Below are 70,698 nucleotides of genomic sequence, written 5' to 3' on the forward strand. Positions count from 1 at the left end.
TTCTCGCGTCGCCAGACGGTTGCTCGTAATAGCAACAAGCTTTGAGAGAAAGCAAAGGCAACGGGACGGTGTCAGTGCGACTGGTCGACGGGAAGGTCGTCGCTGCCCCCAACGTCCAAATGGATCTTGCCGTCAAGTTCGAAGACTTTGACAGCCCAGAACAGTGTACTGTTCTTTGACATGGATCCCTACGATTTGATCCTGGGCATGTCCTGGCTCGAGAAGCACGAGTCCTGGATCGACTGGCGAGACAAGTCAATCGGTGCCAGCCGCCCTGCGAAGTCCGACAGAGCATTGGTGAGTCATGTGCCCACCTCTGTCAGGACCCGGGGTGCAAAGGGCTGCCAGGGTACCGAAGCGTCCAGCAGATTCTTGGGAGTCGTCGACGTATATGACGACTTTGAGGACGAGTCGATTGTGGCGGCGCTAGGAGGTGCTGGCCAAGTGGGTAACTTAGGTCCACAAGCGGGTTACATAGTTCCGCAGACAGCTGCAGCTGTCACGAACGCTGGAAATAACGTGCCCAAGGTGGGTAACAGAGTGCCACACGAGGTCGCCCAGATCTAACTGAAGAGAAAGACGCGGAATGTGCTTCCTGTGTGGGTAACATAGTACCACACGAGGCCTCGAGTGCCTCGGATGTCGACACCACGACATCCCCAGACGTAGGTAACAAAATTTTACGTCACGGTCGCCGTCGACGACGACGACGCCGCCGCCGAGAATCGGATTTGAACCTTGTTCAGATCGACGTCGCTTCAAGCGACTCGGCGTCCAGGGCCCGGGCGCCTCCGACGCGGCCGGTGGAAGAGTGCTATCACATCTTCGATGGCGAGACCGGTTTACCCGTCAAGGCATTTGGAACCGTTGCCAGAGGTTGCAGAGATACTGTACCTCAAAGAAATGAAGGCCGAGTCTTTCCTGGCCAACCTCAAGGCTAGGGAGATTGCCGAGATGGTGCTCGTAAGGCCAGAGGCTACTGGGGAGGAGTTGGACTCTTCCTCTTTCTTAGACGAGAACGTCCTGGGAGAGCTGAGCAAGCAGCGTCAGACGCGCTTGGGTTCTGAGATCCTTAAGAACCCCAAGGATCCGGTGTATCCTTTGGCGACGGGGTACGCGGACGTGGTGAACAAACACCCACCGACCCAGCTTCCACCAGATCGAGACGTACAGCATGAGATCGATCTCGTGCCTAGCATAAAGTACTGTATCACGAGACAATGGCCTCTTCCACGCGAGCAGTGCGAGGTCATCGATGCCTTCTTCGCTGCGAAAGCGAAGGCAGATTTGGTGCGGGAGTCAAAGTCCCCGCACTCGACGCCAACTTTCTGCGCTCAGAAGCCGAACGGGAAGTGGCGTCTAGTTCACGCTTAGAACAAGCTGAACAACGCGACGGTGCCGGCCCGAACACCAATCCCACGAAAGGATGTGCTGTTAAACAACATGGCCGGAAGCGTTCTGCTCAGTGCGCTGGATTTGGTAGACGAATACTACCAGATCCTGATGCGCGAGAGCGACATCTCGCTCACCGCGGTGAGCACTCCAAGCGGCATGCTTTGGGAGTGGCTCATCATGCCGCAGGGCTTTGTCTAATGCCCCGGTGATGCTCAACCGCTGGTGACGCAATGGTCCAGGCCATTGCGCGCCTTCGTACAGACGTTCTTCGACGACATCTTTGTCCATATCCGTGCCGAGGGAGGCAAGACGGCCATGGAGGTGGATCTCGGGCACCTCCGTCGAGTGTTGGACGTGATGCAAGCGAGCAAGCTCTACGCCAACATCGTCAAGTGCGTATTCGCGTCACCAGAGATTAAGGTTCTCGGCTGCTTCGTAAGCAACGTGGGCGTTCGGGCTGACCCAGACAAAGTCTAGGCCATAGCAGCATGGCCAACGCCCCGATCCTAGAAGGATCTTCAAAAGTGGTTGGGCTTGGCCAATTACCTCCACAAGTACAGCGCAGGGTACGCTGGCTTCGCTAAGCCCGTGTCGACCCTCTTTCAGAAGGACGCCGACTGGCGCTAGGAGCAAGAGCACCAGGATGCCTTTGACAGCATCAAGGCCAGTTTCCAAGAGGCCCCTGTCCTGGCCCTGCCGGACGAGACGAAGCCGTTTAGCGTCGTCTGCGATGCCTCCAACTATACCATCGGGTGTGCACTGCTGCAGGCCGACAAGGCTGGACATGAACGAGTCATCTCGCTCCAGTCCAGGCAGCTCAAAGCTACCGAACGGAACTACCCTGTCCACGACAAGAATTCCTGGCAAAGAAGTATGCCCTTGTGAAGTTTCGGGTTCATCTTCTGGGCTCACGGCCCTTTGTGATCTACACAGACCACGCCTCCTTGAGGACGGCGATGAATTCGCATCACCTCTCCCAACGGATGCTGAGGTGGCTGTCCTTCTTCGCGGAGTATAACTTACGCGTTGAGTACAAGCCGGGCAAGCTCAGCGTGCTTGCGGACGCCCTCTCTCGGCGTCCCGACTACGAGTTGGCCCACATCACACGGGTGACAACGAATTAATATGATCGGATACGCGTGGCGTATCGGGTCGATGAGGCTGTCGCGCATATCGTCAAGCTCCTAGCAGCAGGAAAAACGCGAAGTCTGACTGGCTTTCGTCGCGACAGCGTTCCCGGCTCCACCGATATGAGTTGAAGGATGGTCTCCTCCTCTATTACCGGGTGGAGACTAGTGAACCTCCACAGGTGGTCGTACCCAACGACGAGGATCTGAAAATCGACATATTCGCGGGGGCGCGCGATGCACCCTCCAGCGGCCACTTGGGTCGCGAGAAGACCTTCCTGTCGGTCATTCAGGCCTTCTGGTGGACCCACATATACAAGTGGGTCGACCGATACGTGAAGTTATGCGAAACATGTCAGTGGGCTAAACCCTCAGGGCACACTTCGGCTCCGCTACAGAGCCTGCCCGCTCCAGCTGACTGTTGGAAGTCGATGAGTCTTGACTTCATCTTTAGGTTTCCCGCCGACGGACACGGCAACACTGGTTTTTGGTGTTCGTGTGTCGGCTGAGCAAGATGTACCATCTTGCTCCGGTACCCACACTGTCACAGGCAAACAGACCGCAAGATTGTTCGTCGAATACGTGTTCCGCTATCACGAGCTCCCGGAGACGATTGTCTCGGACCGAGACCCGCGGCTCACATCTGCGTTCTGGAACACGATGTTTCCTTTACTCGAAGATCGTCTGCAGATGTCCATTGCGGACTACCCGAAGACAGACGGCCAGACAGAGCGCGTCAATCGAGTGCTCGAGGGCACTCTGCGCAGTGTGTGCGCTCAACAATGCGGTGCACGTGTCGACGGGGCTCACGCCGTTCTACTTGAATGGCTTCTGTCACCCCAGAGTGCCTCTCACTCTTCGAGGAGACGCTGCATCCTCCATTCTTAGTGGGGTAAGGATCGAAAACCTCTTTCCACCTAGGTCTCATATGTGAGACCTGTTTCGCTGCGGAAGCAAGTGGAATCCTTTGTGGATATCAAGCTGAGCGTGGTCAGCAGGGTCCGCGATGCCATGGCAGCGGCCCAGGATAGACAAAAGGAGTACAAACAAGAAAAAGGAAACCTAAGTGTGTTTTAGGTGGGTGAATTAGTGTTATTAGACACGAGGAGCCTACCACTAAACACTGTAAGCTCTGTCGGCAGCAACAAGCGGAAACACCGCTTCATTGAACCGTTCGCAGTCCTGGCCAGGCATTGTGCGTCGTACTCCATCGACCTGCCTAAGTCAATGACGATGCACCCGACGTTCTACGCTGGACGTCTTAAGCGGTACCATGATCCGCAGAGGGCTGCTGACTCGCAGACCCACCTTGGCCCAACTCTTTGAAGCGAGGACCAGCCACAGACGTCGACGAGGGTGTCGAAGCAGGCACCCAAGCCTCGGGCTGAACAGCAAGGCTGCGGTCGAGACTGTAAGCCGGAGCTGGCCCGTACGAACGGACCCCAGAGCCATACGCAGAGTACGTCGGGTACACACCATACACGTACGGCGGAGAGTGCACCGAATGCGGCTCCGGACGTGGCAGCAGAGCCTCAACACGTTGGATCATGCGGAAGGTCTCGTCAACATCGGACGAAGAGGCCCGGCGGTCTACCCTCAGATGCAGGCTTGAGACCTCCCGCTCCAACTGGTCCAGGCGGCCTGCAAGACGAGCGAGCACGCCCTGATTTCCCGACCTGGGCTGCAGCATCATCGCCAGTACCAAGGCCAAGTGCAATATCCAGCACGAGGACGCGTTGACAGAGACGGTTAACCTCAGGACCCTGCGTCAAATCCGCAGGAGAAGCACTCGGACGAGAGTAGCGCTCCGGAACTGCCGAGTACTCGTACTCGTACGAAGGCACATCCGCCCCTGCTTGACCGGAACGGAGAAGTCCACTACCACGTGGAGCCGATTCTCCAGAAGCAGCTGCGTCGCGGTAAGCGACAGCTCCTCGTGGAGTGAAGGGGTTTTGCCCTCTTCGAGAACTCATGGGATCCAATTAAGCGGCTCCTGATAGACTGCCCAAAGCCTGTCGCAATATGGGAACAGAGGTGGCGGCAGCTTCGTAAGTAGCCCGGGGCTTCTTGCCCGAACGGGGTACGGACGTTGATGACACTCCGTACCCGCGCTCATCGCGATCGCTAGAAGCCGCGCGCTTCAGAATGTCCCTTGGCAGCATGCGCTCGCCGACCAAGTGTGTAACGGGGTTACATGGTGTGGAGCACACAGGGGTACGAAGTACCCGGAGAGTTAACAAACTCTCAGTACATAAGTTGGAGAGTTAACAAGGTCTCTCAGTACGTTGGCTGAAAGCCACACGTTATGCATTTGATTAGGTTTAACTATGCTAGATAGTTAAAGAGATACATTTACCCCTAGGCGGCTTGGCCGCAATAATAGTAAATAAAACACTTCTGGTTTTGAAGCATAAAAGTTAAGGTGTTAACTTTGAGCCCTGGTCTTGGGCTGTAAGTGTCCTTTGGATAAGGAACTTAGTATTAGTGACTCTTTGAGTCGAACGTCTTCCTCTGACGCTAAAGCTACGGCAGCCCCGCTGCACTTGGTAGCACTTGTAGTCAATCCCGCTCCTGAGTCGGTTGACTATATCCTCTGCGAGGATGGAACACCCCGTGTTTGCGAATTTGCCCCCGGCGCAGCAGGACGCGCTTACTAAGCTTATGTCCTTGCTTGGCCCGGAGGGCGTGGCTCATCTTGCATCGCAAGGTCCAGAGGCGGTCACTGCCAGGCTGGAATCGTTCTCCCGCTACGAGAACGCGCTCTTGGAGCATGTCCAAGAGAAGATGAGCGCCGCAACGGCGGCGGCGTCGATGACGCGTGAAGAGTCTATGAGACTGAAACCGCTCATGGTGAGCGTAAAAACCTTCGAGGGGAAGGATGGAGAGAATCTCCTTCTCTGGACCCGTGAGGCCGAGATGGCCATGGGATCGGCCCTGCTCCAGTCTGAGCATCAGCGCGTGGCGCTGGCTATCTCCAGGCTTGGAGGTCGCGCTCGCGAATGGGCACTAACGTGCGGCACGTCTGTTGACGCTGCATTTCCCACTTGGGATCAGCTGAAGCAACAGCTTTCGCGCGTGTTCGCGCCGCCTAATCAGGCGTACCGTGTCCGGTCAAAGTTTCTTGCTACCCGCCAGGGTAAGAAGGATTTATTGGACTATGTCCAAGAGTTGAGAACTCTTATCGCCGGAATGGCGGCGGACCCTCTTCCGGAACTGGTCAGCGTGACCGTGTTCATGGAGGGACTTCGTGTGAGCGCAGCTCGAACGGAAGTGTTCCGTGTACACCCTAACTCTTTTGAAGAGGCGGTGGATGTGGCATTGAATGCCGAGCACAACTTCAGGTCGGCGCGACCTGGTTGAAGCGCTGGTAGCGCAAGCTCTTCGAGCGGTCCAGAGCCGATGGACCTCAGCTATGCTGAAGACGGAGAAGCGGAGCTTCTTGCTGCGGAGCAGCGCGCCGGCATCCGCCGATGCTTTGTGTGCAATAGCACTAAGCACTTGAGGGCCTATTGCCCTCTGCGCAAGAAGCGCGAGGCTCCGGCGAGCCAACCCTCCGGGTCATCGCCGGGAAACGGCAACTCCCAGTAGGCGCGGGGCGGCCTACTGGGGAAGAACTGAGTTCTGTTGTGCCTCGAAGAGGTAGAGGACAACGGGGCTCAGCCCCGAAGAGAGCTGATCTCTCTTACGAGAAGAGTGTGTGCAAGCCGGGCTTGCTGGTCGTTCAAGCGAACGTGAAGGGCTTTGCAAAGCCATGGAGAGTCTTGATTGACTCGGGAGCCTCGGGCAACTACGCCCGCCGCTCCACCCTGGAAGGGAGTCAGCTGTATGCTGAGGCACTGGAAGTGCCAACGAGAGATACGATCTCTGTCCGTCTCGCGACGGGGACACTGGTAACTGTGTCGAAGGTCTCTGTCGACCTTGGAGTGAAGTTTGAGAACTTCGATAGCGTGGAGCGCTGTTTGGTCTTAGACCTGGATGCGAGGTATGACCTCATCCTTGGCATGGCATGGCTGGAACGTCATGAGCCATGGATCGACTGGAAGTCGAAAACGCTGGGTGCGTCGCACCCTGCTCCTAGTGGAGCTTTGGTGAGTCATGAACCCACCTCTGCTAGGAAGCAGAAGCGCTTTTGGCGCGAGCACGAGGCCGAGGCGGCCGTAGTGCTGGACATTGGTATGTCCGAAATTGTTAGCAACGAGGTTGCTGTTTGCCCTGAGGGCGTACGTGGTGCGGCACGTTATCCGCGGAGCGGTGCAGGTCAGGTCAATGACCAACTGCTGGGTCCTGGTGAGGACGAGCGCGGAGTGGCGCGTAATCCACTGAGTGGTATGAATCTGGTCGATGACCTACCGCTGCGTGACCCGAGGGTCGCGGTCGACTGCGAGTCGAGGCATCATGGGCGTGGCCCAGGAGATGCAGGTGAAGTGACACCTAGTTCACTGTGTGAAGGTCAAGAACCTCTTGGCTTTCAGCCGAGTGTCTTGCGAGACACTGTATCCTCTTCGAGGAGTGATGGTGCTGCTGCACCCGGTGGTGGTGACGGAGATGTCGCCACACCGCCCTCATCCGGCCGGGCTCGGTCGCGGAGGGAGAGGAGAAGAAGACGCAGGGCGTCTGTGACGTCTTTGACGTCGGACGATGTGTCCAACGTGACGAGCGGTGATGCTCCACGTGATTGCTGTGAGCAGCTGTATACACTCGTGAACGGAGTGACGGGGGAGGTAGAAGGCGATATCAGCCTTGATACTCTGCCCGCTGCAGATGCTCTGCTAGAGCTGGACGAGATGTCCATTGCCGAGTTCGGCGAAGCCTTAAAGGCAGGCGAGCTAGCCGAGGTGGTCTTGCTGGGACCTGAGGAGGAGTTGAACTCCTCATCCGTCGTGGACGATGCGGTCCTAGAGGACACCAAGAAGGCGCTGAGCGCAAGAAGTGGATCGGCGATCCTCAAAGATCCTTCGGATCCCTTCTACCCGGTGGTGAAGGAGTATGGAGACGTTGTCTTAAAAGACCCACCGACGGGCCTGCCTCCGGATCGAGGCGTGTGTCATGAGATTGACCTGGTTCCTGGAACCAAATACTGCGTAACAAGGCAATGGCCTTTGCCGAGAGAGCAGTGTGACGTCATTGACGCATTCTTCCGTGCGAAGCACGAGGCAGGGATGGTGCGTGAGAGTAAGTCTCCGCACTCGACACCCACGTTCTGTGTCAGAAAGCCGAACGGCAAGTGGCGCATTGTTCATGCTTTTAACAAGCTAAATGCGGCCACTATCCCGGCGCAAACGCCGATTCCTCGCAAGGATGTTCTGCAGAACAACATGGTAGGCTGTACAGCGCGCTCGACTTGGTCGATGGCTACTACCAATTGCTCATGAGAGCGAGCGACATTCCGCTGACAGCGGTGAGTACTCCGAGCGGTATGCTCTGGGAGTGGCTGGTGATGCCCCAGGGGCTGTCGAACGCACCAGCAACGTTCAATCGTCTTGTCACGCAGCTGTTTAGGCCCCACCGGGCGTACGCTCAAACGTACTTTGACGATATATTCGTCCATAGTCGTGCCGAGCACGGAAAGTCAGACGTGGATAACCACATTGACCACTTGCGAGCGGTGCTCGAGTACATGCGCACTAATAAGTTGTATGCCAACTTGGACAAGTGCGTCTTTGGCGCGGAGGAGATACCTTTCCTCGGGTGCTTCATTGGGAAGCGTGGCTTACGGGCAGATTCTGCCAAAGTCAAGGCCATCGTGGACTGGCCGGTTCCCAAGAACCAAAAAGACTTACGCAAGTGGCTAGGCTTAGCCAATTACTTGCACAAGTACAGTGCGAACTACGCGGGGATGGCTCGGCCATTATCAGATCTCCTTAAGAAGGACGCACCATGGTGCTGGAACGTCGAGCACGACGGAGCCTTTGAGGCTGTGAAGAAGAGCCTTCTCCAGGCTCCGATCCTTGCGCTACCGGACCCGGATAGTCCGTTTAGCGTCGTCTGTGACGCCTCCGATTTTGCAATCGGTTGTGCTTTACTACAAGCAGACGCCGAAGGGCGTGAACGCGTGATCGCGTTTGAGTCTCGCCAGCTCAAAGCTGCAGAGAAGAACTATCCAGTTCATGACAAAGAGCTACTTGCAATGAAGTATGCTCTAGTCAAATTCAGGGTACACCTGCTAGGCTCTAAGCCTTTTGTGATTTTTACTGATCATGCGTCGTTACGCACTGCGACACAGTCGCCTCATCTCTCTCAGAGAATGGCAAGATGGCTTTCCTTCTTTGCCGAGTATAGCTTCGAGGTGAAGTACAAGCCGGGGCGGCTTAATGTAGTGGCCGATGCGCTCTCGCGCAGGCCGGACTACGAGTTAGCTCATGTCACGACAGTGATGTCGTCAGTGCCTGACTTGATACGCGGAGCGTATGCACAAGACGACATGTGCGTAGCGCTGCTACGGGCTCTTGGGAGCGAAGAGTTTAAAGACTCTGACAAGGAATTGTCTGGGCGCTTACGCGCGAGGCTGCATCGATACTCGCTCGATGGCGGCCTGCTGTACTACAGCACCGACTCTGAGGATAATCCTCGTGTAGTCGTTCCTCATGATGAGGATCTAAAGTATCGAATCCTCTATGAGGTTCATGATACGCCCGTGGGCGGGCACTTAGGTCGGGAGAAGACCTACGGCTCGGTGAGCTCGATGTACTGGTGGCCCAAGATGTATAAGTGGGTCGGCACCTATGTACGCACGTGTGAGACGTGTCAACGGACAAAGTCCGCGCCGAGCACGGCAGCGCCATTGGCGAGTTTGCCTGTCCCCAAGGGATGTTGGCAGTCCATGAGTATGGACTTTGTGTTTGGCCTTCCCAAGGACAAGGCAGGAAACACGGGTATTGTGGTCTTTGTAGACCGATTGAGCAAGATGGCTCATTTAGCGGCGGTTCCGGACACCATAGATGGTGAAGGTACAGCTTTGCTGTTTTTAGACCGAGTCTTTCGCCAACATGGCTTGCCTGAGGCAATTGTCTCGGATCGAGACCCGCGCTTCACCGCGAAGTTCTGGACGTCCCTCTTCAGAGTGCTTGGCACTCGGTTGGACATGTCCACAGCGGACCATCCGCAGACCGATGGTCAAACCGAACGCGTGAATCGCGTTGTGGAGGATATCCTCCGAAGCGTATGCGCTGAGGCGCCAAAACGCTGGAGCCAGATGCTCCCACTCGTTGAGTTCGCATTAAATAATGCAGTGCACGCCTCGACAGGCTACACTCCGTTCTATGTGAACGGCTTGGTTAACCCTCGCGTCCCACTGACGCCGCCACGCAGTGGCTCAGGGCTTGATGGGGGAGGGATAGCCGAGCGGCTAGCTGATGTCAGCCCTGTTGCGGTTCGCAAGCAAGTCAATGACTTTGTCTCTTTGAGACTAAGCGTAATGCGTCAAGTACGCGACGCTATGGCTGAAAGCCAAGATATGCAAAAAGAACATGCAGATGCCAAAGGCAGACGCAATGAAGAAAGGTTTGAGGTCGGGGACCAAGTTTTATTAAATGCAAAAAACCTACCTACTCATGCAGTGTCTGCAGTCTTTAAGACAAAATTGAGACCACGGTTCATAGGACCGTTCAAGGTCGTGGCCAAGAAGGGCCTAGCGTATACGCTTAACCTTCCGAAGAAGATGCGCACGCATCCAGTCTTCTACGTTGGCTTACTCAAGCCGTATCAGGACCCTGCTCAGGTGAGCGCGGAGGCGTTGGCGCCAACGGTGGCTGGGCCACGACAGGCTGCGCAACAGCGGGAGGCCGAACCACGGCAGGCTGAGCGACAGCAGGTGGCGGGGCCACAAGACGCAACAGCAAGTCGATCTGACCTTGCAGCTGAGCGACTTGACGCTCAAGGTCCACGACTCGGTTCTGAACCGACTGTGGTTGTTCAAACCAGTCCACGCGGTGGTTCGTCTCATCGAGACCATCTGCAAGGCGACTCAGAGAGTCAGTCGTATCATGGAGATACTGGTTCAGGGAACCCACACGTTGCTCCGCTTATCCTGCTCGTACCGAAGGGGTGGTGACCGTTCGCCTTCCTGGACCCGGGCGTTCGTATGGACGCAGACCGCCGTTCCCGCCAAGTGCTGACTCTCCCCCGCGAGGACCCCGGTGAGGCAAGGCCTTCTTCCTGCTCTGCTCGATGAGCATGGTGAGCTCCACTTTCACGTGGAACGCCTTGTGGCGTGGGCGTAGACGCCAGGGTCGTACCCCAGTACTTAGTGAAGTGGAGGGGTTACCCTCACTCACAGAACTCATGGGAGTTTGAGGTTATCCTCCGGCAAGATTGCCCTGACGTCGTTGACGCTTACGACCGGGCACATCATGTGCCGAAGCGCCACCATGGCGTGCGACAGCGTCGCCAGGCGCTGGGCGCCTCCCACTAGAGTGGGGAGCGATGAGGTCAGTAGTTGAGCTCAGGCTCTGACCAGTGGCTGCAGCAGCCAGCTCGTACGTATGAGCGGTGCTCGCAGCGGGAGCAGGAGGTGGAGAGACCTCGTAGTGTTAGGGACATGGTCCCGAAGGAAGCAGGTGCTTCGTGTTGTGCTGAACAAGGTTCAGGCACAAGCGTCTCGATAGACGCATAGTTGTTTTGAAACAACTTGCTCGATGAGCATGATTTAAATGTAAATGCGCTGTAACAGCGAAAGTGGTGTCCCGCACGGGGATCGAACCACTGGCCTTTGGCTTGACAGGCCGGAGCTCTACCATTGAGCTATAAGGGCGATGCCCGTACGTCAGTCCGAGAACGGACTACTCATGGTATGAGAGGGCTGCGCCCGGGTGGATTTGAACCACCGACCTGTGGCTTTCAAAGCCAGCGCTCGACCACTGAGCTGAAAGGGCGTTGCCCTTAAGCTTGTCCATTCAAGGACAACAGTTCATGGAACGAGAGGGCTGTGCTCTGGTGGGCTCGAACCACCGACCTGTGGCTCTCAAAGCCAACGCTCAACCATTGAGCTAAAAGGGTGTTGCCCTTAAGCTTGTCCAAGCGTGAACAATCGTTCATGGAACGAGAGGGCTGTGCCCTAGTGGGTTTGAACCACGGACCTATCGCTTGTGAAGCGAGTGTTCAACCGCTGAGCTGTTGTCGACGACTCGAATGAGTCAAGAGCATTGCTCTAAGCGGTTTGCAGCTCTTGGAGTAGGCGCGGAGCGCGAGCGTAGGTCTGAGACCGCTTGAGAGCAAGATGCGCGCTGCGCTTGGAGCATTGGGCCGTGGGCCGACGACGAGAAGTTGGGCATCAACGATGCGTAGGCGTTTGTGAGCTCACGGAGCTGTACAACGCTGGTGTGAGGTGTAGTAACCTCCGCCGTCTTAACAAGACGTGACCTCGCTGAGGAGAGTTTCGAGAACGGAATGTTCTCATCTTAGTGGGGGAGAGTGTAACGGGGTTACATGGTGTGGAGCACACAGGGGTACGAAGTACCCGGAGAGTTAACAAACTCTCAGTACATAAGTTGGAGAGTTAACAAGGTCTCTCAGTACGTTGGCTGAAAGCCACACGTTATGCATTTGATTAGGTTTAACTATGCTAGATAGTTAAAGAGATACATTTACCCCTAGGCGGCTTGGCCGCAATAATAGTAAATAAAACACTTCTGGTTTTGAAGCATAAAAGTTAAGGTGTTAACTTTGAGCCCTGGTCTTGGGCTGTAAGTGTCCTTTGGATAAGGAGCTTAGTATTAGTGACTCTTTGAGTCGAACGTCTTCCTCTGACGCTAAAGCTACGGCAGCCCCGCTGCAAAGTGGGCGAAGCGGACACGAAGATCACGCTGGTCTAGGATGCGGAACAGTAGCTGATCTTCGTGGAGTCCCCGTAACTCCAAGGGTGAGTACTAGAGAGACTCAGCCACGCCCAGAACATGTCCTCACACGAGTTCCAGTTGGGACTGTTCTCAGGAAGACCCAGGGTAAGCCCCAGAAAGGGTAGAGACCACCCCGGTTCTCGGGCTTCTTACGACAAGTCGTGAAGTCCTTTAGAGGGATTCAGTGCGGCGCGAGAAGCACGCACCGGGCCGCCTCCAAGTTGTGGCAGACAACTGCTCCTTCTGGACCAGGGCACGTTCGTAAACGCTATTAGAAGTGTGGCCACCGACAAGGCCACGAGGAGCGACGAGGATCACCAGAAAGAGGTCAGCCCCAGAGCTCTCCTTGGGAGGCCAATAACCTCTTGAGTTGATGGCATCTCCCTGGCTGACGGGTGCCACCACCGGACCCCCACGCATGTGCTGGGCAGCGAAGTCTTCCTGCTGCTGGTCGAGGTCGTTCGTGATCTTCCAGGGCTCATGGATAGCACCGTCCTTCTTCTCCTCCTCCTCCTCTTCATCCGAGGAACCTAAGAGGTTTTGATAGGAGTACCCAGTTTTTCCTTCTCCTCGCGGAGTGGGGGCCTCAAAGCCGTGCGCTTCTTAGAGGGCTTGGCGTCTTCGGCTTTGGCGGCCTTACCACGCGCAAGGCCCTCGGCGAGCGAGTGATGTTTGGGAGATTTCTCCTCCTCGTCGTCGCCAGCTTTAGGAGAGCCCTTGGCCTTGACTGCAGGACTCTCAAAGCGCACAGACGTCCTGGGACTGTGATCACCGTGATCACTAGCGAGCGAGTGTACGCTGTCGTCGTCGTGCTCGCTGGGCACTGGAGTGCGTCCTCCCACGGAGCCCACAGGAGCATCGTGAGTGCCCCCGGACTCGGCCTCGTCCTCACTGCCCGAATCGAGCTTACGTTCAGCGAACCGTGGGTTCAGCCGGCTGTCTGGAGAGACCGAAGGTGACGGACTGCGGCGCTTGCTTGCACGCTTGCTCACAGCTGCGTCACCAGATGAGCCGATCACCTCCGAGGCCACCTTAGTAGCCTCATGAAATGCAGAACTTTTGCCGCAAGGCTTAGTGCTTTTGGCTTGCGCCTTTGCGGCAGCAGCCTTGGAGCGTGTTTTCACACCATTCTTCGCAGTGTCACGGGGCATGCTAAAGGTCGAAGCGGAGACCGGGGAGTAGAGCGCTCAAAAGCTGCTCAAGGCTCTAACTGTAAAGTAAGCCTCCGCCGCGTTCGCGCAGCCAAGTCGATGTATTTTGACTCTGAGAATGAGAGTTTATGACGTACACTTCCTCATTCCGATTGGTCAGTATACCAAGCCTAAGTGGGGGAGGATGCTACGGGGTACGTGACCCCAAGTGTACCCTAGCTACATGAAGTGCGACACGTCACACTTTGGAATATCTGGTACATGGTACCAGGGTCGTCCGAGGCCAACCGTTGGCTAATGACATAGCTTTACCAAAGGTGACTTATAGTTTGTATTTTTAACTCAATTTTAGCCTACCTATAAATTTGTACAGCTTACAACTTACCTTAAATGGGTCAACTACTGTTCACTGAGAGTTTGCATACTCTAGGAAGCCACCTTCCTGTAGCGCAAGGTGCTGTGTCATTCCGTCACAGGCGCTCTTATTTATTAATAGATCCTACAGGACAGGCTGATAAACACAACCTTTGCCTGCATCAAAGCAAAGAGGAGGTAGGGTGGTATCTAAGCTAAATTGGTGTACTCGCAGTCGCAAAAGATGACGATCCGCATGCACTCGGCGGGATGAGAGACACAATAGACCTTTTCTCGAGCTGACTTAAAAATTGGCATAACTAGGATATCCCAACAGGACCTATGATAGACCCGCTAAAAATCTTGTCAGATGGCTAATTACATGACCTCCAAGGAAAACCCATGTTCAACCTGCTGAGGTTTATCTACTTCGGAAGTGCAGCGGGGCTGCCGTAGCTTTAGCGACAGAGGAAGACGTTCGACTTAAAGAGTCCCTAAAAATAAGTTCCTTTGTACAAAGGACCTTACAGCCCACGACCAGGGCTCAAAGTAAATACCTTGACTTTTATGCTTCAAAACCAGAAGTGTTTTTATCTACTGTTATTGCGGCCAAGCCGCCTAGGGGTAAATGTATATGTTTAACTATTCAGCATAGTTAAACCTAATCAAATGCATAACGTGTGGCTTTCAGCCAACGTACTGAGAGACCTTGTTAGCTCTCCAACTTATGTACTGAGAGTTTGTTAGCTCTCCGGGTACTCCGGTCCCCTGTGTGTTCCACACCATGTAGCCCCGTTACACAGCGTGTCATTCGTGAAATAAAGTAGTCACCATAGTAACACCCGGTGGGTCTCTAGAGGAGGGAGGTGATGTCATTCGGAAGCTGCACAATCCGAGCAACCACTTGCGGTCGGCAAAGCAACGCAACGCGTTGAAAAAAAATCCAAGAAGCTCTCTCTTACCCCGAGCTAGACCCCATGGTCGACAGCGAAGTTAGAGTAGCGTACACGTGCAAGCTCGTAAGAGGGTCGATGGTGAACTATGCGGCATTTGAGCCTTATTTCCAGTCTACGAAAGAGTCTACTATCGTGTGGTCGGCTCTGTCCACAGACGAATGGGTACTGGCGACCGAGACGGAGGTGGTGACACACTTTATCGCCAACTTGGCGCTGGTTGAGATTCACAGCGAGAATTGGGTATCTTCATACATGGTAGTATTCCGGCGACTGCCGAGAAAAAAACTGAAATTCTTCAAATTCGACGCGATGGTCATCGGGGTCCCCCGAGCGAAGGATAAAACGAGGCGAGCCATCGCCGAATGACAAGAACGCTGGAACAGATCTCAGAAGCTGGGAAAACGTGCATTCAAAGAACGCTTCTACAAGTGCAATCACGTTTTCTCAAAGTGACGAGGAAGGCTAGTGTGTATATTGCTTTATCCTCGTACTAAGTCCAGCGCCAAGAAAACTGCAGCTGCTGGCAACGCCCCCCGCAAAGAGGAGAAAGCCATTTATAAAAATGGTATAGACTTCCTTCGCGAGGGGCACCGCAAAGTGTTCGCACAGATGGCGAAGCTGGGCAAGATGTCGCTGTCGCAGCCTTCATCACAGAGCAGTCTTCTCAGCCAGGACTTGAACCTACCTCTTTCCTCTCCCTCGTCGACAGGCTGGGACGTTGAAGACGAGCTGCTGCTTGGGGCTTCTATTCGAACAAGTAAGACCAGGAAAGAGGTGAAGGAGTCGGAACTACACGCGAGAGCGGACAGTATCATGAAGGAGTGGCTCGATATGAAGCCCGAGTGGCTCGAGACCGCTCAGCGTCAAAATCTAGAGACGAAGAAGGAGGATCCCTCCTTGGCAATGACTACGGACAGTCGGAACGGTATGTGCTGGTCGCTGCTGGGGTTGTACCGACACGTATATGTGTTACAGTGGTTTCGCGATGAAGGCGAGAGCCACTATCCTTCAATGGCGCTGCTAGCGCGTATTCATCTCGGCAAGATATCATCTTCGGCGTTTCAAGAGCCAATGTTTTTTACAGGGGGATAAGCTTGGGGCCGCTTCGTACCAGAACAGATAGAGGTGATCGGAGAAGATGCTACTGCGCCGGCACAACCGGGACGAGATTGTAAAGATGAAGAAAGACGTCGCGTGACGCTACAAGGGTGGCAGACTTGTACTTTGACTATTACTACTAATAGTAAATCTATTAATACCCTGTTGTTTTTTCGGTACTGCTATTAGTACTACTGAAAAATGTGGTCCAGATTACCGGCAATTGTGCTACAGTACGGTATCACCTTTTTTTCGGTACTACAAACCTCTGGCCTCTCAGAAACCCAGAATTTCTAAATAGTATTAATACTTGCTTGGATGTCGAGCCATCAATGAGGATATTTCTTTTTGCTATCGCATTATCTGTCTGCTTCCAGTGAGCGAGTTGTATGATGGTCCAACAGTGAGTATACCGATAGTGGGCCCTTGTAAAAGATGGCACAGGGCAAGCTCCGAGAGTTTGAGATCCCAGCACCGCAGCATTCAAAATGCAGTGCCGCGTTCACACCTAACTCGATCACTCCTTACAAACACTTAACAGCATTCAAAATGCAGTGCCGCGTTCACACCTAACTCGATCACTCCTTACAAACACTAGGCCGTGTTCGATTTAAGCTAAAACCAGCTGTAATTGGTATTAAAGAGCTGGAATGTCTCAACCAGCTTTATTCCGCTAAGAAACACAAAAAATGACATCCAGCAGGACGACTGGTTTCAAAATTTAGCTCTGGGTTGAATTTTGAATCGTCCTGCTTTGCGCCTTCAAATCCAGCCTTTTTCTGATGGAACACGATCACTTATTTTATCTTTATTTTACTTAACAAAACGACTGTTCTACAGCTCTAGCTTATTTTCGAACAAGCTGGATTTGCCCCTGCAAACCGAACACGGCCTTAAAAACCTCGAGTCCAGTCTGATGCTCGTTCACAGCCAGCAATCACATAAGCGCCCACCCTGCTGATGGACTCCATGACTGCGAGGAAATCATCTGGGTCGTTGTAGCTCCTCTTCACGAGGGACGTGCGTTAACGGAGACTCTGGCGCCATTGCATTCGATGCACTGCCCGTGGGGACCCAGCCATACTGCCAGTAGTGCACTGCAGAGCCTACACCGTCGTCATGAACGCTGGATGCTGCACGGATCGTTCTAGCAAACCATTTCGCCAGCCGACTTGAGCTCGCTTGATATTGCGAGGTGCACTTTGCGGCCGGGCTCAACACGCTGCGCTCGTAGAGGTCCGACGTTGGTCGAGTAAATCCGCTGTTTTCCAGAAACTAGTCGAGTCCTCCCCCCATCTTTGTTGCTGGAGGTCGTAGCGTCGTTTGATCAAAAGAGGACTTGGCAATACGTGCACGGTGACCAAAACATTAAATGTTTATGTAAAGGCGACAAGGCTTGTTTTATTTTTTGCTGGTATTATACTGTAAGAATTCGTAAGGTGAACCTTGCCCAGCATCGAGATCGTTGATCTAAGAAACTTGCTGGGCAAGATCGGAGCTCGATAATAAAAATGGCTTGTGCCTTCGACTCGAGTGAGTGAGGCAGGGCCGCTCCGGTGGTCTGACCGCGTTAGGCTGTCCATCCTTTTGGTGTACCGGTATCGTGCAGACACAAGCATCAACTGTTGATTCAACACGGCGACCCAAAGATGTTGTCCACGCTTGAAGAGATAACAAGAAGATGGTATGCTTTGCGCACAGCGCACTATTAATAAAATAGTGACTATTAAATAATGGCGCTCTGCAGGTATTAATAGAGTAAGTGAGGCTCGTGCGACAATGACTCGACATCAAGGTGCTCGTGCAGTGAAATCTCTGTGGCCCACAACGCAGCACACGGCAAATACGGTATGACGTTAAACCTTCAAAGGACAGCAGCCCTTATGGCTGCAAACTGGCTGGTACTAAAGTAGATCGCAGCGTCCGCATGCGTCAGCGCATTATTGCGGCCATCAAGACGCCGATAGGTGCTGCCACAACGGCTGGATGCCGGTGTTCTCTCGGTAGTGCCATCCAGCGAGCCCCGAGTCAAACTTTGCGTCGATACAGGAACCCAGATGGCGCATTAAAGTCAACCTCGCTAGCATGAGAAACTTGATGTGAGCCAGCACTACGAAACGCTGGCGACGAGCAGCCATCTATTTGGCAGCGCCTAGGTACTGTATTAAGAGTGCGTGACATGATACCAGTGCGCCACGTGCACACACCATTATTCTGTACCTTCGCATTCATTTCGGGATTGCGGTATCTTTCGTGGCGTGACGGTTGCGAGCTACTCGCCTTCTCCGACAACCAATCTTTGCTATACTTCTACCGGTAGTCTGGACCATGACATGTTTGCTATTTGAAATTCAAAGGCAGCACGGGCACGTGCATGTAGGTAGGTACTGTAGATAATAAATAGGCTGTAGACGATGTATCTTCACCAAGATCAGCACAATAAAGCCTTCAATCTGATCGACGTGTTCGCGCTTGCCAGCCGCAAGCGCTAGGTGCTGATTGTTCTCCTTGCCACTTGCCGGCACGGCAAGGAGGTTTGGGCCCAGATGGGGTGGCCAGATTCTACATTTTCAGCAAACTGAACTCCCCATACAAACGACGAGTCGTGTGTTCGCCTACAGCAGCTGTCGATACTCTCCTCCAACCAGCTGGGCGCCCAGACAAAAGCTGACTCTTTGTTCGGTCAAGTCCCAGCCCAAGATGCCGACACTCCAGGCCTATCTCGCGTGCCGGGCTCTCCTCTTCATTTTCCGATTAGACTCCTGCTCGTGAGAACCGAAGCGATAAGGTCCGGCTAACAGTTCAGGCCATCTCACAGCAGAAGAATATGAAGGTCGCCAAGAGTTTGGTCCTCGCCGCAGTACTCTGTGCTGCGCAGGTCAATGCCATCGACTTCTCCGAGACAAGTCTCACCAGCGGCAGCACCGGCACCGTCTCGGGCGCCGATCAGACGCAACAACAGTCATTGCCTGAATCGTTGGGCGGTGGTTCGCCCGCTACGGTAACCTCGGGCAGCTCTATGGAGGCCTCGGCTGGTTCGGCCCCTACGTTCTCGGCTGCTTCTTCGACTGAGGCTTCTGCCGGTTCGGCTCCCACGACCGAGTCGTCGGCTGCGACGTCCACGGGCGAGGGTAGTGCTGCCGGTACGGACTCGGCCTCGTGCAGTCAGGAGTTCTCCACTGCCGGCAGCGAAGACGCCGACACTCCTACCACTGAAAGCAGCGACGTCGGTGGCGCCACTGACACGGCTTCGTGTAGCCAAGAGTTCTCTGTGGCCGGCAGTTCTGACACAGCTGACGACTCGTGCAGCCAAGAATTCTCTGTCGCGGGAAGTTCCGATACCGCCGACGACTCGTGCAGCCAGGAGTTCTCTGTTGCTGGCAGCGAAGACTGCTCCGAAGGATACGATATTGCTGGCTCGGATGACTGCAGCGAGGGTTACGACATCGCCGGGTCCGAGGAGACAACTGAGGGTAGCAGTACCGGCACTGGTACCGACACTTCGACTGAGACAGGAACTGGCACGGACGCATCTACTGATACGGGCACAGGAACGGACACGTCTACCGAGACTGGCACAGGAACGGACACGTCCACCGAGACTGGCACAGGCACTGACACATCAACTGAGACCGGAACTGGCACAGAAACCTCGACTGAGACTGGCACGGGAACTGAAACTTCTGGTGGTGACACTGAGACCGGCACGGGTACTGAAACCACGGGTGGTGACACTGGCACAGACACTACGACGAAAACTGGTACGGGTACAGATACTCCAACGCAGACCGACACGACAGAGACTGGCGCAGGTACCGATACGTCGACTGAGACTCGTACAGGTACTGACACCTCTGGAACCGGTACTGACACGTCCACGGAGACCGGGACTGACACGTCCACAGAGACCGGCACCGGTACTGACACGTCCACGGAGACCGACACCGGTACTGACACCTCCACAAATACTGGTACTGACACATCCACGGAGACCGGCACGGGAACTGACACGTCCACGGAGACCGGCACGGGTACTGACACCTCCACGGAGACTGGTACCGGAACTGACACGTCCACGGAGACCGGCACGGGTACTGACACCTCCACGGAGACTGGTACCGGAACTGACACCTCCACAAAGACTGGTACTGACACATCCACGGAGACCGGCACCGGTACTGACACCTCCACGGAGACTGGTACTGGAACTGACACGTCCACGGAGACTGGAACTGGAACTGACACGTCCACGGAGACTGGTACCGGTACTGACACATCAACGGAGACTGGAACGGGTACCGACACGTCGGCTGGCTCTGACTGCTCTGAGGGCTACGACATCGCCGGCAGCGAAGACTGCAGCCAGGAATATGACATTGCTGGTTCGGACTGCTCTCAGGAGCTTGACGTTGCCGGCTCTGAGTCATGCAGCCAGGAGTTCTCTGTGGCCGGCAGCTCCGACACTGCCGACGACTCCTGCAGCCAGGAGTTCTCAATTGCTGGCAGCAGCGACACGGCTGAGTCTACCTCGTGCAGCCAGGAGTTCTCTACCGCTGGAAGTGAGGACGTCGACACCTCGGCCGCTACGTCTACGGAGGCTTCCGGTGCTACCCCTACTGAACCATCCACAGAAGCTTCTGCCGCTACGTCTACGGAGGCGTCTGGTGCCACACCTACCGAACCGTCCACGGAAGCTTCGGCCGGCACCTCTACCGAGACTTCAGCCGCTGGTGGCTCGGAGGCTACCTACACTGGAACCTCAACGGACTCGTCCTCTCCGGCCGAGTCTTCGGGCTCTGAGTCGCCGCTGACCTTTTCCCCATCCGCTGCCGGCGGCTCGTTCAGCGGCAGCACCACTGCCGACCAGAGCCCGGTGCAGCAACAGACGGCATTCAGCGTGGAGGCCGTCAAGTTCAAGGCAGGCAACGACGAGGAGGACCCATCTTCCAGCTTTACCATTCCGATCGCTGCCGCTGCTGCCGTGTGTGCCGCTCTGGCTGTTGCCGGCACGGTTTACATGAAGCGACGGAGCACCAAGTCCAAGAAGGCGGCGGGCGACATCTTCACCGTCGACCAGAACTCGGCACTGTAAAGTGCCGGTAGCCCGAGTCATGTCCGTGTCGTGCCGGAAAGCGCCATCTCTACAGTCGTTGGTTGCAATGAATCAAAATGAGAGAGATACGTTGGATAAAAGAGCCCCCTCCATCGAGAACGAACCGAGAGGAAGTGAGTGTGAGTGCGTGTATTATTGCAGAAGAAGAAGAGGGTGGTGGTGGTGGATCTTACGAACTGACTGGGACGTCTCCAGTCTCTGCTCTGCTCTACCCCCCGCTCGCTCACCGAACGCGGTCGTGTATTGTGTGTAGGTCGCTGTCTCCCATTTTGCGCGCACTAGCGTCCTTGGTCTGGTGCCTGTGTTTTTTGAGTGAGTAATGAGTGAGTTCCCCAGTTTGTTTCTAATAGAAAGTGCCATCCATTATAGCCTCTTCTTCTTCTTCTTCTTCTTCTTCTTCTTCTTATACTTTCTTCTTCTTGAGTTTTCGTCTTCTCCTTCATGTTGTGACTAAAATCGACATGACAAGGCCGAGAATCATCGCTGAGCTGTCGACTCCTGACACTCGGGACGCCTCTACACAGAAAAAATTCACATCGCACATCCGATCTCGCATCAGCATTGCAAAGTTTTCTCATACCGGTAACTATCGTCTATCCTCAGAGGGTATTAATACGCACCGTTCCTGGTGCCTTTGGCCCAGACTTCGACCTCCCGGATACCGTAGAGCACGCGTTCGTTCGTGTTGCTCGTCGTGTCGCTCACGCCGTCATCCACGCATGAGAATTGGTCGCTGCAGACGTTTGGATCGCCCATGACGAGTCGGACGTATTTGAACTTGGCCGCGAGTGTTTTGAGGCCTTCCGTGTGGTTATCCACGCGGTCGTAGGCGTTGCTGAGGTTAAACACGGCGATGATACTCGTGAACTCGATGCCGTCGTAAGATACGCGGATGCGGTAGCTCCTAGGCGACAGGTAGCCGTGCCAACGCACCACGATCCGTGAGAGGGTCGGAGCCAGTGCACTCATATTCACCTGCCAGAAAACCTGCTCCGTTGCGTTGTCACCGGCCGACCACCAGCTCGTTTCGTCGGCGAAGCCGTCGTTTGCATTGCCCGGCACGAACTCCGTGTCGTGGAGAGCGTTAGGCGCGTAGTTGTAGTAGCTACTGGCATGTGCCGGTTCTCCGATCGCGGCGTTGAATTCCACGCCCGGAAAACTCACTTCGCCATGAACAGTAGCTACCGATAGCAGCACAACGAGCACTACACGACGAAGGATATAGAATAACATGAAGCTTCTCGTCCGCGGTCTAATTTTGAGTTGGACAGTCATAAGTGTCGTTTCGGAAGTATCGGAATTTAACACCCCCGACACCATGAACGTGCCGGCGTCGGTGTCGGCCGCGGCGTCCGCCGAGTTGCACTTGAAAATGTGCAAGAAGGTGGCGCAGCTCACGAAGGTTATCTTCCAGCTCAACACTCGCAACGAGGACTATCAGGCAGAAGCGGAATATACTCGAACAGCGCATACCGCTGAGCTACAGAGACTCACACAGGATGCCGCCGACACTATGAGGACGTTGCAGGGCAAATTGCAGACCCAAGCGGCCACTGCAGCCCAACGAGAGCGTCAATATGTGTCGGAGAGGCAGAAATACATGAACGAAGCGCAGCAGCAGCAGCGACGGTCTCAAGCCGGTCGCGCGGCCGCAGAGGAGGCATTCCGAGCCAAAGTGACGGAGTTCGAGACGCAAGTGCTCGAAGCTCAACGGGCGTTCGATGAACGAATAGAGCAACTCACTCAATTAGCCTTAGAGAAGGAGGCACAGCGAGTATTGAGCTCCCAGGAAGAGAGCGTCGCGCTAGAGGCGCGATTGGAGGAGATGAGGCTGAAACACGCGGACGAAGTCGAGCGACTCGTGACGACCTCTAACGCCAAGCACAACAAGATGCTGGCCGAGCAATTACGGGCTCAAGACGCTCTCAAGGCCGATCTGGTTAGCGCTAAACTCGACTTTGACAAGCAGAAACAGGAGGTTATAGCGGAGCTTGAACAGCAACGATTGAAACAAGAAATGAGTGCTAAAACCAGTTTCGACACGATGAAACACGAGTTAGTGACTAAAATCGAGGTGTTATTGGTCGACGCTGAAACTTTACGTGGTAGTGAGACGAAACTTCGAGACGAAAAGGAAAAGTTAGTGAGAACTCAACAAGAAGCTGCACGGACGATAAAAGAGCTAGAACTGGAGCTTTCGAAAGCTCAGCAAGACGCGCAAAGTGTGCGGAGAGATGCTTCGGCTCACTCGGAGGAGTTGCAGCGCATGCTTGCGGTCAGTACGGATAAAATCGACGAGCTAGCGCAGGAGCTCTCGACGCTTAAACATACTTTACAGACTCGGGATCGAGCGCTAACGCAGGCTCAGAAAGACCTGGAGACGGCGCAGCTAGAGACGAAACAGCAGAACGCCAATGCATCCGAGCTTCACGCTCAGTTGAAGCTGCAGCTCCAAGAGCACGAACTGCAGCTCGCAAACAGTAAAAGCGAGATTCAACTCGCGTTTCAGCAGGTTGAAACCGGTAAAAACCGGATTCTAAAGCTGGAAACTGAGCTTACAGCGGCGTTAAAGTCGATCGCTGAGTTGCAGACAGACGGCGCTAACGATGCTCTAACGAGATCGAAATTAGCGCAAGAGCTGGAGCGTGCACTGAACGATGCGAAACAAGCCACAACTAACCATGAACACGTGATAGAGGCGTTAAAACAGACCCACGACAGTAAAATCCAGCAGTTAATGAGCTCTCATACTCACGAAATGGAGACGCAACGCTCCGCAGCGGCGACGCAGCTGGAACAACTAGAAAAGAGCCTACGAGAGGCCTCAGAGAAGTCTTCGGACGAGAAGATTACGGAGTTTAAACGAGAACACCAGCGAGTTGTAGATGACCTCGAAGCTGCGTCGAAAACTGCGCAGAATAAGTTTCGTGACGAAATCGTCCAGCTAGAGTTACAGACCAAGTCGTTACAGGACCAACTTACAGCACAGACGTGTCAGCTTACAGAATTGCAGAAGAAACACGAAGATTTGACGCGACAGCTTGAGAGCTCGCAACAGCAAGTTTTATCACTGCAATCGACTAACGAAACGCTCCAATTATCCACTTTAAAGTCCCAAAAAGAACGAGACGAAGCGCACCGGAAGCAGATCCGAGAGCTTGAAGCGCAACGAGAAAACTCTGTTAACTCCCTAATTGCAGATAGGGACCAACTAGAGCTCCAGCACTCTAAAGCTCTTCTGCAATTGGCTCAGGAGCACGCTACGGCGCTGCAATCTGCCACGGAACAACTTGAAGCGCAGCGATTGAAAGAGCTTGCGACACAAGAACAAACACTGCGTGAGGTGTACGAGCCACAGCTTTTAAAGCTTCGTGAAGACATTGACAGCTTACAGCGTGCTCTTGGAGATGCATCAGAGGAAGCGACGGAAACGAAAAGGTCCATGGACGAGACCAGACTCTTTGAACAAGAGCAGCTTCGAAGCGCTATCGTTCAAGTTGCTGACCGTACAGCAACTGAACGCTCTATCGCAGAATCGGCAGCTCGACAGGAACTAGAGACGCTCCAACTGAGGCACTCTAACCACGAATTAGAGCTGGAAATCCGGTTTACGGACGAGATGAAGGCCCAACTCGCGACTCTACAGGCCAAGGCTGACTCGGATTTCGCACGTCTTGTAGCGGACCATCGCCAAGAACTTCAACGGTCAGCTCACCAGCACGCTGAGGCAATCAAACGCATACAAAACACCTTAAACTCCGCGCAAGAACGAGCGATCCTGGCCGAAAGAAGCGACGCAGTTAAACAGCTGGCTGAGCTGAGCTCGAAGAAAGACCGAGAGCGGTCGGAAGCGCTGCGAGAAGCTCAAAATCTACATGACCAGCAATACGGCGACTTACGGACTCGGCTAGAGTCCACCGAGGAATCCCTAACGCGAAAGACTCTGGACTGGGCGAGCGCGATGCGTGAAGGCCAGACATTAAGTGCTGCCTTGGCTGCCAAGACCGAAGAGATGGCAGTCAAAGTCGCAGAGTTAGAGAAGAGCTCGCGGGAGCAAGTGGAGACGCTAAAACTCGCTGCGAAACGCGAAATGGACCGATTACTGGAGGAAAATCTGGCCGAAACGAAGCAACTGAGCGACCAATTCGAGGAAACTCGCCGTGCTATGGACGAAAAAGCGGATTATCTCAAGGCTGCGGTCGCTGAGTGGCAGGACAAATACGGCAGACGTGAGAGTCGCCCGGAAGACGTGGCTCGGATCGTGGAGCTGGAGCGTCTGGTAGTGGAGAGAGACGCACTCGTACGACAGACTCTGGACGAGATGGCCTACTTCAAGCGGGAACTGCTTAATCGAGAGGAAATGTACAACAAAACCTTCGCAAGAACGCCCAATGTGGGGGTGCTGCAAGTGCTCAAACCTCACGTACAGATGCAGCAGTCGCTAAATCCGATGCAAGCTGCACCACCACCGAAGTCTCGGGGAAAATCGAAAGCCTTCGACCAGCCACCAGATCTACAGCGTAGACGCAGCGAGCGTAGTGGCCTCGCTGCTACTACACCTGCAGCACTGCCACCGCTACATAACAACCAGTTCAGTTAAATGAGACAGTAAGTTGAAGTGAGCTGTTCACTCTTTATTTGTGTGAAACTTGTGTGGAGTGAGAGTCGTATCATGATTGGGTGAAATTTGCTGTCCGATCCATTTTGACACAAAACGAAAAAGCGGTCGGAAAGTCATGGCAACTGTAGATGCTGAGCTTCAGCGCGTGCGTGCAGCTCTTTGAGGGCGTGTCTGGCCTCGAAATCGATATTAATAACAAGATAACGTTTCTCTCTATCTGTGTATACCATTTTTACTCCCGCACACCGCGTAGATCTCGCGCATCGCGGACCAGAAGGAGAAGACAGCAGCGTACAAGGTAAACTCATGAATACAACACCTCGTAACGTGACGTATAATGACTTTTGCACTCCGACTACCCCATAGACGCTGCTAGAGGATCATCTACAAGACCAACACAGCCTAAAGACCATCGTGACCCATTGTACGGCATCGTAACCCCCGCAATTCCCCCGACTATAACTGACCCTTGTGCATGTAGTGCTAGGAGAGGATGTTCTCCTCGTCATTTCGCGTGCTGTACGTCTCCCACCGCCTCAAATATCCCCTTTTAAGCCTCAATTAACACACCACATCTCCCTCATTACAGGTGATCACGCACTTGGCCTCCGTCGTCTCCGGTATCGACGTGGACGCGCATCCGTGGAAGCTCGAGTTCATCTGCTTCTGCCTGGCCAAGATCAAGCCCCGCATCTTGTCGTTCGAGGAGCCCGACGTGCTGTTCCGCGAGTCTCTGGCAGCCATGTACATGGACGAGGAAGAGTACATTGAAGCCGCCAAGGCTCTAGCGGCCATCAACCTCGAGAGCTCGACACGGCAATACACTGACGTGGAGAAGGCCGAGAAATACGTCAAAATCGCCGAGTTGTATCTCCAAGAGGACGAGACTGTCGACGCTGAGAACTTTATCAACCGCGCCTCTCGGTTCATCCACAACGTGGAGGACTGGGCGCTCAAGTTGCGCTTCCAGGTGTCCTACGCGCGCATTCTGGACGCGAAGCGCAAGTTCCTGGACGCGGCGCTGCGTTACTACGAGTTCTCGCAGTCGAAACCGGACGAAGTGGACCCCGACGACCTGCTGGAGCTGCTGAGTAAGGCTGTGACGTGCGCCATCTTGGCCTCGGCCGGGCCGCAGCGCTCGCGGCTCTTGGGAACTCTGTACAAGGACGAGCGTGTGAAGAACAGCGAGCACGTGGCGATTCTGGAGAAAATGTACACGGAGCAGCTGATCCGTCGACCGGAGCTGGTTCAGTTCGAGAAGAGTCTGCTGCCGCATCAGAGGGCGGTGCTGTCCAACGGGTTTACGGTGCTGGAGAACGCCTTCTTAGAGCACAATCTACTGGCTGCTAGTCGTGTGTACAGTAGTATTGCGCTGGTAGAACTGGGCAAGCTACTGGAGATCGAACCGGCCAATGCCGAGCGAGTGGCTGCGACGATGATCGGGGAGGACCGTATGAAGGGAAGTATCGACCAGCACTTGGGCTTCCTCGAGTTCGAGAACATGGAGGACGAGGTGCTGGCGGCCTTTGACACGCGCATCAGCTCGCTGTGCTTCAATGTCAACCAGTGCGCCGAGCAGATCGAGCAGCAATACCCGGACATTGCACGCTCGCTGACGGCGACGGCTACATAAAGTATGCGTTATGTAGTTGATTGAAGTAGCGTACAGTCAACACTTTTTTTCCAGGTTTTCCTTCGAACACAGGAAGAATATTGTATTAGGTGACAAAGGTTATAGTGCAATGATGCGCTCCAGCAATCAGGCCTTGGTTGGAGGCTTCTTGGCTGCCATTTTCTTGAGCCACATGTACTGTAGTAGTACTTTTCCATTTGGGTTTTGGGAAGCTTCTTCAACGCCTGAGCAGGAGTAACACCTCGTTGAAGGTAGAGACGAAGCTTCAGACTGGAGAATAACCCTCGCTCCTCGTCTAGCTCCGACGTTTCTCCAGCACCCCGGAGCTTGCTTGTATTGTCGCGAACACTCTCGCTTAAAAGTGAGCGGACAGAGGAACGCGCGTCCGGTGTCGTCACGCTTGGAGACTTGGCTTGGTCGGCAGCTGAGAGGCCATGGCTTCCTACAACGAGGGCGGTCGCAGCAATTATTAGCAAGACGTTGAATCGGCGCATGGCGAGTTTTCGAGTGTCTGCGCAAATTCACAACTGACAATCGCAAGCAACACTGTTATTAAAAGTACCTCTTGATGTGTAGCGTTACATGCCAGTGATGAATATGTAGCACATGAAGTGATATTACGGTCAAAAGCGAAGCACAGTAATCACTTATCTGTCATCAAGTATCTAATATTTCAAATCTCTGAGCTAATATTAAAATAGTATGCTACCTTTTAAAAACTGAGCTACTATTAATATTTAAAAGCGAAAATAGTAATATTACTATTAAAAATATGACATATGAGATTTGACTACAGTCGTGCTACAGTCCCAGTATTAGGTATCGAAATAATCCAAGTATTCAACCAAGTATTGTCCATAAATTATCGATTAAAAATTCATATTGAGATCAAGAGAGTATCGGTACGCTGAGGCGAACGTATTTGGGCTTTTTGTTGACCGCCCGCTCGTACTTGATTGGAATTGGCTGCACACGACTCACGAACTCCTGCATACCGGCTTTTCTTCCTGTAGATTGCACGTCAGCGCCTTCACCGTATCTGTAACGGGGTACGTAGCCCTAAGTGTACCCTGGTTACAGTACCAAGGTCGCTCAAAGCCAAGCATTGGTCAAACGACATTGCATTTCTATAGGTAACTTATAGTTTGTATTAAACCCAAACTTAACCTACCCATAAATATACTCAGTTTACAATCTACCTTATTTAGGTCACTTCGCTCTCTTTAACTAAAGAGGGGACCTGTGAGCTGCCGTTCATTGAGAGTTTGTATACTCTCGGAAGATAACTTCCTCTAGCGCAAGGTGCTGTGTGACCCCGTCACACTTGGTAGCACTCGTAGTCAATCCACGCCACCGCGGGTAGACTACCTGAACCCCTCCGAAGTTCGTTGCCACGGATAGGAACGACTTCTCCCATATGAACGACTCTCAGTTCGAGTCGGTTCGGAAGATCTTCGGGATGGAGGCCCTGCAAGGCCTGGTGGTGTCAACACCGGCTGAGCAGCTCGAGCGCGTCAATGCATTCGACGCGTACGAGCAGGGCCTCATCGCGCATGTGCGGGAGAACCTGCAGGCTCCAGCGGCGGAAGCAAATCCGCCTCACCCGAAGCCAATACGGCTGAAGGTTAAGCCGTATGAAGGGAAGGAAGGCGAGAACCTTCGCTTCTGGGTCCGAGAAGTAGAGCTCGCGATGGACGCGGCTCTGATCTCGACCGAGCAACTGCGTGTTGCTTTTGCACTCTCCAACCTTAGCGGCCGTGCTAAGAGTTGGGTGTACACACGGGAAGCAACATCCCCTGGATGTTTCACATCCTGGGCTCAGCTGTGCGAACAGCTCCGAGCCGCTTTCCTCCCGGCGAACTACGAGTACCGCCAGCGTTCGCGCTTCCTCTTGTGTAAACAAGGAAGGCGCGAACTGCACGAGTATGTGCAAGGGATACGGGAGCACACGGCGTCCCTAGTGGGACACCCACTCAGCGAACACATCAAGATAACTGTGTTCATGGACGGCCTTCGAGTGGGCCCCGCACGCACTCAGCTGTTCCGGGTGCAGTCAAGCACTCTTGAAGAGGCGATTCAAGTGGCTCTTCAAGAAGAGTACAGCCATCGCCAGGCGCGTACGCCGGCCTCAGCATGGCCTGGAAGTTCTTTGTCGGCTCCCGGCCGATCAAGCCCCAACGGACCAGTTCCCATGGAACTCGGGTCCGCCGAACAGCGTGACATCCACTGCTTCGGCTGCGGGAACATGGGCCGCTTCAAGCGCGACTGTCCTGCGGAAAGACTCCGCAGACGGTCCTTCCCCGAGCCCGTCCTCAAGGGTCGCTGGCAGAAGCCAGGATCCCGGGGACAGGGGAACGCTGGGAACCAGTAGGGGCGGGGCGCCCTACTGGGGAAGAACTAAGTCTTCGTGATGGGTGCGCGGGTGGCGCGTACCACGGGGACCTAGCCCCTGAGAGTCTTCGCACTCTCGAATCGGCGAGCAGCGGCGGGTTGCTCGTAGTACACGGATGTGTACGGGGATACGATCATTCCTTTAGAATCTTGATCGATTCTGGGGCGTCGAAGAATTTCGCACGCCGCCAGACGGTTGCTCGCAGCAGCAACAAGTTGTCCGATGCTTTGAGAGAACGCAAGGGCAACGGGACGGTGTCAGTGCGACTGGCCGACGGGAAGGTCGTCACTGTCCCCAACGTCCAAGTGGATCTGGCCGTCAAGTTTGAAGACTTTGACAGCCTCAAACAGTTCACTGTTCTCGATATGGATCCATTTGATATGATCCTGGGCATGCCCTGGCTTGAGAAGCACGAGCCCTGGATCGACTGGCGAGGCAAGGCAATCGGTGCCAGCCGCCCTGCGCAGTCCGACAGAGCATTGGTGAGTCATGTTCCCACCTCTGTCAGGACCCGGGGCGCCCGCAAGGGCTGCCAGGGTACCCAAGCATTCGGCAGATGCTTGGGAGTCGTCGACGTATATGACGACTCCGAGAATGTTTTGATGGTGGCAGCGCCCAGAAGAGGCGCTGGCCAAGTGGGTAACTTAGGTCCACAGGCGGGTAACTTAGTTCCGCAGGCAGCTGCAGCTGTCACGAACACTGAGAACAGCGTGTTCAGAGTGGATAACAGAGCTCCACTCACGGTCGCCCAGACCTTAACTGAAGACGGAGACGTCGGATACGCTTCCTGTGTGGGTAACACAGTGCCACACGCAGTCGTTCGGACCTTAACTGAAGAGGAAGGCGTCGAACACGCTTCCTGTGTGGGTACCACAGTACCACACGCGGTCGCCCAGACCTTAACTGAAGAGGAAGGCGTCGAACACGCTTCCTGTGTGGGTATTACAGTACCACACGAGGCCACGAGTGCCTCGGATGTCGTAGCGCCGACATCCCTAAACGTGGGCAGCAAAGCCCGACGTCACGGTCGCCGTCGTCAACGACGCCGCCGCTGCCTCAAGTCGGATCCGAACTTCGTTCCGATCGACGTCGCTTCAAGCGCCTCGGAGTCCAGGGCCCGGGCTCCTCCGACAAGGCCGGTGGAAGAGTGGTATCACATCTTCGATGGCGAGACCGGTTTACCCGTCAAGGCATCTGGTGTCCACTTGGAACCGTTGCCAGAGGTTGCAGAGATACTGCACCTCGAGGAAATGACGGCTGAGTCTTTCCTGACCAACCTCAAGGCTGGAGAGATTGCTGAGATGGTACTCATGAGACCTTAGACCACTCGGGAGGAGCTGAACTCCTCCTCTGTTTTGGACGAGAACGTCCTGGAAGACCTGAACAAGCAGCGTCAGGCGCGCTTGGGTTCTAAAATCCTTAAGAACCCCAAGGATCCGGTGTATCCTTTGGTGAAGAGTATGCGGACGTGTTGAGCAAACACCCACCGACCCAACTCCCACCGAATCGAGGCGTACGGCACAAAGTATTGTGTCACGAGGCAATGGCCTCTCCCGCGCGAACAGTGCGAGGTCATTGATGCCTTCTTCGCCGCGAAAGCGAAGGCAGGCATGGTGCGGGAGTCGAAATCCCCGCACTCGACGCCGACTTTCTGCGTTCATAAGCCGAACGGAAAGTGGCGTCTGGTTCACGCTTATAACAAGCTGAACAACGCAACGGTGCCGGCCCAAACACCACTCCCACGAAAGGATGTGTTGTTGAACAACATGGCCGGGTGCGTACTGTACAGTGCGCTGGATTTGGTAGACGGATACTACCAAATCCTGATGCGAGAGAGCGACATCCTGCTCACTCCAAGCGGCATGCTTTAAGAGTGGCTCGTCATGCCACAGGGCTTGTCTAACGCCCCGGCGACGTTCAATCGCCTGGTGACGCAATTGTTCCGCCCTTTGCGTACCTTCGTACAGACGTCCTTCGACGACATATTCGTCCATAGCCGTGCCGAAGGAGGCAAGACGGCCATGGAGGTGCACCTAGGACACCTCCGTCGAGTGTTGGACGTAATGCGAGCGAACAAGCTCTACACCAATATCGACAAGTGTCACCAGAGATTAAAGTTCTCGGTTGCTTCGTAAGCAACGTGGGCGCTCGGGCTGACCCAGACAAGGTTAGGGCCATAGCAGCATGGCCGACGCCCCGATCCCAGAAGGAACTTCGAAAGTGGTTGAGCTTGGCCAACTACCTTCACAAGGACAGCGCAGGGTACGCGGGCTTCGCTAAGCCCTTGTCGAGCCTCCTTCAGAAGGACGTCGACTGGCGCTGGGAGCAGGAGCACCAGGATGCTTTTGACAGCGTCAAGGCCAGTCTCCAAGAGGCCCCTGTCCTGGCCCTGCCGGACAAGACGAAGCCGTTTAGCGTCGTCTGCGATGCTTCTGATTGCGCCATCGGATGTGCATTGCTGCAGGCCAACACGGCTGGACACGAGCGAGTCATCTCGTTCCAGCCCAGGCAGCTCAAAGCCGCCGAGCGGAACTACCCTGTCCACGACAAGGAGCTCCTGGCAATGAAATATGCCCTTGTGAAGTTTTGTGCTTACCTTCTGGGCTCTAAGCCCTTTGTGATCTACACAGACCACGCGTCCTTGAGGACGGCGACTAACTCGCCTAACCTCTCCAAAAGGATGGCGAGGTGGCTGTCCTTCTTCGCGGAGTACAACTTCTGCGTCGAATACAAGCCGGGCAAGCTCAACGTGCTTGCGGACGCCCTCTCTCGGCTTCCTGACTATGAGTTGGCCCACATCACGCGGGTGACAACGGATCTATATGATCGGATACGCATGGCGTATCGGGACGATGAGGCTGTCGCGCCTATCGTCAAGTTCCTTATGACCGGAACGAGCGCGAAGTCCGACTGGCTCTCGTCGCGACAGCGCTCACGGCTTCACCGATATGAGTTTAAAGAGGGTATTCTCTATTACCGGGTGGAGCCCACTGATCCTCCACGGGTGGTCGTACCCAACGACGAGGATCTGAAGTTCGATATCCTCGCGGAGGCGCATGACGCGCCCTCCAGCGGCCACTTGGGCCGCGAGAAGACCTTTCTGTCGGTCTCTCAGTCCTTCTAGTGGATCCACATGTACAAGTGGGTCGCCCGGTACGTTAAGACATGCGAAACATGTCAGCGGGTCAAACCCGCAGGGCACTCTTCGGCTCCACTACAGAGCCTGCCCGTACCGGCTGACTGTTGGAAGTCGATGAGTCTTGACTTCATCTTTGGGCTTCCCACCGACGGACACGGCAACACCGGAATTTTGGTGTTCGTGTGTCGGCTGAGCAAGATGGTACATCTTGCTCCAGTTCCCGTCACTGTTACGGGCGAACAAACCGCAAGGTTGTTCGTCGATGGCGTGTTCCGCTATCACGGTCTCCCGGAGACGATTGTCTTGGACCGAGACCCGCGGTTCACCGCTGCGTTTTGGAAAACGCTGATCCCTTTACTGGGACCACGTCTGCAGATGTCCACTGCGGATCATCCGCAGACAGACGGCCAAACAGAGCGCGTCAATCGAGTACTCGAGGACACTCTGCGCAGTGTGTGCACGGCAGCACCACGTACGTGGTCGACGCAGCTTCCAGTTGTTGAGTTTGCGCTCAACAACGCGGTGCACGCGTCCACGGGGTTCACGCCGTTCTACTTGAACGGCTTTCGCCACCCCAGAGTGCCTCTCACTCTTCGAGGAGACACTGACTCCTCTATTCTAAGTGGGGTCGAGGCTCGGAAAGCCCTTTCCTCCCAGGTCTCGGATGTGAGACCAGTTTCGCTGCGGAAACATGTGGAATCCTTTATGAATACCAAGCTGAGCATTGTCAGCAGGGTCCGCGATGCCATGGCAGCGGCCCAAGATAAACAAAAGGAGTACTCAGACAAACATGGAAGAGGAAACTTAAGTATATTTGAGGTTGGGGACTTAGTGTTGCTAGACACGAGGAACCTACCTCTTGACACTGTCAGCTCTGTCGGCAGCAACAAGCTGAAGCACCGCTTCATCGGACCTTTTGCAGTCCTGGCCAGACATGGTGCGTCGTACACCATCGACCTTCCAAAGTCAATGACGACGCACCCGACGTTCTATGTTGGACGTCTTAAGCGGTACTTTGACCCGCAGGGGGTTGCTGATTCGCAGACCCCCTTGACCCAGCTCCTCGAAGCGAGGGCCGGTCACAGTCGTCGACGAGGACGTCGGAGCAGGCACTAAAGCCTCGGTCGAGACGGCAAGGCTGCGGTCAAGGCCGTACGCCGGAGGGGCTCCATACGAACGGACCCCGGCGCCACACGCCGAGTACGCCGGGTACGCACCATACGCGTACGCACAAACGCGCTTACATCTATGAGTATCTTCTCGCGAGAGGAGCACTTGGTTAAGCAAGACCTGGACAACTTGGTCCAGCGTTTTAAGAGCGAGGCTCGTGGTGGGATTGACGATGACGATGCTGTAGCGCATTCTCTCGCTGAATTTGCCGCACAAGATGGAAACGTTGTTACGGTGGATGAGACTGACGCGGGTCACTCCAGAGTAATGAACATGACGTCTCGGCACCAGCGGGAGATGATCACGCGATTTCCGGAGCTTTTGCTGGTAGATTGCACCCACAAAACCAATCGGTACGTGTATTGTTCATGTATTATACATGTTTTTTTATTATTTGGTCCAAGTATTGGACCTAATGAATCTTCATGTGTACTCCTTGATTAACGAGTTCTGTTCTTAAGGTACAATTACCAGCTGTGTACTTTGATGGCAATCGATGACAAGGGTCGAGGGCAGCCTGTACAGCAAATACTACTAGAACGTAATGCTGACTGGCATATGTCGCGTGCTTTGGATCATTTACTCCGAGTGGATCCTGCTATTGCTGACAATGTCCAGGTTCTCATGGTTGACAAGGACCTGAATGAGATCCGAGTTCTTCGCACCTACTTTCCTAACGCCCGAGTTCTCATATGCTTTTTTCACGTTATCAAATATTTTTGCACTGCTTCGCGGAAGCCCGAATATGGCAAGATATCGTCCGACGACCATGATGCAACAGACACATTAGTGCATAATATGGTGTATGTAGTAAGTGAGGAAGTCTACCAGAACCATTGGATATCGATGAAGACCCTCTGTACCAGAACTGGGTTCACCTCGTTTTACGAATACATGGACGAGAAGTGGAACAAGTGCACGGACATGTGGGTTACGTATAAGCGCGCTCGGTTGGCGCACTTACGCGTGCATACCAACAATCATTTGGAAACGTGGTTTGGTCACTTCAAGGATGCTGTACATCACAATATGACCATGACCGATACTGTGCCGGGGTCACACAGCACCTTGCGCTAGAGGAAGTTATCTTCCGAGAGTATACAAACGCTCAGTGAACGGCAGCTCACAGGCTCCTCTTTAGTTAAAGAGAGCGAAGTGACCTAAATAAGGTAGATTGTAAGCTGAGTATATTTATAGGTAGGTTAAGTTTGGGTTTAATACAAACTATAAGTTACCTATAGAAATGCAATGTCGTTTGACCAATGGTTGGCTTTGAACGACCTTGGTACCTTGTACCAAATATCCCGGAGTATGACGTGTCATACACCTGAAGTGTGAAGTGTCACACTTCATGTAACCAGAGTACACTTAGGGCTACGTACCCCGTTACATCCTCTTCCACTTAGGTTTGGTTTATCGACTTATCAGAATGAAGAGGTGTTCGTCACAAACTCTCATTCTCAAAGTCGAAAACCATCGACTTGGCCGCGCGAGCGCGGCGGAGGCTCACTTCACAGTTAGAGCCTCGAGCAGCAACCTGTGCGCACTTCTTCTAGGTCTCCACTTCGACCGTTTCTATGCCTCGTGGCACAGCAAAGAGCGGTGCTAAGACACGCTCCAAGGCTGCTGCCGGTAAGGCGCAAGCCAAGAGCACTAAGCCTCACAACAAAGGCTCGGCACTCAAGGAGGCTACTCAGGTGGCCTCCGAGGCGATCGGTTCCTCGGGTGACGCGGCTGTGGACAAGCGAGCAAGCAAGCGCCGCAGTCCGTCGCCCTCGTCTTCAGACAATCGTCCGAACCCTCGGTTCGTGGAACGTGAGTTTAACGCGGGCAGTGAGGACGAAGCCGAGTCCGAGAGCACGCACGATGCTCCTGCGAGCTCTGTGGGAGGGCACAGCCCAGTGCCCAGTGAGCACAAGGATGACAGCGTGCAGTCGCTTGCTAGTGATCAAGGTGATCACAGTCCCAGGACGTATGTGCGCTCTGAGAGTCCGGCCGTCAAGGCTAAGGGCACTCCCAAAGCCGGTGGTGATGATGAAGAGAATCCTCGCAAACGTCTCTCGCTCGCCGAGGGTCTTGCGCGTGCTAAGGCCTCTAAAGCCGAAGGCGCCAAGCCCTCAAAGAAGCGTACAGCCTCTAAGTCTCCACTCCGCGAGGAGAAGGAGACTCGACACTCCTATCAGAGTATCTTCGCCTCCTCGGATGAATAGGAGGAGAAGGAAGAAGAAGAGGAGCAGGAGGAGGGTGCTTTCGTTGAGCCCCGGGAGGTCTCGAATGACCTCGACCAGCAGCAGGAGGATTTCAAAGCTGCCCAGCGTGTGCGTGGGGGTTCGGTGGCGGCACCCGTCAGCCAGGGAGCTGCCATCAACTCAAGAGGGTATTGGCCTCCCGAGGAGAGCTCTGGGGCTGACCTCTTCTTAGAGGTTCTCGTCGCTCCTCGTGGCCTTGTGGGCGGCCACACTTCTAGGGGCATCTATGAACGAGCCCTTGTTCAGAAAGAACAGTTGTTCGTTGACAACTTGGAGGCTGCTCGGTGTGTGCTTCTCGCGCCACACCGCATTCCCCTTAAGGACTACGCGACTTGTCGTAAGAAGCCCGAGACCCGGGGTGGTCTCTATCCTCTTTGGGGATACCCCTGGGTTATGTACGAGAACTGTCCCACGTGGAGTTCTTGTGAGGACATGTTCTGGGCATGGGTGGGGACTCTTAAGTACTCACCCACGAAGTTACGGGAACTCCATGAAGATCAGCTGCTGTCCCGCATCCTGGACCAGCGTGATCTTTGTGTGAGGTTTGCCCACTTGATCAGCAAGCGCATGCTGCCAAGGGACATCCTGAAGCGCGCGGCTTCTAGCGCTCACGATGAGCGCGGGTACGGAATGTATTCATCGTCCGTACCCCGTTCGGGCAAGAAGCCCCGGACTACTTATGAAGCTGCCGCCGCTTCTGTTCCCAGATTGCGACAGCCTTTGGGCAGTCAATTAGGAGCCGTTCAATCGGCTCCTACGAGTTCTCGGAGTGGGCATAACCCCTCCACTTCACGAGGAGCTGTCGCTTACCGCGACGCCGTTGCTCCTGGAGGATCCGTTCCACGTGGAAGTGGACCTCTCCATTCCGGTCAAGCAGAAGCGGAGGTGCCCTCGTACGAGTACGAGTACTCGACGCCTCCCGAAAGCCACTCTCGTCCGAGTGCTCCGACTGCGGGTCCGACACAGGTCCCTGAGGTTGACCGCCTCCGTCAACGTGTCCTCGTGCTTGAGATTGCACTTGGCCGTCGAACTCGCGGTGATGCTGCCGCCCAGGCCGGGAATCAGGGCGAGCTCGCTCGCCTTGCGGGCCGCCTGGACCTGTTGGAGCGAGAGGTCGCGAGCCTGCACCTGCGGGTGGATCGCCGGGCCTCTTCGTCCGATCTGGACGAGGCCTTTCGCAGGATCCGACGGATCGAGGCTTTGTTGCCACGTCTGGAGCCGCCTGCGGCACACTCCCAGATCCATGATTAGCCATAGTATTGACAGCGTCCTTTGTGTCCGCACAACCAACCTTTCAATTCTCTGCGTACGTCAAGAAATGCGCGGTGGCTACGGCGTGGTTGTGCTGGTAAGGCCATTCTGTACTCGAAGCCCCCCCCCTCCTCCTCCACCATTTGGATCACGTAACGAAACTTGCATTCTGTCGCGCGGACGAAGTGCTTGGGACGCTTACCGGTTGTTCGGATCTTTGCAGGCCAGTCATGAGTGCAGATGTATGTACGCATGTACATGATCCAGTCCTCAGGCACGTACGGCACGTCTAAACCATTCTTGGCGGCCACAGTATTCACCAGCCGCTTATTCCTTAGCTCGCAACTTAGTGTTTCAAAGACCCGGGTGATCTGATGCGTCCGCAAGGCATAATCCTTCAGGTACGCTGTCCACGCAGCATAACTTGGATATGGAGAGTCAACCGGACCAGGCACAACCACGGGTGTCTTTAGTACCTGGACAATAAGTGGATGATTCCCATTGTCCATGTTCTCAGAAGCCTCGCAAGAAGACTCCGTGCCAGATACTACGTGGCGGCAAGCCGTCAAGGGAACGCCTGACGACTCACCAGAGGACTTGCGCTACGCAATACACGCAAGTACAAAACAGTGTTAGTCCCGTAAAATAAGTGGAGTTGCATGTACACCCACCTTAGACGCAGACGCAGACGCAGATGGAGCGGGTGGTGCGGACTGCATGGGCGGCAATGACAGCGTTTACAAGGGGGAGGCAATGGCGCTGATACGTCAGGAGGTGTTCGAGACGAGCAGGGATGAAGATGGAGCGAGCGAGAGGAGCTACGGGAACAACACAGACTAGGAACCTAAAAAAAAAATGAAAGGCAGGCGTGGAGCGATACTATACTTGACACTATTTTATAAAATACGAGGCTGTAAATTACAACATGGACAATACTCGGATGCATATTTGGTTTATTTCTACACCTGAAACTGGGACTGTAGCATTTACGTAATTTTTTCCATTGGACGAATATTATCTGCTTCATTTTGGGTTTTGTAGTCCACAAATGAATCCTTTTAGGCTGTTGCATCAGTAAGATCCATGCTTTATACTTAGGGAGTTTACAGTGACGAACATAGCTATATGGTTTGACAGTTGTACTCAAGGACACTGGACATTAATGTAAAATCGTAAGATGCACATAGTGATTTTAAGAGTAGCGTAGATAACCTCGCTACGATTTCAACCATTCGCAAAATGATTTATAGTGTTTTGGATAATGTATTCCATTCAGAAATTATCAACTGACTCTGTGTCTGAATTCGTAAGACTGGTTTCTTACGGAAGATTAACTACTATGATTGGGCAGTATTGAGACCGTCGTGGTCTCGGCAGTGGCGGCTGCAGTAAACGGCCTCTACAAATGTATCAGCTTGCCTGTCGCTGCCAACCCGCACCATGCGCCTAAACGTCGCGTCTAATTTAAGCTGCAACGAAAACTAATCTAAATGAGATTCGTCGCTGAGCCTTAACCAACAAAACATCTAAAACCCGAGTCAGTCAGCAGGATCGAAAGCAGTGCGGAGGTGCTAAACTACACACCTGCAGCAGGGCTGCTGTAACGGGGTACGTTGCCCTAAGTGTACCCCTAGTTATTGTGCCTTTTCAAAGTTTTTGCCAATTCGATTTAAAGACTGGTCCTAAGCAAGGGTAGGTAGGGCTAAAGGTGGGATTTGAGGACGAGCTGGAGTTTTTATTGCCCCTAAATAAAATGATATTTGAATAAAAACACTGTTTGATTTTGCCGACTATGATCCAATAATACTTGATTGTGGAGGTCCTACGTAAGGGCTCCGATTTGGTCTAAAGGGTACCTTTTAACAAATTAAGAGCTGAATGGCCAGTATTTGCCGGCCATTTACCCCTACGTAAGGTATCCACAACAAATTGATTTGAAATCAAGTATGGGCTACTCATCAGACATACGCTGGCCAGGCATTGTCTTGCAGTATGTCTACAATACTGAGAACAGTGTAGTTGCCAGTGTACTGGGCGTCTCGGCCAGAAGCCTTCGGAGATGGTACCATCTCTTCAAGACAACAGGTAATGTCGACGACACCCCACATAATGAACGGTCATCTAAATGGCCGATTGAAGTGCAACAATTTGTTCGCGAGTATGCAAAGCAACACCCCTGCTTCTACTTCCACGAGCTGCGTGAGGTATTAAAAGACAAGTTTTCAACCCAATATTGTTGTTTTGATTCGATAATTTGTCGTGCTTTACGGCTCGATTTGGGGTTAACGCGAAAAGTGCTGACTAAAAGAGCTCGTGAAAGTATCCCAAAAGAACACCAAGAGTATGTGAGCAGGCTATCGCTTTTCTACAGCGGACCAGAACAAATCGTGTTTGTCGATGAAACTTCAAAGGATGGAAGGTATTGTAAAATGTCAATTTTGTGACTGCTACATCTTACCTTGTTAATTTGTTGTAAGATATTGCTATGGTTTAAGTCCTCCCTGAGCAAACACACGTGGTCCGCGCGCGGAGACTTAGCGGTTGTGTCCATTCCATTTTCCTGCGGAAAGCGAATCTCATTTATTGCTGCGCTCGACGTTGAAGGATGTTTTGCGTAGGGTACACCCGAGGATACTTTCACCCGGCAGACGTTCCACGAGACTTTCTAGTTGAAACTTCTACCATTCCTTAATCCGTGGCCTTTATCAAGATCAAATGTCATTTTGGACAACGCCAAAATTCACATGTACGAAGAATTTTAAGAGCTTATTCACGGTACTGGCGCATTCTTATTTTTTCTGCCGCCATATTCACCTGACTTGAATCCTATAGAAGTTGGATCTTCTCTTCTAAAACGATAGATCCAACGCCACGCAAATATGGCGTTCCGTGAAAATCCTCTTGCAGTCCTCAATGTCGCGCTGTAGTTTTGCACTAGACAGTCTGAGGAAGTTGGGCAAAATTTGTACGGCCACTGTGGGTACGCTGGGAACAAACGCAGTGTAAAAGCCAGTGAGTTTGAATAAAATTCGTGTATTCGTACTGAAAACATCGTACTCTACCTCTACTACGCTCCTTAGAGTTGATCGTTAAGGTGATCGACATCATCCATGTCTTCTGCAGGAGCAGAAGTCTCAGAATCTACCGGGTCACGGAACGGAGGGCAAAAACTGTAGGCCGGTAAGCCGAGAATATCCTGGAGATCTCCAACATGAGACGGCACTTGGATCACTGCACCTTGTAGTTTGATCCTGAGCATTCTGAAATTCATGTCAGCGGTTGCTTGAGCTGTATCTTGATTCGTCTCCATTTCATGCGAAAGCTGATCAATGTTCCGAAGTTGTCGACCTGTTGTGCTATCAGGAGTTTGTAGTGGAGCGTCAGCTGGAAGTCGAGCTTGCATTGCTGCCTTGTACAGCTGTGAGGCTAGCCCACTCGAAATATTGCGCTCAGCTAGCATAGCTGCTACACGAAGAACTTGTTCTTGGATTCGATTCTCGGTAGCTCTACGAATAGCGTTGGCTCTTGGATCTGGTGCTCTTGGAATATAAAGAAAAATCATTAAAACAAAATCAGACTGACCGTGTAGGCGAAGGCGAGCAAATTCCCAAGATCTGGCGACGCGGCTGAAGATTTTTTTCTCGTCCAACTCGAGAAATTCACGTTGTGGAGCGTGCTTGATGGACTTGAGATAGACGCTGAAGTCATCCTGCCAATCGTTTGGCAGACGACGGATGCATTCGGTTGCTACCTGAGTCTTGAATAGCCTAAAGCCAATCTGAAAAGAGAAGTCGATGGAAGTGATCTTGTTTCGGCGCGAAGTGAGAGGATCGCCGTTCTTGATGGTAAGGCGGCAGGTAAGAATTGCTGGTAGTGGCAGTGACATTGTAAAACTAAAAGTGAGCCTTTAAGCCAAAAGATGTCAGGGCGTGGGAGAATACTCACCGTAGTGATCGACAAAATTTAGGAGATCATGTCGAAACGGGATGGAATTTTGCCAAATGTCATAAGGTGTGGACACAATCTGTTTCGGTTTTGTTAATCTATCTTATGATTTGTATCAAAACCAGGATCTGTATATTTACAATAAAGTAGGGGCTTTAGCAAATAGAGAACGTTGGTGCCCAGGGAATTATCCCATCTGCCGTCCGCCGAACGCCGATTGGATAGATCCTCCAAGTGGTGCAATTATTTCCGGAAATCCTATCCCGACTGATCCATATGAGACTCATCCCCGAAGGGATGTGGCGTGTCGACCCAAACACTTGGTTATGTCTCCAATCCGACGAAAGACTTGCCCATGACACTTACCTCAAGCATCGAGCTCCCTACAGACATGGGAATCGAACCCACGCCACCTATTAGCTGACGGGCTAATCAGGCGCATACAAACCAGTTACCCAGAATGCATACTAATATTTTAATGAAATTTTGTCAAATCTGGTCAAATGTGTATTTGATTGGCATCGTCTTTTCTTCATCAAAGGGTTAGGCTAAAGTTTAGTCGGAAGCACCCGATCAAATAGGAGGTCTTCCGTAAGGGCCATCCTCCTACGTAGGACCATAAAACTAAGGGCGTTTTGGCAGAAAGGCACCTTACATGAAGTGTGACACGTCACACTTCAGAAGTATGAGACGTCATACTTCGGGATATCTGGGACACGGTGCCAGGGTCGTCCGAGGCCAACCTTTGGCGGATGACATTGCTTTTATATAGGTGACTTATAGTTTATATATTTGGCTCAAGCTTAGCCTACTTATAAATATACTCAGTTTACTTCCTACCTTAAATTGGTCACTTCTCTCCCTTTAGGCTAAGGGGACCTGCGACCTGCCGCTCACTGAGAGTTTGTATACTCTCGGAAGCCAACTTCCTTTAGCGAAAGATGCTGTGTAACCCCGTCACACTTGGCAGCACTTGTTGTCAATCCACACCAGCGCGGGTAAACTACATGAACCTCTCTGAAGTTCGTTGCCATGGATAGGAACGACTTCTCCCATCTGAACGACTCACAGGTCGAGTCGGTTCGGAAGATGGCAGGCATCTTCAGAATGGAGGCCCTGCAGAGCCTGGTGGCGTCAACACCGGCCGAGCAGCTCAAGTGCGTCAATATGTGGTGTAGTAGAACAGACAAATACCGTCAGATGTGGATTCCTTACACAAACCGCAACAAATCGCCGAGTTAGGTCGGCGGCTGTATGGCCTGCGCAGAGGGTGTCCCCCTCGCGGCTCGGCCCTTCCGGGACAGACGAGTGGCTCGCTTCCACTCGGTTCCGACTAACCAAGTCAGAGCACTTCCGAGGCTCCGCCGAGTTTGATTCGGCTGAGCTCGTTCACAAACCCTGTGCCCTCCACCAAAAGATGGACGACGGCGCGCGAGCGCTTTTACAGGCCACCGAGCGCAGAGGCTGCTCAGCTAGAAGTGTTAGGGCACCCGGGCTATCCTATGTACCGGCCCGCTGAGTATGCGGGACTTCCTTTCGCGCGTAGCGAGACTTTGTCCTACCCGGACCGACCTAATCTCGTGGCGCTACCAGTCAATACCCTAGAAGCTATACCTCTCGGGTATCAACGGCAGGCATAATCCATCCCTATTCAGGGACTTACCGGAAGAGTGTCTTTAACTACAGTGCACGTGGAAAATATAGACGAAAAATCGTTTTTCACCATTTTTTCTTCCAATCTCAAGCTCTTTCCAAATGAATTTTAGCCAATACAAAGATCATTAAAACGATTCGTTTGCGGTGCTTCTTGCCTCTATCCGACAACTGACACTCGAGATACAGCCCATTAACTGACTTCGACTTAGTGTGCAAAGCGCGAAAATGATAGACGAAGTACTAAGTGATGCCTAGATGAGCGCTATTCAAGCAAAGGTAATGGTTAAAATGGTTGATGTAGGTGTACTAGTACTTGGTCTTGAGCCCTTCGAGGCGGTAGACCTCCATGCAGCATTTTTTCATCGATTGAACCAGGTTTTCCAGAGTCGACACCGGAATGGCAGCCCACGCTTTCTTGATGAATCATTTTAACGAGCTTTTTATTGGCTAAAATTCATTTGGAAAGAGCTTGAGATTGGAAGAAAAAATGGTGGAAAACGATTTTTCGTCTATATTTTCCGCGTGCACTGTACGAAATTCTGCTCTGTTATCTTCTGGGAGCCTTTTCGGCTCCCCCTATTTAATCCTATGCTTCTCATACCAATGTCTAGTGAAATGTAGTCGTTTCGGATCTCTATCGACCCTTCCGCTGGGTTCAGGCGACCGTTGAGCTCAGCGGCTTTCCGGATAGCATCATCCGGACAGATCGCTGAGTACTTACCGTGATCCTTTGTTCCTAAGCTCTGGTTTATCAGACCGAGCCGATTCTTTTTGACGTATGGTCGAATCTGGAAATCCCTACACCACAACTGCCCCGGTTATGATACGAGCCGAGCTAGTGAGTGTCTAAATCCTTCATTTGGTTCTGCCACCGTTGGTCCATACTCGGCTGATGACTCCTCGTGGCTTTCCACCACCTTCATCGGTACGTTTGTTGCTTTCGCTGTCGCTCACTTAGCAGCTCTTTACTCCTCGCATGTTACTCCAGCACAATACGCGGCGCCAACCGTCTCTTCCAGCTCCTCGTCGAGATGAAGGCGCGCCAGCTGAGTCGATTCCTCGACCCGTCGGTACTCGTGGGGTCAGCGACCGGTATGAAGCTGGGTTGGTCGACCTGACAACTTCCCATGAGTCTGACGAAGAGTCGGCGGAGTCTTCTCGCGCGCGCTCTCCTGGTCCGCCGAGCTTGCCGGGCGACACCACTTCGGGCGCCAACAGTCAGTCAAGCTCGGCTGCTCCAGTGAGTCTTGACTCTCTCATGACTAGGGTTACTGAGCAGGGATACGAGCGTCGAGAAGAATTGACCTTTTTGGCGAGGCTCATGTCCTACGGATTCACTCGTTCCATGGAGCCTTCTGATCCTGTGCAGCGGCGAGCGATCCTGCAGGCTTCTTCCGCCGGGGAACTGTTGAACATCTTGCAAGGCAACTACGCCGCTCTTGATTATCCCCAGATCATTGGTGATCTCAGGGCCGACAATTAAGCTGTTCAAGAAGAGAACTGCGCGTTGACTCGGCGATTGGACACTCTTGACCTCAGCAATGTTGCCTTTTCCACTCAGCTCTCATCGGCGCGACAACAGGTGTCTCGATTGGAGGCTGCTGCCACGCAGTTTGCCAATCTCCTTGCTTCACTGCGAAAAGCTGTTGCCCTGAGTGAAGCGAAACTTGCTCGGGCTATCGAAGCAAGGTTGAAGCTGCGTTGAGTCAGGCACAGCTCCATCATCAGCAAGTCTTGGATCGAGACGCCGAGATCGCAGTCCTCCTCCGATCTATTTCCGAGAGGGATTCGGCGTTTGTTACTCTCCAAGGCATTGCTTCTAAGCATTTCGAGCAGCTGCACGAATCGGTGCAGCTGTACAGGCTCAACCGGCACTCAGCCCTTGCGGCACGCTCAGTTGGTGATCGCTGAACAGCGGTCAGTGATCTTGCGGCAGAAGCGGCTCATTCGTCGGAACGGTTTCATTCCGATGCACGACCCTCACATGGCTGCTGCTGCTGGCGCTGGTTTGGCGGTTCTTGGACTTGAACCGTCCGACCTTCGTCTAAACGCCCGGCTGTGTCGCGTCTTGGAATATCGCTTCCCTGAAGTTCTCCAAATTCTAGCTGGCGAAACTCGGCAGCTGGAGTTGATCGTCCATCCTCGCCAAGACGCCTCAGTGACTGGTTCTGATGCTGGTCCTACTGTAGCTCCTCCAGCGGGTCCGGCTTCTTCTGCGACCCCTTCGGCAGACTCGACTGCGGCTCCTGTCAGCTCGGCAACGGCTACGAGTCAACCCGAGCCGACCCTCGCCCAGCTTCATCGTACTCCGTTGGCGGACTTGACGTCGACTCTGCGGCTTCGGCGTTATGCCCATTCCAAGACTCCAACTGCTACAGGTCCTCGTCACCGTTCACCGGCTCCGCATCCGCCTCAGCCGTACGCTTGTCCACTTCCCGGGGAGGAGGGACACAAGGCTATCAGTGCCCTTTTGCGTTCGAGTTCTCCTCAAGCTACCGTGTCCGATGGAGGAAAGCCCCGCTCTGATAAATCTCGTCGTCGGACTCGGCGGAAAAAGGTTCGTCACCTTCAGTTGAGTTCTGCTACACAACCAGCTGTCTCGACTTACTCTGAAGACGACGGTGAAGCTTCGAGCAAAGCTGAATACGAGGTTGAGATGCCCGAACCTGCCGACGAAACCGTTCCTGCGTTTGATTCGACGACTTCGGTGCGTTCTTCGTCTTCTGGTCCTCTGCCGACGTCGTCAGTCGTGGCTACTCAGCCGCCGCCGGTGGCCTCTTCTGATGTCGTGGCTTCGCTGCCTGTCCCGGCTACGAGTGTTTGTGCCCCAGGCTCGACCTCACCAATTTCAGCTGAGTTGCCCCAGTCAAGTGAAACAGTTGGCGGGACCCTGGGGCCCCATCTGGACCCCGGGGCTCTCATAAGTAACCGGTACAAATCAGTTCTAATTTTTGTTTTGGCTTCTGATGCCCTAATAGAGCTCTAGAGGTACATACACGACTGCATTTGTAGAGCTGAGATGCTGCCGAACGGTCAGCATGGGTATTTTATCTGGGGCGATTACGATGCCTTGGCAATGACGCTTCACAGTAATATCTGATATATTATTGTCCAATATGGCAGCTAACGGCTTCTATGCTCTTGCATGCAGGGCCCAGGGAATTCACAGCAGTATCTGATATTTTACTGTCCAACAGGGGCCGCTAATTGCTTCTAGATGCTCGTTCATGGGATGCTGGGCGAGCTAAATTTTGAAAAAGTAAGTCACGAAAGGATTTCTTAAAGGTTGTGGTACATGCCCGTAATAAAATAGTAAATTTTGGATACCGACATAATTTTTTGCGGGACCCCGGGGTCCCGCCAACTGCTTCAAGTGTGCCGCTCAGCGTCGTATCATCGGTGGTTGGGCACTTCCGGTCGTCATCTGGTCGATCTTCTCACGTCTCTCCCTCTTGGAATCTGAGCGTATCCACTACACCGACTGACCTAGTGACTCCGGCCGTGAGTGTCCTCAGACCGTCTCTCCCTGCGAGCTCGGCGGTGTTGACGTCCCCGTCTGGGCGCCCCGTCCGGAGATCTGCTGCGACTGCTCGCACTGCGACTGCTCAGCTGCTTGAGGACCTTGACGCATCTGACGACGAGGTCTTAGGGCCTGGCGACGGTTCTGCACCGTCCGCCGGCTCGACGAATCTTGCCGCTGGGTCGCTCTCGGATCTCATTTCTTTATCCGATAACTCGGCGGGGAGTCCTTCAGGTTCCGACTCGGCGGCCGAAGATGCTCGTCGTTCTGCCAAGGCGAGAAGCCTTCATGCAGCAATCTTCGGCTCTGACGATGAGATGAGTGATGAGTCCTTAACGCCGAGCGATCGCCTCTCTTCGCGACATTCATCGATGGATTCTGGTGACGGGACGACGCCTTCTACCTCTGCGCCGGCTTCGGGGAAGCAACAGCGCCGCAAGCGTCGTGCCTCATCGAGTCCTACCGGTCACCGGTCGAAGCGGTCCAAGAAGCACAAGAAGCACAAGAGGCATCACAAGAAGCACCGGCACCACAAGCATCGGCAGCCTGCGTCAACTCCCGATCTGGCTCCTGCCCAATCTCTTTCGGCTGCTCTTTCGCCGAGTGTGCTCCCAATAGCGTCAGTTCCATCTCAGCCGAGTTCGACTGCATCACGGCCGGCTTCGGTCACTCTGCCAAGCGCTCTTACACTCCCGCAGGCGACGTTACGGACCCGGGCCTCGCAAGCGGGTTTCAAAGATTGTCGTTTGACTCTTCGCATCGCTCAACTCCGCGAGGTGCCATTTATGCATTTTGGCTCAGCCCGTTGATGGAATGCATTATTGGATACACTGAGTGGAGGGGTGCAGCTGGAGCTCGTAGATGGCAATGATCGCGTGCCACCCACGCCGTGTTGCCTTGACGGCATACGAGCTTTCATGGCTGTCTTTGATCCGAGTCATCCTTGTCAGCGTCTCCGGCGGATGCTTCCCAAGCTTCCTTTCTTCTTTTCTCCGTCAGTGCTGGAGGAGGCTCGGCGGTGATTGGCTTCTCAGACCCGACCTCGAACCTTGATGCAGGTTCTTGGAGATATGTGCGTGAAGCTTCGTGGCGACAGTCCTTTGGACTCGGCGGGGAGGCCTATCAAGACAGATGGCCAAATCACTCGTTACTTTGTTGCTCTCTACGAGCGTCGCCACTGGATCGTCGAGTCAAGTGCGTTGATGGGTCTCCATCCCGACGTCAACCCGACTGCCAGGCCTGTTTAGCTTGCTGAAGTGTACGAGCTGTGGCTGGTGTACAAGCGCAAGCGCAAACGCCGTAGTGACACCCTACGATCCTTGGTTGTCGCTGCCTACGACCAGCTCTACTCGGCAGTCACCCAGGAGCTCGGCGGCGAGCCTCTTCCTCTTGCGGACGCTGAGGTGTATTTCGATATCCGCTCCCCATTATTCTCCGGTTAACCTTTCGTGGGTCCCAGCCGGCCGAGACTGAGTTCGGTGCGCTCACGATGTGGATCTAGCCGAGCTTTGGCGAGCTTGGTGGCTAGCCGACCCGGCAATTCACCCATATAACACGTGCTTCCGCGCTCGAAACGTGGACTTCTTGGTTACTTAGCTGTCTTCGCTGAGCCATCAAATGACAGTACACATCCCGCGAAGTCGGCTGGTACTCGGGCGTATAGCATCTCCGGGTCCATTCGAACTGTCGCCGAGTTCTTGGAGGGAGGCGCAAGGTGCTTCAAAGAATCGTCGAGTCCGATAAACGAGGTTATCGACGCTTGGAGCAACTGGGCGAAGTCTACGTCACGTTCACGTACTCGCTTCACCTTCAAATCGTAGGGCGACAACATAACGGCGAAGCTTACTGCGCGGCCGTACAACGACTTTGACTTAAACACCCATTCCAGCATTGAGAAACGGGTGTAGACGTGTAGCGTTTCCCCCGCCAAGAGAGTGTAGCACACTTATAGTAATTGTAACAGCGCGACCACTTCTTTCTCAGCGGGACGATAGCCGAGTTCATTCTCCTTTAGTACGCGTCCGCAGGAGCGAACTGGGTGCAGCTTGTCATCGTGCGGCTGCATCATAGTACTGCTCAGTGCCCAGACATTAGCGTACAACATTATGTGGACTTATTTCGCCGAGTCGAAATGGCGAAGAACCGGCGTTTCTGCTACCCGTTTTTTGAGCTCGGCGAATGAAGCTTTTGCTCACGTCAAGTCACCCCTAGGACCAAATCCCGTGGCTTTCAGCTGGTAGAGTACCGCTCCATAAACAGCCAAGTTCTGGATGAATCGACCGTAATAGCTAAGTGAACCGAGGAAGGCTTGCATCCCCTTCTTTGATTTCGGGAAGGAGAGCTCGGCGATCGCGGCTATCTTCTTCTCATCAGCGCGTATGCCACTCGGCGTAATCTCGTGCGACAGGAAGTCAGCCTTGGGCTCGACAAAGATACTCTTGGTAAAGCTGATGCTAATTCGACATTCTGTGAACCGGGCTAGTAGTCGGTCCAGTGTCTCCAAGCAGGCGTCAAACGTCTCCCCTCCAAACTAAATATCATCGACAAACGACCTCCGCTTGAACACCGGGATCAAATAAGACTGGTCTGGTTCTCCATTAGCGAACATGTCACCGCCCGGTCCGTTGAACTAGGTCTTGGACCGGATCGCTGTCAGCTTGTGATTGGTGGTCCGCTTCCAGCTTCGTCAGCTGTCCTGGCGTTGAATCGCCGACTCCGCCGAGCTCGAATCGCCGAGCTCCCGACTCGGCTTCGGCGTTAGCCATTCGCTCAGCAAACAACTGTCATCCTCCCTTTGGCTGAACGTAACCCCATAGAGCGTTGTCGATGAGTCGTTGGTATATCATAGGCGCATTCTTCAATCCGAACGGCATTCGTAACCACTCAAAGTACCCAAGTGCACAGACGAACGCTGAGATCTGCCGAGCTCGGTGGGTAATCAGGACTGCCCAGAATCCGCTCGCAGCATCAAGCGAGCAGAACCACAAGTAACTCTCCAATTCCGTGAGCAGGTCATCAACTAGTGGCATGGCGTATTCCATTGGCGTCGTAATCGCGTTAGCTAGTTTATAGTCAATGCATAGCCGAATATCCACACCATTTTTCTTGAGTATTATCACCACTGGTGAGGCCCAAGGGCTGCTCGAGAATGATATCAGCCCAGCTTGAAGCATTCCTTTCAACAACTCATACAGTTTGCTCAAGTGGCAGAGAGGTAGCCGCCGAGCTTTCTGCTTGATAGGCTCGTGTCCTTGAACGTCGATGTCGCACAATGCTCCGTACGCTGGAGGCGGCAGGGCATTACCACTTGAAATCATTATTTCTTCTTGCTTTTGCAGCTTTGTCAACAACCTAGCCGACTGTGCTGGCGTATGGCTACCTGACTTGATGTGTGGAGCGCCATAGTCGAGTTCTGTAGGCTCAATTTCAGTGAGGTCGGGAAGAAAGGCCAGCTCATGAGCGTAGTGCGTCAACTCCAGATCCGTCCCACCCCGCTCAAAGATATCGGTATTACTGTCGTCAACATCATCCTCTTGCTCGTCCTCGGTTGCTGCGATCACGTAGTGTTGTCTTAGGGTTTCCATTGGGTCTCTTGTTGAGCTGCATTCATCATCTTCAGCTTGTTCTATTCTGTAGCCAATTCCGCCGGGGTCGAACACCGTCGTCGCTGAGTTCGTTATTCCGATCTCAGTTACAGTACCTCTCAACAGTGATACCTCTGATAAGGCATAGTTGTCGTCCACGTCAGGGCCCGTATCCGTTGTGTTCACTACATGGCCGATCTGACTTCTGCGCGTTCGAACTTGTCTCCAAGGTAGATAGTATCATCGTCGTGTCGTCTGACCCTATCCGAACCGGTTTCATTATCTATAGCCTCCAACGCTGAGTTCGCCGTAGCTGGATCGTTACGAGACTTTATTCCTTCATGTAGTAATATCTTCCGCCTATCATAGTATTCGGTCGTGTCATAGTGCTGGTCCGCCGAGTTCACCGAGACGGCGGAACTAACTTCCCGGAACGCAATCTCTTCTGTATAGCTTACATCCTGGCGGCATGCTGTGGCCACGTCCGAATCACTCTCAGCGTTTAGATCAGCTGACGCCGCGTCCACCGTCGTCGACTGGATAACGCAGGATTTTGGCGTACCTATCGCTGAGTTCATCACGGCTGCAGTTTTTAACCCATCGACGCCATACTTAGCTCGTGCCTCACCTTCATCACTGTGGTTACTTGTCTTCAGCGTCCAGCTCAGTCCTTCACTGTTAGCCTCAACATCTCTTGAAAGTAATACTCCAGCTTGGAATTTGTAGTCGTCGCGCTAGGGCGCTGTACCGCTGCGTTTGCTGCGACGGCAGGACAGACATCCACGCGTCCACACTCTTCACTCGTGTAATCCATATGATACGATCCTGGGCATGCCCTGGCTTGAGAAGCACGAGCCCTGGATCGACTGGCGAGGCAAGGCAATCGGTGCCAACCGCCCTGCGCAGTCCGACAGAGCATTGGTGAGTCATGTTCCCACCTCTGTCAGGACCCGGGGCGCCCGCGAGGGCTGCCAGGGTACCAAAGCATCCGGCAGATGCTTGGGAGTCGTCGACGTATATGAAGACTCCGAGGATGTTTTGATGGTGGCCGCGCCCAGAAGAGGCGCTGGCCAAGTGGGTAACTTAGGTCCACAGGCGGGTAACTTAGTTCCGCAGACAGCTACAGCTGTCACGAGCACTGAGAACAGCGTGTTCAGAGTGGGTAACAGAGTTCCACTCACGGTCGCCCAGACCTTAACTGAAGAGGAAGACGTCAGACACGCTTCCTGTTTGGGTAACATAGTGCCACACGCGGTCGCCCAGACCTTAACTGAAGAGGAAGACGTCGGATACGCTTCTTGGGTGAGTAACGCTGTACCACACGAGGTCTCGGGCGCCTCGGATGTCGTAGCGCTGACATCCCTAGACATGGGCAGCAAAGCTCCACATCATGGTCGCCGTCGTCAACGACGCCGCCGCCGCCTCAAGTCGGATCCGAACTTCGTTCCGATCGACGTCACTTCAAGCGACTCGGAGGCCAGGGCCCGGGCTCCTCCGACAAGGCCGGTGGAAGAGTGGTATCACATCTTCGATGGCGAGACCGCTTTACCCGTCAAGGCATCTGGTGTCCACTTGGAGCCGGTGCCAGAGGTTGCAGAGATACTGAACCTCGAGGAAATGACGGCTGAGTCTTTCCTGGCCAACCTCAAGGCTGGAGCGATTGCTGAGATGGTGCTCATGAGACCTAAGACCACTCGGGAGGAGCTGAACACCTCCTCTGGCTTGGACAAGAACGTCCTGGAAGACCTAAACAATCAGCGTCAGATGCGCTTGGGTTCTGGGATCCTTAAGAACCCCAATGATCCGGTGTATCCTTTGGTGACGGAGTATGCGGACGTGGTGAACAAACACCCGCCGACCCAACTCCCACCGGATCGAGGCGTACGGCACGAGATTGATCTCGTGCCCGGCACAAAGTATTGTGTCACGAGGCAATGGCCTCTTCCGCGCGAGCAGTGCGAGGTCATTGATGCCTTCTTCGCCGCCAAAGCGAAGGCAGGCATGGTGCGGGAGTCGAAATCCCCGCACTCGACGCCGACTTTCTGCGTTCGGAAGCCGAACGGAAAGTGGCGTCTGGTTCACGCTTATAACAAGCTGAACAACGCAACGGTGTCGGCCCAAACACCAATCCCACGAAAGGATGTGTTGTTGAACAACATGGCCGGGTGCGTACTGTACAGTGCTCTAGATTTGGTAAACGGATACTACCAGATCCTGATGCGCGAGTGCGACATTCCGCTCACCGCGGTGAGCACTCCAAGCGGCATGCTTTGGGAGTGGCTTGTCATGCCGCAGGGCTTGTCTAACCCCCCGGCGACATTCAATCGCCTGGTGACGCAATGGTTTAGGCTACTGCGCGCCTTCGTACAGACGTTCATCGACGACACATTGGTCCATAGCCGTGCCGAGGGAGGCAAGACGGCCATGGAGGTGCATCTAGGACACCTCCGTCGAGTGTTGGACGTAATGCGAGCGAACAAGCTCTCCGCCAACATCGACAAGTGCGTTTTCGCGTCACCAGAGATTAAAGTTCTCGGTTGCTTCGTAAGCAACGTGGGCGTTCGAGCTGACCCAGACAAGGTCAAGGCCATAGCAGCATGGCCGACTCCCCGATCCCAGAAGGATCTTCGAAAGTGGTTGGGCTTGGCCAACTACCTTCACAAGTACAGCGCAGGGTACGCGGGCTTCGCTAAGTCCTTGTCGGGTCTCCTTTACACGGATGTCGACGGACGCTGAGAGCAAGAGGGCCAGGATGCCTTTAAAAGTACCAAGGCCAGTCTACAAGAGGCCCTTGTCCTGGCCCTGCCGGATGAGACGAAGCCATTTAGCGTCGTCTGCATTACCTCCGACTACGCCATCGGGTGGGCACTGCTGCAGGCCGACACGGCTGGCCATGAACGAGTCATCTCGTTCCAGTCAAGGCAGCTCAAACCCGCCGAACGGAGCTACCCTGTCCACGGCAAGAAGCTCCTGGCAATGAAATATGCCCTTGTGAAGTTTTGTGTTCACCTTCTGGGCTCGAGGCCCTTCGTGATCTACACAGACCACACATCCTTGAAGACGGCGACTAACTCGCCTCACCTCTTCCAACGGATGACGAGGTGGCTGTCCTTCTTCGCGGAGTACAACTTCCGCGTCGAGTACAAGCCGGTCATGCTCAACGTGCTTGCGGACGCCCTCTCTCGGCGTCCTGAATACGAGTTGGCCCACATCAAACGGGTGATAGCGGATCTATATGATCGGATACGCATGGCATATCAGGACGATAAGGCTGTCGCGCCTATCGTCACGCTCCTCACGGCACGAACGACCGAAGTCCGACTGGCTTTCGTCGCGACAGCGCTCCCGGCTCCACAGATATGAGTTGAAGAATGGCCTCCTCTATTACCGGGTGGAGCCCAATGAACCTCCACGGGTGGACGTACCCAACGACGAGGACCCGAAGTTCGATATCCTCGCGGCGGCGCACGGCGCGCCCTTCAGCGGCCACTTGGGCCGCGAGAAGACCTTCCTGTCGGTCGCTCAGGTCTTCTGGTGGACTAGCATGTACAAGTGGGCCGCCTGATACGCGAAGACATGTGAAATATGTCAGAGGGTCAAACGCGCAGGGCACTCTTCCGCTCCACCACAGAGCCTAACCTTCCGGCTGAGTGTTGGAAGTCGATGAGTCTTGACTTCATCTTTGGGCTTCCCGCCGACGGAGACGGCAACACCGGAATTTTGGTGTTCGTGTGTCGGCTGATCAAGATGGTACATCTTGCTCCAGCTCCCGTTCCTGTTACCGTTACGGGCGAAAAAACCGCAATGTTGTTCATTGATGGCGTGTTCCGCTATCACGGACTCCCGGAGACGACTGGCTTGGATTGAGACCCACGGTTCACGGCTGCGTTTTGGAAAACGCTGTTTCCTTTACTGGGATTTCGTCTGCAGATGTCCACTGCGGACCATCCACAGACAGACGGTCAGACAAAGCGCGTCGATCGAGTGCTCGAGGACACTCTGCGCAGTGTGTGCGCGGAAGCACCACGTACGAGGTCGACACAGCTTCCGGTTGTTGAGCTTGCGCTCAACAACGCGGTGCACGCGTCCATGGGGGTTCACACCACTCTACTTGAACGGCTTCCGTCACCCCAGAGTGTGTCGCACTCTTCGAGGAGACGCTGACACCTCTATTCTAAGTGGGGGGTAGGCTCGGAAAGCTCTTTTCTTCCAGGTCTCAGATGTGAGATGTGTTTCGCTGCGGAACTAAATGGAATCTTTTGTGGATACCGTTGTCAGCAGGGTCCGCGATGTCATGACAGCGGCCCAGGCCAGACAAAAGAAGTACTCTGACAAACATGGAAGAGGAAACTTAAGTGTATTTAAAGTAGAGGACTTAGTGCTATTAAACACGAGGAACCTACCGCTAGACACTGTCAGATCTGTCGGGAGCAACAAGCTGAAGCACCGCTTCATCGAACCATTCGCAGTCCTGGCCAGGCATGGTGCGTCGTACACCATCGACCTGCCTAAGGTAATGACGACGTATATGACGTTCTATGTTGGACGTCTTAAGCGGTACTTTGATCCGCAGGGGGTTGCTGACTCGCAGACCCCCCTTGGCCCATCTCCTCGAAGCGAGGGTCGGCCACAGACGTCGACGAAGGCGTCGGAGCAGGCACCCAAGCCTCGGTTGGAGCGGCAAGGCTGCGGTCGAAACCGTACGCCGGAGGGGCTCCGTACGAACGGACCCCGGCGCCATACGCCGAGTACGCCGGGTATGCACCATACGCGTACGTCTGGGAGTGTGCCGCAGGCGGCTCCGGGCGTGGTAGCAGAGCCTCGATCCGTCGGATCGTGCGAAAGGCCTCGTCCAGATCGGACGAAGAGGCCCGGCGATCCACCCGCAGGTGCAGGCTCGCGACCTCTCGCTCCAACAGCCCTGTGTCGGAGCCGCAGTCGAAGCACTCGGACGAGAGTGACTTTTGGGAGGCGCCGAGTACTCGTACTCGTACGAGGGCACCTCCGCCCCTGCTTGACCGGAATGGAGAAGTCCACTTCCACGTGGAGCGGATCCTCCAGGAGCAACGGCGTCGCGGTAAGCGACAGCTCCTCGTGAAGTGGAGGGGCTAGGCCCACTCCGAGAACTCGTGGGAGCCGATTGAACGGCTCCGGATTGGCTGCCCGAAGGCTGTCTCAATCTGGGAGCAGACTGCGGCGACAGCTTCATAAGTTATCCGGGGCTTCTTGCCCGAACGGGGTACGGACGATGAATACATATCGTACGCGCGCTCATCGTGAGCGCTGGAAGCCGCGCTTCAGAATGTCCCTTAGCAGCATCCGCTTGCTGACCAAAAGGGCAAACCAGACACAAAGATCACGCTGGTCCAGGATGTGGGCCAGCAGCTGATCTTCATGGAGTTTCCGTAACTTCGAGGGTGAGTACCTGAAAGACTCCATCCAAGCCCAGAACACGTCCTCACATGAGTTTCAGCTGGGACAGTTCTTGGGAAGAACCCAGGGGTAGTCCCAGAGAGGGTAGAGACCACCCTGGCTCTCGTGCTTCTTACGACTTATTGTGAAGTCCTTAAGAGGGATACGGTGTGGCGCGAGAAGCACACACGGAGCCGCCTCCAAGTTGTCGACAAACAACTGCTCCTCCTGGACAAGAGTACGTTCGTAAACGCCCTAGAGGTTTGACCGCCAACAAGGCCATAAGGAGCGACGTCAAGCTCCAGGAAGAGGTCGGCTCCCGAGCTCTCCTCGGGAGGCCAATACCCTCTTGAGTTGATGGCAGCTCCCTGGCTGACGGGTGCCGCCACCGAACCCCCACGCGTACGCAGCTTGGAAGTCCTCCTGCTGCTGGTCGAGGTCCTTAGAGATCTCGTGGGCCCAGGAATAGCACCCTCTCTCTCTTTCTCCTCTTTCTCGTCCGCTTCATCCGATGAATCGAAGCGGCTACTCAGTCTCCTTCTCCTCGCGGAGTGGAGACTTCGAAGCCGTACACTTCTTAGAGGGCTTGGCGCCTTCGGCTTTCGCGGCCTTAACACGCGCAAGACCCTCGTCAAGCGAGAGACGGTTGCGAGGCCTCTCCCTCCTCGTCGTCGCCAGCTTCGGGAGTGCCCTTAGCCTTTACGGCCGGAATCTCATAGCGCACAGATGTCCTCAGACTGTGATCACCGTGATCACTAGCGAGCGACTGCACACTGTCGGCCTTGTGCTCTCTGGGCACGGGGCTGTGCCATCCCGTACAGCCCACAGGAGCATCGTGCGTGCTCTCGGACTCGGCTTCGTCAATACCCTATTCTGACGGCGGTGGAAAAACGACCCCCTCCAGTGGAGAGTGGACCAGACTTAACGTGCGCCGAACGCTGGAGGAGGATCGAAGCTGATACAGAAGCCGACGAAGACGAGAGGCGTCGCGATAACATGGACGTCATATCAACTTCAGGGGTGACATAGGGTGACCCGGCTATAAACTCAGCGTTCAAGCTGGAAGACGTCCGAGTGAATCGTACGCCGGTGCTGTACGATGGCCAAGATGTCTCCTATCATCTGTCCAAGTTTGAAGGCGATGGCACTATTTCTGACGCCAGCCCGAACTCAGCGGTTGAAGACGCACGTGCAGTAAGGACCAAGGAAGAAGCGTCGGCGACTGAAGACTCAGCTATGACGGAAGGTGACCCTGAAGAATGCTCAGAATAGGTCCTACGCGATGAACAGCCCATTATTGATGGCCGAGCCAAGTTTGAATTCATTAGACCAAGTATTGTGAGCGATGTGAACTCTGCTATGCGCACACTGACCACTATATGTGCTGGAATTAAAATGTGGTGACGGCGAACTCGGCGCTCGAAGATCCAGCCGTAAGAAATGACTTGAGGGCTGTCCTAGCGTGCCCCAAGACCGCCGACTATTCATATCGAGAACAGTGAGCTGTTCGAGGCTGTCAAAGTCTTCAAACTTGACGGCCAGATCCACTTGGACGTTGGCGACAGCGACGATTTTCCCGTCGGCCAGTCACACTAAAACCGTCCCGTTGCCCTTGCTTTCTCTCAAAGCATCGGACAACTTGTTGCTATTACAAGCAACCGTCTGGCGGCGTGCGAACTTCTTCGACGGCCCAGAATTGATCAAGATTCTAAAGGGGTGATCGTATCCCCGTACACATCCGTGTACTACGAGCAACCCGCCGCTGCTCTTCGCCGATTCGAGAGTGCGAAGACTCTCAGGGGCTAAGTCCTCGTGGTGCGCGCCACCCGCGCACCCTTCACGAAAACTTGGTTCTTCCCCAGTAGGGTGCCCCGCCGCTACTAATTTCCGGCGTTCTCCTGTCCCCGGGATCCTGGTTTCTGCCAGCGACCCTTGAGGACGGGCTTGGGGAAGGACCGTCTGCGGAGGTTTTCCTCTGAGGAATCGCACTTGAAGTGGCCCATCTTCCCGCAGCCAAAGCAGCGGATGTCACGCTGTTCAGCGGACCCTAGTTCCATGGGAACTGGTCCGTTGGGGCTTGTTCAACCGGGAGCCGACAAGGAACGCCCAGGCCATGCTGAGGCCGGCGTACGCGCCTGGCGATGGCTGTACTCTTCTTGAAGAGCCACTTGAATCGTCTCTTCAAGGGTGCTTGACTGCACCCGGAACAGCTGAGTGCGTGCGGGGCCCACTCGAAGGCCGTCCATGAACACAGTCATCTTGATGTGTTCGCTGAGTGGGTTTCCCACTAGAGACGCCGTGAGCTCCTGTATCTCTTGCACGTACTCGTGCAGTTCGCGCCTCCCTTGTTTACACGAGAGGAAGCGCGAACGCTGGGGGTACTCGTAGTTCGCCGGGAGGGACGCGGCTCGGAGCTGTTCACACAGCTGATCCCTGAATGTGAAACATCCGGGGGATGTTGCTTCCCGTGTGTACACCCAACCCTTAGCACCACCGCTAAGGTTGAAGAGTGCAAAAGCAACACGAAGTTGCTCGGACGAGATGAGAGCCGCATCCATCGCGAGCCTCACCTCTCGGACCCAGAAGTGAAGGTTCTCGACTTCCTTCCCTTCATACGGTTTAACCTTCAGCCGTATTGGCTTCGGGTGTGGCGGATTTGCTTCCGACGATGGAGCCTGCAGGCTCTCCCGAGCATATACGATGAGCCCCTGCTCGTAAGCGTCTAGCGCACCGACGCGCTCGAATTGCTCAGCCGGTGTTGACACCACCAGGCCTTGCAGGGCCTCCATCCCTACCATCTTCCGAACCGACTCGAACTGTGAGTCGTTCAGATGGGAGAAGTCGTTCCTTTCCATGGCAACCAACTTCAGAGAGGTTCAGGTAGTCTACCCGCGTTGGCGTGGATTGAATACGAGTGCTACCAAATATGACGGGGTCACACAGCACCTTGCGCTAGATAAAGTTGGCTTCCGAGAGTCTACAAGCTCTCAGTGAACGGCAGTACACAGGTCCCTTTTTACCTAAGGGTAGCGAAGTGACCAATTTAAGGTAGGAAGTAAACTGAGTATATTTATAAGTAGGTCAAGCTTGAGCCAAATATGTAAACTATAAGTCACCTATATAAAAGCAATGTCATCCGCCAAAGGTTGGCCTCGGACGACATTGGTACCTTGTACCAAATACGTGTCACACTTCACGTAGCTAGGGGTACACTTAGGGCTCATACCCCGTTACAGCCATAGAGTTGCCACTCGTGCAGCCATCTATTTGTGCTGCTACCGTAACGTGCTGTGCTGAGAGTTGATAATGCTGCACAATGTTTGTGGTGCTTAAATGTGACGGGTCACACAGCACCTTGCGCTAGAGGAAGTTATCTTCCGAGAGTATACAAACTCTCAGTGAACGGCATTTCACAGGTCCCCTCTTTATTCAAAAGAGAGTGAAGTGACCTAAATAAGGTAGATTGTAAACTGAGTATATTTATAAGTAGATAAAGCTTGGGTTTAATATAAACTATAAGTTACCTATAGAAATGCAATGTCGTTTGACCAATGCTTGGCTATGAGCGACCTTGGTACTTTGTACCAAATCCCGAAGTATGACGTGTCATACTCCTGAAGTGCGAAGTGTTACACTTCATGTACCCAGAGTACCCTTAGGGATACGTACCCCGTTACATCCTCCCCCACTTAGGTTCGGTTTACCGACCAATCAGAATGAAGAGGTGTTCGTCACAAACTCTCATTCTCAAAGTCGAAAACCATCGACTTGGCCGCGCGAGCGCGGCGGAGGCTCACTTCACAGTTAGAGCCTCGAGCAGCAGTCTGTGAGCTCTTCTTCTAGGTCTCCACTTCGACCGTTACTATGCCTCGTGGCACAGCAAAGAGCGGTGCTAAGACACGCTCCAAGGCTGCTGCCGATAAGGCGCAAGCCAAGAGCACTAAGCCTCACGGCAAAGGCTCGGCACTCAAGGAGGCTACTCAGGTGGCCTCCGAGGCGATCGGTTCCTCGGGTGACGCGGCTGTGGGCAAGCGAGCAAGCAAGTGCCGCAGCCCGTCTCCCTCGGCTTCTCCAGACAACCGTCCGAACCCTTGGCTCGTAGAACGTGAGTTCAACTCTGGCAGTGAGGACGAAGCCGAGTCCGAGGGCACGCACGATGCTCCTGCGGGCTCTGTGGGAGGGCACAGCCCAGTGCCCAGTGAGCACAAGGATGACAGCGTGCAGTCGCTTGCTAGTGATCACAGTCCCAGGACGTTTGTGCGCTCTGAGAGTCCGGCCATCAAGGCTAAGGGCACTCCCAAAGCCGGTGGCGATAAAGGAAGAGAATCCTCGCAAACGTCTCTCGCTTGCCGAGGGTCTTGCGCGTGCTAAGGCCTCTAAAGCCGAAGGCGCCAAGCCCTCAAAGAAGCGTACAGCCTCTAAGGCTCCACTCCGCGAGGAGAAGGAGACTCGACAGTATCTTCGACTCCTCGGATGAAGAGGAGGAGAAGGAGGAATAAGAGGAGCAGGAGGAGGGTGCTTTCGTGGAGCCCGGGAGGTCTCGAATGACCTCGACCAGCAGCAGGAGGAATTCCAAGCTGCCCAGCGTGTGCGTGGGGGTTCGGTGGCGGCACCCGTCAGCCAGGGAGCTGCCATCAACTCAAGAGGGTATTGGCCTCCCGAGGAGAGCTCTGGGGCGACCTCTTCTTAGAGCTTCTTGTCACTCCTTGTGGCCTTGTGGGCGGCCATACTTCTAAGGACATCTATGAACGAGCCCTTGTTCAGAAAGAACAGTTGTTCGCTGACAACTTGGAGGCTGCTTCTCGCGCCACACCGCATTCCCCTTAAGGACTTCACGACTTGTCGAAAGAAGCTCGAGACCCGGGGTGGTCTCTATCCTCTTTGGGACTACCCCTGGGTTATGCCCGAGAGCTGTTCCACGTGTAGTTCTTGTGAGGACATGTTCTGGGCATGGGTGGAGTCTCTTAAGTACTCACCCACGGAGTTACGGGAACTCCATGAAGATCAGCTGCTGTCTCGCATCCTGGACCAGCGTGATCTTCGTATGAGGTTTGCCCGCTTGATCAGCAAGCGCATGCTGCCAAGGGACATTCTGAAGCGCGGCTTCCAGCGCTCACGATGAGCGCGCGTACGATATGTATTCATCGTCCGTACCCCGTTCGGGCAAGAAGCCCCGGATAACTTATGAAGCTGTCGCCGCAGTCTGTTCCCAGATTGAGACAGCCTTCGGGTAGCCAATCCGGAGCCGTTCAATCGGCTCCCACGAGTTCTCGGAGTGGGCCTAACCCCTCCACTTCACGAGGAGCTGTCGCTTACCGCGACGCCGTTGCTCCTGGAGGATCCGCTCCACGTGGAAGTGGACTTCTCCATTTCGTCATATATATAATCGTCATATACGTCGTCATTGACTTAGGCAGGTCGATGGTGTACGACGCACCATGCCTGGCCAGGACTGCGAATGGTTCGATGAAGCGGTGCTTCAGCTTGTTGCTCCCGACAGATCTGACAGTGTCTAGCGGTAGGTTCCTCGTGTCTAATAGCACTAAGTCCTCTACTTTAAATACACTTAAGTTTCCTCTTCCATGTTTGTCAGAGTACTTCTTTTGTCTGGCCTGGGCCGCTGTCATGACATCGCGGACCCTGCTGACAACGGTATCCACAAAAGATTCCACTTGGTTCCGCAGCGAAACACATCTCATATCTGAGACCTGGGAGGAAAGAGCTTTCCGAGCCTACCCCCCACTTAGAATCGAGGTGTCAGCGTCTCCTCGAAGAGTGCGACACACTCTGGGGTGACGGAAGCCGTTCAAGTAGAGTGGTGTGAACCCCCATGGACGCGTGCACCGCGTTGTTGAGCGCAAGCTCAACAACCGGAAGCTGTGTCGACCTCGTACGTGGTGCTTCCGCGCACACACTGCGCAGAGTGTCCTCGAGCACTCGATCGACGCGCTTTGTCTGACCGTCTGTCTGTGGATGGTCCGCAGTGGACATCTGCAGACGAAATCCCAGTAAAGGAAACAGCGTTTTCCAAAACGCAGCCGTGAACCGTGGGTCTCAATCCAAGCCAGTCGTCTCCGGGAGTCCGTGATAGCGGAACACGCCATCAATGAACAACATTGCGGTTTTTTCGCCCGTAACGGTAACAGGAACGGGAGCTGGAGCAAGATGTACCATCTTGATCAGCCGACACACGAACACCAAAATTCCGGTGTTGCCGTCTCCGTCGGCGGGAAGCCCAAAGATGAAGTCAAGACTCATCGACTTCCAACACTCAGCCGGAAGGTTAGGCTCTGTGGTGGAGCGGAAGAGTGCCCTGCGCGGTTGACCCGCTGACATATTTCACATGTCTTCGCGTATCAGGCGGCCTACTTGTACATGCTAGTCCACCAGAAGACCTGAGCGACCGACAGGAAGGTCTTCTCGCGGCCCAAGTGGCCGCTGAAGTGCGCGCCGTGCGCCGCCGCGAGGATATCGAACTTCGGGTCCTCGTCGTTGGGTACGTCCACCCGTGGAGGTTCATTGGGCTCCACCCGGTAATAGAGGAGGCCATTCTTCAACTCATATCTGTGGAGCCGGGAGCGCTGTCGCGACGAAAGCCAGTCGGACTTCGGTCGTTCGTGCCGTGAGGAGCGTGACGATAGGCGCGACAGCCTTATCGTCCTGATATGCCATGCGTATCCGATCATATAGATCCGCTATCACCCGTTTGATGTGGGCCAACTCGTATTCAGGACGCCGAGAGAGGGCGCCGCAAGCACGTTGAGCATGACCGGCTTGTACTCGACGCGGAAGTTGTACTCCGCGAAGAAGGACAGCCACCTCGTCATCCGTTGGAAGAGGTGAGGCGAGTTAGTCGCCGTCTTCAAGGATGTGTGGTCTGTGTAGATCACGAAGGGCCTCGAGCCCAGAAGGTGAACACAAAACTTCACAAGGGCATATTTCATTGCCAGGAGCTTCTTGCCGTGGACAGGGTAGCTCCGTTCGGCGGGTTTGAGCTGCCTTGACTGGAACGAGATGACTCGTTCATGGCCAGCCGTGTCGGCCTGCAGCAGTGCCCACCCGATGGCGTAGTCGGAGGTAATGCAGACGACGATAAATGGCTTCGTCTCATCCGGCAGGGCCAGGACAAGGGCCTCTTGTAGACTGGCCTTGGTACTTTTAAAGGCATCCTGGCCCTCTTGCTCTCAGCGTCGGTCGACATCCGTGTAAAGGAGACCCGACAAGGGCTTAGCGAAGCCCGCGTACCCTGCGCTGTACTTGTGAAGGTAGTTGGCCAAGCCCAACCACTTTCGAAGATCCTTCTGGGATCGGGGAGTCGGCCATGCTGCTATGGCCTTGACCTTGTCTGGGTCAGCTCGAACGCCCACGTTGCTTACGAAGCAACCGAGAACTTTAATCTCTGGCGACGCGAAAACGCACTTGTCGATGTTGGCGGAGAGCTTGTTCGCTCGCATTACGTCCAACACTCGACGGAGGTGTCCTAGATGCACCTCCATGGCCGTCTTGCCTCCCTCGGCACGGCTATGGACCAATGTGTCGTCGATGAACGTCTGTACGAAGGCGCGCAGTAGCCTAAACCATTGCGTCACCAGGCGATTGAATGTCGCCGGGGGGTTAGACAAGCCCTGCGGCATGACAAGCCACTCCCAAAGCATGCCGCTTGGAGTGCTCACCGCGGTGAGCGGAATGTCGCACTCGCGCATCAGGATCTGGTAGTATCCGTTTACCAAATCTAGAGCACTGTACAGTACGCACCCGGCCATGTTGTTCAACAACACATCCTTTCGTGGGATTGGTGTTTGGGCCGACACCGTTGCGTTGTTCAGCTTGTTATAAGCGTGAACCAGACGCCACTTTCCGTTCGGCTTCCGAACGCAGAAAGTCGGCGTCGAGTGCGGGGATTTCGACTCCCGCACCATGCCTGCCTTCGCTTTGGCGGCGAAGAAGGCATCAATGACCTCGCACTGCTCGCGCGGAAGAGGCCATTGCCTCGTGACACAATACTTTGTGCCGGGCACGAGATCAATCTCGTGCCGTACGCCTCGATCCGGTGGGAGTTGGGTCGGCGGGTGTTTGTTCACCACGTCCGCATACTTCGTCACCAAAGGATACACCGGATCATTGGGGTTCTTAAGGATCCCAGAACCCAAGCGCATCTGACGCTGCTTGTTTAGGTCTTCCAGGACGTTCTCGTCCAAGCCAGAGGAGGTGTTCAGCTCCTCCCGAGTGGTCTTAGGTCTCATGAGAACCATCTCAGCAATCTCTCCAGCCTTGAGGTTGGCCAGGAGAGACTCAGCCGTCATTTCCTCGAGGTTCAGTATCTCTGCAACCTCTGGCACCGGTTCCAAGTGGACACCAGATGCCTTGACGGGTAAAGCGGTCTCGCCATCGAAGATGTGATACCACTCTTCCACCGGCCTTGTCGGAGGAGCCCGGGCCCTGGCCTCCGAGTCGCTTGAAGCGACGTCGATCGGAACGAAGTTCGGATCCGACTTGAGGCGGCGGCGGCGTCGTTGACGACGGCGACCATGATGTGGAGCTTTGCTGCCCATGTCTAGGGATGTAGGCGCTACGACATCCGAGGCGCTCGAGACCTCGTGTGGTACAGCGTTACTCACATAAGAAGCGTATCCGACGTCTTCCTCTTCAGTTAAGGTCTGGGCGACCGTGAGTGGAACTCTGTTACCCACTCTGAACACGCTGTTCTCAGTGCTCGTGACAGCTGTAGCTGTCTGCGGAACTAAGTTACCCGCCTGTGGACCTAAGTTACCCACTTGGCCAGCGCCTCTTCTGGGCGCTGCCACCATCAAAACATCCTCGGAGTCTTCATATAAGTCGACGACTCCCAAGCATCGGCCGGATGCTTTGGTACCCTGGCAGCCCTTGCGGGCGCCCCGGGTCCTGACAGAGGTGGGAACATGACTCACCAATGCTCTGTCGGACTGCGCAGGGCGGTTGGCACCGATTGCCTTGCCTCGGGTCCTGACAGAGGTGGGAACATGACTCACCAATGCTCTGTCGGACTGCGCAGGGCGGCTGGCACCGATTGCCTTGTCTCGCCAGTCGATCCAGGGCTCGTGCTTCTCAAGCCAGGGCATGCCCAGGATCATATCATATGGATTCATATCGAGAACAGTGAGCTGTTCGAGGCTGTCAAAGTCTTCAAACTTGACGGCCAGATCGACTTGGACGTATGGGACAGTGACGACCTTCCCGTCGGCCAGTCACACTGATACCGTCCCGTTGCCCTTGCTTTTTCTCAAAGCATCGGACAACTTGTTGCTATTACAAGCAGCCGTCTGGCGGCGTGCGAACTTCTTCGACGGCCCAGAATTGATCAAGATTCTAAAGTGGTGATCGTATCCCCGTACACATCCGTGTACTACGAGCAACCCGCCGCTGCTCTTCGCCGATTCGAGAGTGCGAAGACTCTCAGGGGCTAGGTCCTCGTGGTACGCGCCACCCGCGCACCCCTCACGAAAACTTAGTTCTTCCCCAGTAGGGTGCCCCGCCGCTATTAATTTCCGGCGTTCTCCTGTCCCCGGGATCCTGGTTTCTACCAGCGACCCTTGAGGACGGGCTTGGGGAAGGACCGTCTGCGGAGGTTTTCCTCTGAGGAATCGCACTTGAAGTGGCCCATCTTCCCGCAGCCAAAGCAGCGGATGTCACGCTGTTCAGCGGACCCTAGTTCCATGGGAACTGGTCCGTTGGGGCTTGTTCAACCGGGAGCCGACAAGGAACGCCCAGGCCATGCTGAGGCCGGCGTACGCGCCTGGCGATGGCTGTACTCTTCTTGAAGAGCCACTTGAATCGTCTCTTCAAGGGTGCTTGACTGCACCCGGAACAGCTGAGTGCGTGCGGGGCCCACTCGAAGGCCGTCCATGAACACAGTCATCTTGATGTGTTCGTTGAGTGGGTTTCCCACTAGAGACGCCGTGAGCTCCTGTATCTCTTGCACGTACTCGTGCAGTTCGCGCCTCCCTTGTTTACACGAGAGGAAGCGCGAAAGCTGGCGGTACTCGCAGTTCGCCGGGAGGGACGCGGCTCGGAGCTGTTCACACAGCTGATCCCTGGATGTGAAACATCCGGGGGATGTTGCTTCCCGTGTGTACCTCAAACTCGTAGCACGGCTGCTAAAGTTGGAGAGTGCAAAAGCAACACGAAGTTGCTCGGTCGAGATCAGAGCCGCGTCCATCGCGAGCTCTACTTCTCGGACCCAGAAGTGAAGGTTCTCGACTTCCTTCCCTTCGTACGGTTTAACCTTCAGCCGTATTGGCTTCGGGTGTGGCGGATTTGCTTCCGACGATGGAGCCTGCAGGCTCTCCCGAGCATATACGATGAGCCCCTGCTCGTAAGCGTCAAGCGCACTGACCCGCTCGAGCTGCTCGGCCGGTGTTGACACCACCAGGCTCTGCAGGGCAACCATCCCAAAGATACCTGCCATCTTCCAAACCGTCTCGAACTGTAAGTCGTTCAGATAGGAGAAGTCGTTCCTTTCCATGGCAACGAACTTCGGAGAGGTTCAGGTAGTCTACCCGCGGTGGCGTGGATTGACTACGAGTGTTACCAAGTGCGACGGGGTCACATAGCACCTTGCGCTAGAGGAAGTTATCTTCCGAGAGTATACAAACTCTTAGTGAACGGCAGTTCACAGGTCCCCTTTTCATTCAAAAGAGAGTGAAGTGACCTAAATAAGGTAGATTGTAAACTGAGTATATTTATAGGTAGATAAAGCTTAAGCTAAATATATAAACTATAAGTTACCTATAGGAATGCAATGTCGTTTGACCAATGCTTGGCTATGAGCGACCTTGGTACCTTGTACCAAATATCCCGGAGTATGACGTGTCATACACCTGAAGTGTGAAGTGTCACACTTCATGTAACCAGGGTACACTTAGGGCTATGTACCCCCTTACATTAAACGTAATGAAGTGCGAAAGTGATAGTTTCTGTTTTTTTTTAATTTGAAACAGGTTTTTGAACAAATACCCCCAACTGCTTCGAGAAACAGGAAAGTACCTGGTAAAATCTCTTACTTGTGGAGCTTTAGCAACAGAGCCTCCCGTCAATGCGGAAGACTAGGCACTTTAATAAGCTGTGCTTTTAAGTGCCCTGCGCGCATATTCTCCACTTGAGGCTAGACGGTGCCTTACCACGAGTCCAAACCTGACGAAGTAGATCTGACTGACTTGTTGGGGTAGCTGAGTAGGTTATCTTGGCCTGCTGGGCCGCCACACACAAGACGTGAAGTACAACGAGCACGTGGCCATTCCGACCCGACGCTCGGAACTGACTCGTTTCCGAAGAGTCTGTTGCCGCATCAGAAGCGGTGCTGTACAGTGGTTTAGAGTGCTGGAGACCTTCTTAGAGCACAATCTACTGGCTACTATAATAGTCGCGTGTATAACATTATTTCGCTGGTAGAAGTTGGCAAACTTCTGCAGATAGAAACAGCCAATGCCGAGCGTGTGGTAGCAATAAGGACGGTAAGTGCCACCAGCACTTGGGTTTTCTTAAGTTTCAGAACTCGGAGGATCAAGTGCTGGCGTGTTCATTAGCTCGGTGTGGACTTCAATGCTAGCTAATGCGCGGAGCAGATCGAGCAGCCATACCCGGACACACCACACACGCAGAATGCTGCTGCCATGGCTACTGCTCCTTAAAACCTCCCTTAAACTGATGACAATTGGCTTTACCGTTGAAAAGATTAACTATCAGCTGATGTTAAGAGCTCTGGTGACTGTACGTGTATTGACCAACGCTTTTATCGAAATGCGTCGATTTGGCTCAAACACATATTAAGCCTTGGATCTAGCTTTCTCCTTCTTCACCAACCTGGCTGCCATTTTCTCGAGGAACGCTTTGTAGTATGCTTCCTGTTGTCCCTTGGAAAGAAACTTGTTAACTCCCAGGCCCAACAGGCCCTTAACCTTCAAATTTGAGAATAACCCCCTCTCCTCATCTTGAACAGACTTGTTTTCAGTACCCCGAAGCTTGTGTGTACTATCGCCATCGCTCTTGCTTTTCAATGAGCGAACGTACGAAGGCACGTCCGGTGTGGTCATGGTAGGCAACTTGGCTTGGCCGTTTGCTGCAGCAGCTGAAATCCCATGGCTTCCTAGAACGAGGGCGAACGCAGCAATTATTAGTAGGACGGCGAACTGGCGCATGACTCGCTTAGTGCATGTCGGTCGGCAAAATTACAACTGACCATCGCAGGAATATCATGTAAAAACTTATTAATTGAATAGAACTTCGAAGTACACGTACATGTACTGTATAATACCACAGAGCCAGTTCTTGGCTGATAGTACATATCGTATTCAATTATTACACGATGGGATTTGGAGCGTTCCTCATACAGACGATCCTCTAGCGTCGGGAGGCCGGATTTTATGACTATAAAGAGGGACTACCATTCTGAGCTGTACCCAATATACGGTCCACACAACACTGGGATTAATAGCAACGGGCGGCCGGCGTCGCGGTTTGATAACTGCGAAGTGGCTTGATTGGTGCCGGCTTGCAGTGACATTTATCAATTTCCCGCCCAACACTACAATGCTGCTTACACCTTCACCCACTAAGACCCCACGTCGCGAAACAGACTGACGAATGCACAGCGACGACTATTGTGCCGCCACAAAGTCGATAATCCACCATTGAGCCAGGTCCAGCTTAGGTTGTGGGCTCAAAACGTGTTTCAGCGCTTAATCGCAGGAAACAATTAGAAACGTTCTGAATCAGGAACACCTACGCGAAAAGCCATAACATTGCAAGCTCTGACTGCAAAGTCGCACCGTTCGGTTCGCTTTCCCGAGTTAGACTCAGAGCTCACGAATTGGGTCGGCTGGCTAGCAAGAAAACGCTTTACTATTGCACTAACGTGCAATGCGGATGGATTCGAACGTTTGCCACCTCTTTTTGCGGTAAAATCAAGGAGAAAACACCTGATGCCACTGTTATTAATCTTCAATCGACACTGACAGCACGGACATAATCAACAGCTAAGTGCCTATGAATAACTATATCCGTCATTGTCGTATAACTATTCACTAATATTCGGGAGAACCTCTCAACCACCATTTATATGGAGGGAGTTCTTAATGGGGATATGAATACAGAGAGGATCGTCTGTGTCGGTAGCGCTGGTTTAAGCTGGTTTCGTGCCTTTCATTAAAACTTTCCGAAAATCCAGATGATTTGGTAAACATTTTATCGTACTTCTTCTTTTTTTCTCCTCCTTTTGCTCAAAGACCGAAACTGCCGGGAAATAGCTATGTTACTCCTATTTGATCTTTCACGAATTATCGAAACTCTATAAATAATGATTTAAAACCTTAAGTTTGCTACAAATGTCATATATATATAGTAAACAAACTCCACCTGGCATATTAACTGAAAAGCACAAAACCTCAATACGACAGGTGTTTATAACTCTATATGTATATAAATGTATTGCAATACACGTATAAACTGTTTACAATTTTGCACTCTGACCATTAAAATAATACAAACGTCCAAAATTTCGTACACAAATTAGTACAGTAATAAGGTCGTGTGTATAATATTGCATTCACACTTTTCCTATTCCCAATTTAATGTTTTTTTATGCTGTACAGACAGCTTCGGCTGTCACTGTAGCGGAGGTGCTTGGTCTAACCTCTCGTATAGATTCGTGCGCTGATAAGATAGCTATTGATCAGATGAAGATACTCATCTTTGTATTGTATTTTAACAAAACAATGTATTTTTTCATTAAATACTACAATGTTTTCTATTCTACGAACATGTTGGTCGAGCAGCTTGCGTTGCTGTCCAGACTCTAAAAAAAATTTAAATCCGTTTCGTTATGCATTCGATGTAGCGTTATTTCGTGACGAACAATATAGAGCGCTTAGCCCAAGACAGCGAAATGAAATGCTTGCCGATGAATTTATTTGCCTAAGGTTGAAGAGTCGTCAGATATGAGAGTTGGACGAATGCTAGAAGCTCGATTTCGATACATACATGCTGAGGTATCTTTTTTATGTTGCATTTGGACGCGCAGACATTTCCACTGTGGAAACGATATTGAATGAGCTTCTCTGCATGTACTATGTTTTCCCCCGAGGTATGCGGCAACCCACTGCTGGAGATCGAAGTGTTTAAGGCTGCGGCTGGCAGTGTGATGCCGAGGAAGGTCATTTTTCTTGTAGATAGTGAAGTGTTCATAGCTTTGCTGTTGGGAATTTCTTAAGTGGACGACGTGGCATGTACTTCTCTCATTATACGCCAATTTGCCTTGACCAAGAGCCGCTCGTTCATCCTTACAGTCTTCTAGCAGATTTGAACTGATTTATTTTAATATGGAAACACATGGGAATGGATCAGACCGCTCAAATATCGGATTTCCTCTTAAACCCGGCGCCACTATATCCGAAATTGTCTGTAGCAGTGCAGAAAACTTTTTACCACTTAGATTGTGGTTTACGGTACAGTACATGCACCGTAGTCACTACCTTCCTAGCAAATGTAGCTGGGCGCTCTTCGTCAGATTGAGGAATTTACTCGAATCTATCAAAATGTCCCGTATGTCCTACAGTTTTTGAAGTCTGCGTAGTCGCTTCAAGCAGTAGATCTTCCAGCTCCCCAAGCGATTTCTTGCGGCCACCACCGGAAAGACGTTGCTGGTAAGGTTTAGCTGGCCAAATCTCTTCGCGGTTGCGCCACCAGCGTCTCACAGTTCCTTCCAGCCACAACTTCTAAAGTGCGACACAGAAGTCCCCCTCAATAAGCGTAGGGAGTCGTCTGATAAATTTGCATAGGGAAATCAATGCTATCTGGTGAATTCTCAATTGTAGTTCCGATTCTTTTGATCCGATATAAAGGGGGATAGAAAGTGCACGCTAAGCTTATTCAGGGCGAATTCTGTATTCACTTTATCTTTGCAGCAAATCTGGGTAGAGGAACGTTTGCCAAACGTCTCCATTCGAATTTTGGTACTATCGATTGTAGTTCGGCGAGTACGATTTACAACAACAAAGCCGATAAGGCCTTGGATTTTGTCAGCAAAAACTAAGAAAACATATGCGCCTTTTTATTTGTTTGAGGTTT

General features: G+C 53.6%; 6 protein-coding genes across 6 annotated transcripts; 3 read left to right on the forward strand and 3 right to left on the reverse strand.

Moving 5' to 3' along the window:
- Window positions 1-18,741: 18,741 nt before the first annotated feature.
- Window positions 18,742-21,006, forward strand: PITG_09832 (adhesin protein, putative; the record flags this gene model as incomplete). The annotated part of the gene is made up of 2 exons (XM_002902350.1): window positions 18,742-19,756; window positions 19,820-21,006. The coding sequence occupies 2 exons, from the start codon at window positions 18,742-18,744 to the stop codon at window positions 21,004-21,006; spliced, it is 2,202 nt and encodes a 733-aa protein (XP_002902396.1).
- Window positions 21,007-21,466: 460 nt separating this feature from the next.
- Window positions 21,467-22,260, reverse strand: PITG_09833 (uncharacterized protein; the record flags this gene model as incomplete). The annotated part of the gene is made up of 2 exons (XM_002902351.1): window positions 21,467-21,543; window positions 21,648-22,260. 2 exons carry the CDS (start codon window positions 22,258-22,260, stop codon window positions 21,467-21,469), a joined length of 690 nt encoding a protein of 229 aa, XP_002902397.1.
- An 85-nt stretch (window positions 22,261-22,345) lies between these two features.
- On the forward strand, window positions 22,346-25,627 carry PITG_09834 (uncharacterized protein; the record flags this gene model as incomplete). The annotated part of the gene is made up of 1 exon (XM_002902352.1): window positions 22,346-25,627. The coding sequence occupies one exon, from the start codon at window positions 22,346-22,348 to the stop codon at window positions 25,625-25,627; it is 3,282 nt and encodes a 1,093-aa protein (XP_002902398.1).
- A 136-nt stretch (window positions 25,628-25,763) lies between these two features.
- Window positions 25,764-27,334, forward strand: PITG_09835 (COP9 signalosome complex subunit, putative; the record flags this gene model as incomplete). Its single annotated transcript, XM_002902353.1, has 4 exons — window positions 25,764-25,793; window positions 25,902-25,946; window positions 26,015-26,062; window positions 26,238-27,334. 4 exons carry the CDS (start codon window positions 25,764-25,766, stop codon window positions 27,279-27,281), a joined length of 1,167 nt encoding a protein of 388 aa, XP_002902399.1.
- PITG_09836 (secreted RxLR effector peptide protein, putative) lies at window positions 27,290-27,775 on the reverse strand (the record flags this gene model as incomplete). The annotated part of the gene is made up of 1 exon (XM_002902354.2): window positions 27,290-27,775. One exon carries the CDS (start codon window positions 27,773-27,775, stop codon window positions 27,290-27,292), a length of 486 nt encoding a protein of 161 aa, XP_002902400.1.
- A 39,625-nt stretch (window positions 27,776-67,400) lies between these two features.
- On the reverse strand, window positions 67,401-67,772 carry PITG_09837 (secreted RxLR effector peptide protein, putative; the record flags this gene model as incomplete). Its single annotated transcript, XM_002902355.2, has 1 exon — window positions 67,401-67,772. One exon carries the CDS (start codon window positions 67,770-67,772, stop codon window positions 67,401-67,403), a length of 372 nt encoding a protein of 123 aa, XP_002902401.1.
- Window positions 67,773-70,698: the final 2,926 nt, after the last annotated feature.

The sequence above is a fragment of the Phytophthora infestans genome, genomic scaffold (assembly GCF_000142945.1).
Source record: "Phytophthora infestans T30-4 supercont1.17 genomic scaffold, whole genome shotgun sequence".
NCBI classification, from domain to species: Eukaryota; Oomycota; class Peronosporomycetes; order Peronosporales; family Peronosporaceae; genus Phytophthora; species Phytophthora infestans.